The sequence below is a fragment of the Frieseomelitta varia genome, unplaced genomic scaffold (genome assembly GCF_011392965.1).
Source record: "Frieseomelitta varia isolate USP_RPSP 00005682 unplaced genomic scaffold, Fvar_1.2 scaffold_228, whole genome shotgun sequence".
Classification (NCBI taxonomy): Eukaryota; Metazoa; Arthropoda; class Insecta; order Hymenoptera; family Apidae; genus Frieseomelitta; species Frieseomelitta varia.
The window spans coordinates 385,715-457,803 of NW_025109955.1; the positions used below are offsets into that span (position 1 = coordinate 385,715).

The 72,089-nt window shown below is 37.1% G+C and overlaps 7 protein-coding genes across 7 annotated transcripts; 2 read left to right on the forward strand and 5 right to left on the reverse strand.

The window, feature by feature from the left end:
* Nucleotides 1-12,830: 12,830 nt before the first annotated feature.
* Nucleotides 12,831-16,647, reverse strand: LOC122527597. Its single transcript, XM_043651925.1, has 3 exons — nucleotides 16,618-16,647; nucleotides 13,149-13,654; nucleotides 12,831-13,040 (listed from the first exon to the last, which is right to left on the reverse strand). Exons 1-3 carry the CDS (start codon nucleotides 16,645-16,647, stop codon nucleotides 12,881-12,883), a joined length of 696 nt encoding a protein of 231 aa, XP_043507860.1. The 3' UTR covers nucleotides 12,831-12,880.
* A 4,492-nt stretch (nucleotides 16,648-21,139) lies between these two features.
* On the reverse strand, nucleotides 21,140-22,479 carry LOC122527619. The gene has a single exon (XM_043651962.1). It carries the CDS (start codon nucleotides 22,257-22,259, stop codon nucleotides 21,357-21,359), a length of 903 nt encoding a protein of 300 aa, XP_043507897.1. The 5' UTR covers nucleotides 22,260-22,479; the 3' UTR covers nucleotides 21,140-21,356.
* Nucleotides 22,480-25,558: 3,079 nt separating this feature from the next.
* Nucleotides 25,559-28,301, forward strand: LOC122527618 (bone sialoprotein 2-like). Its single transcript, XM_043651960.1, has 2 exons — nucleotides 25,559-26,431; nucleotides 27,517-28,301. Exons 1-2 carry the CDS (start codon nucleotides 25,600-25,602, stop codon nucleotides 27,996-27,998), a joined length of 1,314 nt encoding a protein of 437 aa, XP_043507895.1. The 5' UTR covers nucleotides 25,559-25,599; the 3' UTR covers nucleotides 27,999-28,301.
* Nucleotides 28,302-29,236: 935 nt separating this feature from the next.
* LOC122527598 (histidine-rich glycoprotein-like) lies at nucleotides 29,237-30,084 on the reverse strand. Its single transcript, XM_043651926.1, has one exon. It carries the CDS (start codon nucleotides 30,082-30,084, stop codon nucleotides 29,338-29,340), a length of 747 nt encoding a protein of 248 aa, XP_043507861.1. The 3' UTR covers nucleotides 29,237-29,337.
* A 2,538-nt stretch (nucleotides 30,085-32,622) lies between these two features.
* LOC122527608 (histidine-rich glycoprotein-like) lies at nucleotides 32,623-33,537 on the forward strand. Its single transcript, XM_043651937.1, has one exon. The coding sequence runs from the start codon at nucleotides 32,642-32,644 to the stop codon at nucleotides 33,404-33,406; it is 765 nt and encodes a 254-aa protein (XP_043507872.1). The 5' UTR covers nucleotides 32,623-32,641; the 3' UTR covers nucleotides 33,407-33,537.
* Nucleotides 33,538-49,444: 15,907 nt separating this feature from the next.
* On the reverse strand, nucleotides 49,445-50,441 carry LOC122527615 (histidine-rich glycoprotein-like). Its single transcript, XM_043651955.1, has one exon. The coding sequence runs from the start codon at nucleotides 50,439-50,441 to the stop codon at nucleotides 49,605-49,607; it is 837 nt and encodes a 278-aa protein (XP_043507890.1). The 3' UTR covers nucleotides 49,445-49,604.
* A 9,899-nt stretch (nucleotides 50,442-60,340) lies between these two features.
* On the reverse strand, nucleotides 60,341-64,335 carry LOC122527599 (filaggrin-like; the record flags this gene model as incomplete). Its single annotated transcript, XM_043651927.1, has 3 exons — nucleotides 60,341-60,594; nucleotides 62,714-62,965; nucleotides 64,122-64,335. Coding segments are annotated over 3 exons (720 nt in total), but the record flags the coding sequence as incomplete, so codon positions are not given.
* Nucleotides 64,336-72,089: the final 7,754 nt, after the last annotated feature.

The window sequence follows — 72,089 nt, forward strand, 5'->3', positions numbered from 1 at the left end:
CCGTCGCTGGAGAAGTAAATCGCCCCGAGAAGTGGGAGATTTAACGTACCGTGTAAGCGACGATGAAGTTCAAAATGAATACTTTATGCGAGCGAAGTTTACGCGTTGGAAGCTGCAACTTGGAAATGCTATTGGAATCGCTGGTCGTCAATTTGCTCGTGAAAGCCCCGGCCTCAAACATCGTGACCCTGAAGTTATGCAAGTTTTACAAGATGATTGTTACCTCGTTCTAGGGAGACCGACCACTGTCCACTTTTTAAATTAGGTTTAGGTTAGATTTAGATTCTCCGCGTTTAGCGAGGTGTGAAATGTAGCTCGAGGGACCTCGACTGTCTAAAAGATGTATTTACAAATTGAAAGAGATACATAATTCGACATATGGATTATTTATGCTTGCAGGAACGTTCACCTCGATAAACTGTTTGGACGATCTACTTGTTTGTGAAATAACGAACGATACGTAGGTTGTCACGTGAGAAAAATTATGATCAAGATCCGAGATTGTTTATTTGAAAATGATGATAGTTTCGTTCAAAATTTTCATCCGAAGAAATTCTTGAATCGAATTTGAATCTACTTTATCACGCTTTGAAAGCTTATTGTAGGATGAAAACTCTAGTATCCAACCCTGAGACTCATCAAAACACTTGTTACTGACATTGAGCTTCGAAGATTTTTCAAAGTTTTGTTTCACTTCCTAAAGGTCAGAAATAAAATTCTTCTTTCCATTTAGAAATTCATTTCATCTTCTAAGGATCGAAAATAAAATTCCTCTCTTTTCTCTTAATTTGGTTTTACATGTGATCTATCGATAGCTAGGCAACTGGATTTAGGTATGCACGTGTCGTACAAATATATATAACGACATCAAACATACACAAATATATCAAACGACATTATGCATCATCTGAAATTTAAAAGAAAAAAAGATATTATTACCAACGTTACTATTATTACACCACTCCTTGTTTCTCTAGAAACAGTCAACACAACCAACCAAAATCCCACCAGAACCCACCAGGAATTCGGCATCAAACAACATTATCCAGCCGTTGGAACTCAAGGAACACAGCCAGAGGAAATCTCCGCGCAGACAGTAATAACAGAGCGCGTAAATAACGCGATTTACAGCGTGTGGGCCGACGCGTGTGCAACATACGTGGCGTACCATCGTGACACAAGAGCCCGGGACAGAGCCTGTAGTCACCGGGCCGGCAGATATGTACACGTCACAATTGCACAAGCAACACATGCATTCCGTTCAACTGACGCAGGTATGCAGGTCCCGGCGAGCATAAAGGCTCGGCCTAATTGTCACGCGGTAGTAACGTTCGCGGAGTACAGCCGGTTTGGCTCGATAGCTAGCTTCGTTTTCCTCCGTGTCCGATTCTCTCTCACAGTCAGTGGCTGTCTGGCCACTCTGGTGCACGCACGTGCGCGCCAGCTCGTATATATTAGCCAGACGGGGCCGAGCCGGGTTCCTTGGCGAGAATATACGTGTTAATGGATCCTTGCACGGTGAGTTAGGTTCATCTGCCAAATGGACGTGCACGTTCCGCTTGCCAGCAACAGAGCACTAATTACCATCGTGGGCTGCATCGCGTGGGCATCGCGCGAACGACCAGACGACTTTGGAAAGCGAGCAAGCCAACATCTCCAATCGGTCGCTCGGCGATAATGCTCGATCAATTTGCGGGAAACAGGCGTGGAGCCAACTTGACCGTAGATTACGCGCGTCCTCGTCGTTGATGATTGACGAGCTAATGCTCGTTATTTCTCGGACGGACGTTTAGCGACGGAAGTGAATTCATCCAGCGCACAGGCGTCTCGATGTTGTTATTATCTTTCGTGGGTTTTTCTGCGCTTGCCGGGAATTTTCGGACGAAGCAACTTTCTACCGAGGTACTGAAAAATATAAATATTCGCGCGAGTATCGTGTAGACAGTCTAGAAATAAATGTTTTGTAGCACATTTTATAATATAATGCATAATTATTCGTGAAAAAGCCTAAGCTTCGATTCGATAGCTGTAATTACGAGCAGTAATTTTTGCTTATTCGTTGTTGATTTAATACGGATGAAGGTAGATATATTGCAGATATGAAGGTAGATATATTTGAGAATTATGTGGATTGACCGTGTGGCATGTGTTCGTTGTACAAAATGGCCATAGATTCTTCTCAGTTTCGTTTATTAGTCCAGTCGTTCGTTTTTATGAATTCAAACTGGATACTGCGAAAGATATATATTAAACCCTCTTTATCACAGTTAGTTGTTTCCTGGTATGATAAATACGGTATGAAAATCACTCTGGAACTGAAAAAAGAAAAAAATTGCAATTTATCAGCGTTAGACATGTACATATGACTTTTTCGAAGAGTATTTGAAATTTAATATTAACTTTAGTGCATGGATACGTAACTTACGTGCTTGGTTGAAAAACAAATCTCATACGGCTGAGTTGCTCCTTGTTACAGACAAAATTTGCAATAGAGGGCATTTGGCAGATGTTCGTTTTGCAATTCACATTGCGATTCTCCGGCACATTTGTCTCTGCATACATTAAAGTCAACTGCAGTTTCAGATCAGATTGCATATTGGTTGAGTTTGGCGCAAGTTGCTAATTGTAACGTTACGATAATTTACAACATAAAGTGTAATTTACAAATTTATATCATCATCTTTAGAAAAATTCATTTTTCTGTCAATTTTATGATATCAGTTATTTAATCATTCGAAATAATCTTTCCTCAATAGTCAAAAATGATGTATCAAGTATAACGTGAAATATAAGTTTAGAAATTCTTAGTTCAAATTTCAAAGTTTAGGTTTAACGATTTTTAGCTGAATTGTAAAATTTTTGTTTAAAGTTTCCGTTGTATTTTATATACTGTATGTAGTACACACATTGTAAGTTTCGAATCTGTCGCAAAAATGGAATCACAGTTGAATCATTAATTCTCATCCACACGTCAATCAATGTCAATTACGTAGCGCCGTGCGCCATCGGCAAATCGTTCAGAAAAGCGAACAACATCCGACAAAGGAACGTTATCTTCGATGAAAGTTTCACGAGTAATAGCAATGCGCCCAGCTTGAACATGGATTAATTCATAATTAATTCATCAATATATAAAGCGTGAAATTGCTGTATTTGAAATAAACCTCCACATTTTCTAATGTTGTGATTCAGAAAAAGAAAAAAAATGAAACGAAAAGAAAAGAAAATTAAAATACAAAGTTGAAAGTCATAGAAATATTCTTTCGAAACGCTGACTTTGGACAATTGATATCATTTTACTAATCTAAATATCGAAGCATCTTATCAACGATGATGTATTTTGAAATATTCAGGGTTAATTAATTTTAAAACATCTTTATTATGGTAAGAATTTTGAAACTTGTAAAAGGAACGGTGGTGTTGACACTTCAGACTCGTTTATGTAATACTTTTATCAAAAAAAATTCACAAATTTTGCGATATCTTTTTTTGATACCTTGAAAAATTAATACGCGCGAGGTACTTTTAATTCGACGACTCATTCTACGATTTTACGCGAAACAATTTCGTAGGAAGGATTTTGCACACATGGTCGCGACTGGTGGTGGGACAGGGCTGGCTCTTGAACTATTTCAATTCGTCGAACAATTCCCGATATTAGTGGAATTATGGACGATAGACGCGCGTGTTCCTCGAAATACCTGCTACACTGGTAGTTAGAATTATGCAGATTAAGCTGGTTCGCTTGGTGTGTCCAAGTGCACGGAAGCTCTTCGACAAATGTCAAGCTGGCTATGTTCTTCGGTACTCGGGAAGAGGCATAGAATCCCTCTCGTGAAGATATCCCTCTCTGTGTTGCGAATCCGTTCTACATCCATTGGAATTTCACCCTTGGACTACCGACGGTTCAACGATCTGGCAAACATCGCGACGAGTCGTCGACTCTGTCCACACACGTAAAAAATATATGAACTTTAACCTTGGAAAGTGACAGTTTATTAAACTACGTTAATCGTGGATCAAGCAACGATTTATTTTACAGTTAGTATTTCGAGTGATTGAATTTTTCTGAGTTTCGTGAAATTATAGAATTCAGATGATGACGTAAAAATGAGAAAAAAATATCAAGCTAATCCTATGGAATTTAATTCCGAGTATTCTCAGTATCAGGAAATAGAGTACGGTGTCATAAATTGATTGAAAAATGAGTAGTGATCCTTCGTGGGTGAAGAAAAAAAGAAATGAAATATTAATCATACATATATTATGAAATGTTGGTAAAATATTAGTAACACTTTATCACGAACTGACATTAAAATCAGAAAATCAATAAAAATTCCCTCTTCACGTTTCTCTCCTCCGATCTTTACGTACAATATAAGTTCATAAGTACATAATTATATATAAGCATTTGTACCCAAAAGAAAAAAACTGACTCTTTTCTAAAAACATAGTCTACCCAACGAAAGAGACAATTATCATCTCAAACTCTCTAACGTCATCAACCTGTCGATCAAGATCTGGCGCCGATAAAACTTTAAATCATCACCGATCGAAACCGAGTTTCCACGTCGGCTTCTTGCCTCCGTGTCCCAAGTCCAAGGCAGGGTGGCGGTGGGTGGTCGTACTCGGATGGTCGTAACTCAGACAGCCGGCCTCTATTTCTACGCAGAAGTAAGATCGACGTCGGCCGTAAGTATACCATCCAAGATAGATTAGGATTCGAGTCGTGGCGACTGTTCGTTCTCCTCTCCTCTCCTCTCAAAAACGATCCCGTGCCGATCTCAAAGCCGTAATGATTAATGGAGTTAGGGATGGTGCGCGCAGTTCCGTAATACCGTGGCAACTATCGAGTCGGAATTACAGTTGAGAAACTTCGGGGTGAGTTAGGGGACCGGCGTCGTCTCGGCTCTCGGGCGAGGGATCCACCCTGTCTCCTTGGCTGCGCAGCTATCCGACCACGTTCCAAACTCGATTTGATTTTGATTCGACATACACTGGAAACGCATTTAATGCATGCGCTTACGTGGCAAGTACGCGTGTATCGACTAAGAATGAACATCGCCTTGCTGGATCATACCAAGACGTTCCGTTGAAACGTCTTCAGGGTTGGATTCGTTAGCATTTAGAGCGACTCGCTGTATATGTTTGTACGCGCGCGCGCGCGCGCGTGTGTGTGTGTCTTAGTGTCGACGTATGTCGTTCTCTAACTCGTTAACGTTAAGGGGCGGGTATAGTGTTTTGAGTAGTGCTACGAAGTTCGAATGCAGAAAATCCGCGTACGTTGTAACGTCTTCTCTTTCGTTGTTTTCTTTTCGAAAAAATTTTTTTTTTTTTACCTATAAAATTGAACGAACTGTTCGATTCTGCGAAGTGACAATATGTAGCACCGGATGGTAAATTGTTTTTTTTTTTTGTGTGTATTTAACAGAGGAAAATTTACACTTTATATAGTCTTGTTGTAAATAATAATTCAACAACAAAAGTGTTTGTTTTCCTTCTGTTAGTATATAAAAACAAATAGGTAATGTGTATGTGTTGTAATTTTTTATTATAATTCTGCACATCTAATAGCGCAGGTTTACTTGATTACGTAAGTAGAATAATCATATTGAGTCAGACACATTGTGCAAGCTAAGTGAAGAGAACAATCAGATGAATCATATTATTAATATATTTTCTCGTATCTTGTATAGAGTATCTTTCTATCTTTTGTACAAAAATTAAATTGTCAAATAAACTATTAGTTACTGCAATTTGTCAATGTGTATCTCTTAACGGGAAATAATTGGCTTTAACTGATTATATTACTGTTTAACGTACTTTGAAAAACGTACGAAATAAAGAAACGCTTAAATATTATTTACGTAACAAAATTTCAATCTTGGACAGTTAAGTCAACTAGCAGAATTGATTTTTATTAAAACTTTAATAAAACGAGCATCACTTTAAAATTAAAACAAAAGAAAGGATTACGTTCTATGATTAACAGGGAAATTTTTGTTTATAGAGAAATAATTATTCAACCAATTATTAATGAATCAGTCATTCAATCAATCATCGTGTAATTCAATTTACATTTAATTAACCATGTTTTTCTTTATGGACAGTATTATACATCAAACTATATTGATGATTTTTATGTTTCAAGTAAATTTAATTATCACACGGCGGTAAGAAAGAAATCTTTCGGGTCGCTCCTTCGCCATAATAAAATATGCTCTTTTACTTTCGTAATAAAAATGATTTATCCTCGTTGAACAACTGGTGTAAATGAACTTTTATCAGAAGACGTGTCGTTTACTCGGATTAAACATGTCTCTTTATGATCTGTAAAACCGAGTGGTGTAATGAGAAATTAACGTCTCGGCATAAAATTTTGCTCCAGCATAAAATTTCAACCCTCCAGCCTATTTTTTTTTTTTTTTTTTCGTCGATATTGAATGAAATTTCACTTTTCATCGACACGACGAAATGTCTTTCTCAATGTCTTTTTACGTTTGACAGTTAAATAAACGAGAACGCTGGAACAGGTTAAAGGGAGTTAATCTCGGCGATAAAAATAACGAAAGAAGGAAAGTGTTTACAACCGTGCACTATTTTATCGTTAATTTCGACACTGCTGGACATTACAACCGATTTTGCGATCTGTCAGACTAATTAGATAGCATTAGGTAGAGGATTAATTTAGATGTAGGTTTAGAACTTAATAGCCCGTGAAAATACGATTACATTGGCCGGTTCAATATACATAACCCGTATCGATCATAATCAGATACCTTGCATTGCAAGGGGATATCACAGTTTATGTAGAAACTAGTTAATTGTTCAGTAGAGCGAATCGGAAGTGTTTGTAACCGAAGTTTGAAACAGATTTCTGATCGATGTGACAGGTATCAAATTTTCGGCGATTAATTTGACGTGACGTGTCGTCGTTCTAAATTTCTCACGTTTGTGTGATTTTGACGGATAACACATTTGTTTTACAATTGTACAGTTATTCTTTCTTACAGTATCAATTATCTTTCTTATTAGTATCAATTAGCACAACAGTGAGTTATGAGGTTTGAATGATGATTATTATTGGTATTAGTCTATTTTGTCTAAGGCCTGAAACAACGATTCATAATTCTCTTCGATTTCATCCCGTTATAAATTTTAAACAACAAATATACAATAATAAAAAGTTTCTTAAGTTTTATTCGTGCAATTTTTCGATGTAGATTTTTACTCTTCCCGAAAAGCTCGTTTGACTTAAAAATAAAACTAACTGTATAATGTAGTAGAGACTTTGTTTGAATTTAATTACATTCTTTTTTTTTTTAAGTCAGACGTGTCACGGACGATTGTCGACAGTGCGATAACGTGCCTGCCAACGTTAATTATTTATTATTCTTTATTAACCGATAAAAACGTAATATCAATCCACAAAATAGAGCACAGATGTGTATTAACATTTTAGCCGCTTTGAAAAATACATACATTGTGTCGCTAGAACGACGCGATGACGATTATACTCGTCAAATACAGAGTATGTGCAGTTGCTGTAAAATTATATATTATATTATAAGGTTTTTTTTTTAAAATCAATAATTTTATTATTCAACTAAATTAATATTAATAGCAAGAAAATATTTAGAAATGATTTAGAAAGAACTAGTCAAGTCTACTCTCAAAGTATTCTAAAATGTCTAAATATTCTAACAATTACAAATATTTTAGTTTTATTTTCCACGAAAAATTTAATCGAAGTGACAAATTGTAATTACTTTTCTCGTATGACGAGTATACTCGTCATTCACAGCTAGGAGATCAACGAATATAACATTCTGAATCGCTCGCTGCCTGCGACGCGATACAGAGTAAATGTTGTTCCTCTCCGCGGTGCAAATGGTTTAACGTAGAATCCCTTTCGTCGATGCGAAAGAGTGACGAACGTTCTTTGTCGTTCCCCGCTCGGCGATATTACCTCGGGAAGGGAAAATTGCATTCGTAGCGAATTCAAAGCGACGACAAATCGTCGTGTCATTGACGTGGGAGCCGCCGTTCGCCAGAGAGAAGTGTGGTTTTTCTAGCGGAAACCCGGTGTCGAATTCCATCGATTTGATTCAGTCTCGAAGGTTCAGCCTCGGGGAGCGCGTGGTCTTCTCGCTCGACCAGAAGAATCGCTCTTGCACTGAAATTCTCTTTAATCCCCCCTTTTCCCTCGTTACCACCCGGGGATCGAGTCAAGAACGTTGAAATTTCGGCTCGAACGGCTTCGGATTAATTTTATCATCTGCTTACGTGTGCGTTTCAAAACGCGGCAACATTTTACAGTGTCTTCTTCGAGCTTTTGCGTTCGATCGAAATTTCTTTTTATCAAGAATATTTACAGTACAACGTTACTTTTGAATATTTATAGTAATTTATAATAATTTATCTGAGTATTTATAATAATTTATTTGAATATTTATGGTAATTTATAGTAATTTATTTGAATAGTTATAGTAATTTGAGCATTTATAGTAATTTATAGTACAATATAGCATTTATAGTAATTTATAGTACAATATAGCATTTATAGTAATTTATAATACAATATAACTCTATTTGTATGCACTTGATCGATGATCAGTTTCGGCAACGTCGAATTAGCGAAGATAAAGAAGGAGCTGGTGAGTTCCTGTTGTATGAATATTTGGAAAGTCAGATAACGAGAAGAATATTGTAAATAGAGACAGAGTACCATCGTCACAGTTTCATTCAAGAAGCTCTTTTCCATCTTCGTTGATTCTTTAATCTCGTACGCGTGGTTTCAAAGAAAGAGCCACGCACATGTCGATTTAATTAAAGCGTCGCCGGAGTTAAATCCTTTTTTTCTTGCGACTGTCACTATTCCTTTCCTTTGTAAAACGTTCTGTTTAATTCTTCGCGTTCTTGTGCTCGTTTTGTGCCAGGCCAAAGCGCCTTTTCGTTTAAACCGTTCACGAACGAACAGAGCCTCCGGTTACATATTAGCTTAACGTCCGGCCGGAAACTTGCATGGTACTTGATACTTTACGAGATAAAATTGTACGAAACCGTGTACGTTTGCCTGGGTTGTTTCATCGTTGTTTATTATGAATAGACGCTTGCATTGTGTATCCAGTCGGCTGCAAGGAAACAAAATGTATCTGTCGCGTGCTTTTTGCTTCGTGTTCGAAAAAAGAAGCAAACCTTTCTGACGGAAACATGTATTTTTCAATGCTTTCGTTTTTTTTTTATCCTGTATAATTTTCCTTGTGTGATAAGGAAGGAAAATTTCCTTTTCCTCTTCTGCAAGTGTGCAGATCAGGTTTGAAGTACAGATATAATATGAAATACAAATGCCTAAAAATGGAATGTAATTTCTTTGTTTTCAATTTCATGTTAAGAGAATGGAATATAATTTTATATTATTAAAAGAATAGACAATCAATCTTATATTAAATCTACAATCTTACATTGACAGAGAAAATAAAACGACCGATATTACGTACATCATACACGTTCATTAAATGTACAAAATGCAAGATTGAATATCAAATCACACGATGTTCATTAAAACTGTGCAAGTGACAAGTAACAAAAATACTCGAACGTAACGTTACAGTGTCATTACTTCGAATCAAATCCTAATAATCAATCGTGCCAATCAACTATTGTAACCACGCGATAACAACTCCTTCTTAACAAAATCAAAAAAAAAAAGAAAGAAATACATAAATTATATAATTGATTGCTTAAAATTTCCAAGATTACCAAACGATAAGATGATGTTGTTCAAAAGATATTAGCGAGTCCACTGTCCATGTTCCGCGGTCAACCAATTGAACCTGAAGAATTCACAGATTGCCCGTGATACGTCGTAAATCGTAGTTTGCCCAACTAATTTGCAATTGCGCGTGCTAATCGAATACCGGTGCCGACGACTATCTCATAAAACGATCGCGATTGCATGGTTTGAATCATAGTAGCGGGTTGGATCATAGTGTTTGCAGACGCCGGTTCTGAATTCCGGCAATAACGGAGACGGTAATGGACGGCCGGGCATCTGTCTGAAATTGTTTTACAAATGAGTCAACTCAGCCGGCGATAGATCAATTCGACCGGCAATTTGCCGGCCACTTTCGAACCTGTCGACGGTAAAAAATATACGGCAGCACACGACGATTTATGTATCGCGAATCGGTTTCATTCCCGCGGCCGGGACCTCGTTACAACAACCTGTCTCGCTCGTTCGACGACTGTTATTTCTCCATTGCGGTCGTCGTTAGACGTGGAATCGAGGAGAGTATCACGAGTAGGTTCGGCTCGAGCTCTTTATAATCTTTCTTACTACTCCTCTTTGCAATTTTCCTTTGACTCTAACGAAATTTGTTTCGTTTTTGCTAAAATGATCGTTTCGAATATTTCTTTCCCTTTTGTATTTTCTTTTATTACTGTATCTTATATGAACACTGTAGAATAAACGAATAAATAAATAAATGTGACTCAACCTGACAATCGAGAAATAAGAAACAACACTTTGAAACAATTGATATATGCATGTTTTAGTAGGGGTACTTGTAAGTAATGTTGTTTTTTTCTAAATTTAATAAACATTACCATCTAGTGACAATAATTTTACTTATTACAACATGACCTATGTTCTAGTTAAATATATTGACATTTAGCGTACTTGTTGTTAAATTATAGATCGAATTATGTATTAAATAAAATTTTGTACAGTCATCAAAAAAAACGACATTACTTATGGATACTTCTAATAGTTTAGGAAATCCCCGATTATTGAACTGATGGACGTTCTTTAGTGTGATTCTGTCGATTTCACGTATATATAAAATAAATATATTCGAACTGAATACATTCAAGTTGAACACATTCATTCATTTAAAATGACGTGCAAATTTTGAAAACGTACTCGTAAGTAATTCAGTATGCATAAAATACATCCATATGTGTATGTACTCATATACTTGCACATTATATTCGTATTCATCTGAATATGTATATCATGGATGTAAACGTTGTATTGTTCGTATACGAAACTATATTGAACATGTGTTTATTTATTGCTCGTTATAAAATGCACATATTCACTTATGAATTTATTTATTACTTGTATATTGTACATGTCAGTATGTGTATAAAAATAATGTATTATTCATATGTATTCGTATATCATTCGTATTATTCATTTGTTGCTCGTATAAAATGAGTACGTTCATTTCGCTACGTTCACGAATTTATTTATTCTTTCTGTAAACGAATACAAAAACGTGAATAAAGTATATGAACAATACAATGATAACGTAGATAAATAATATAAACGGCGATATAAAATGAATGATATGAAGTACGTAAATAACATAAAATTGAATACGTGAAACAGATCAAACACGAAACAAACATGTTCACTCCGGAGTGGCACTCGGACGTCGTGAAACGAAACTTGGACACCGAATTTGACTCGAGGATTCTATAAATACATATTGGACTTGATCTCGATCCAGTCCAATCAATCGTGACAGATTCGCATTCCCGCGAATGTCGTGCTTTCATCTCGCGAGTCGAACTTAGGCGAGCCGTATTCGCCATCGATTGCTGGGAAACTCCCCCAGAACGCAGTTGACGTTCTCTGTCTCTCTTTCCGGCAAACGGCATTTGTAATTCCATCGTCCGACGAAAGTCGCCTTTCGAAAGCCTGGGTTTCGCGTCGAGACGGAGCTTACAAGTCAAATATCAGAGAATTTCATTTGAATGTTACCGCCGCTTTATTCCGTTCGATTGGCGAACTTTCGCGCCGCCGATGGGGGCCAACCGAGTCATCGAACTCGGGTGTTTTCATCCGGGCGCTGAGGCGAGGACAGAGGCGAACCGTATCTTTTCTCTCTAATTGAAAAAAGTTCGAAGTTCGAGAGATGACAGTATCGCAAGTTCGTCTTGTTAGTCGGTCTTTGAGCTTGCGATTTACAAATTATGACGAATTGATCGACTGCGGATATTCGTGCGAGATCGCACACTAGGCGAGTGCAATTGAAGAGATACAGGGTGGGCCAAACGTTTCTTCTCACCTACTTTTTTTTTTTAATAAATTATCAAAGTGCAAGAAAAAAAAACTAATTTTATCAATTCAGATGTTTCTTTTGTGTGTATTTTAATCTGCAAAAGAAAAAATTTTTTTTTAAATATAAAAATTATGGATTTATTTTAATAGAAAGTGATTTTCGGTCTACCCTGTAAAACGTTTGACATATTATATAGATTATACACATTAAATTTTAAATTTCTCGCATTCGAATGATGAACGAGACACAAAAGCAATCGCTACGCTGGATACAATGAAATTTCGTGGAGAAATTAGCAATTCGTATAATTATCTTTTCTGCTTTTAATTCTGCTATTTTTTCCATTAAGAGCCAGTCGGTACATCCAACATCACCAAAGTTCTGAAAATCAGTTAAGATTCACGACGTTGGCTAGATTCAAGGAACTATTCGCGACAGTGGGTAACATTCATGATAATTTCCCTAGAACTTTGGTACCTTGGAAACTTCTCAAGTTGTTCGTAATTCGAATTTGTATATCACTTATTTCTCACTTATTCAGCTTCCCAGAATCATCTATACACGTGCAAAATTGCACTCACGAACGAGATATGAATTTTGTCTTGATCTCATTCTTACTGCAACAAGTAAATTTTCAATCATTCGGAAAGAGGAGAGATCATACGTTAATAACGATGAAACGAAAATATTAAAACGAATATTAACACGAGGAAACGAGCTATAAAATTGACAATTTCAGCTACAAAGGAATATTTATTTCAATTTTTTTGTTCTTTCAATGTGAAAACGATGCAGAACGTGAACTAGTTTTACAGTTTTCGTGAGGGAGACAGAGCAATGTAAACGCGGCACTCAGAATGTGGCTGTTGGACGTGTTGGAACACAACTCTGCCGTTGCTGACGTACTGGCAAAACGGCATACTCCAAACCATCTGCCATCCTAATTGTTGAGCTATCTTCGCGCAATAGCTGCGAGAAACAAATTTCGTTGAATCGTGTGTGTGTGTGTGTGTGTGTGTGTGTGTGTGTGTATGTGCGTGCGTGTTCGAATTGGTTTAGAAACGAGACTCGACTCACCTGTTATTGCAGTCGAGCCTGAACAAACGGTAGCCGCAGTCGCGTGACAGGTGCCAACTTTCCTGGAGCAATCTCTTGGCAACTCCTAACCTTCGATAATCACAGTCCACCGCTAAGCTGGCCTGCTCGAACGCCACGTTCTCGACGGGGAAACGTTGCCAGATTTTAGGCGCGTCGATCACGAAAGCGAAGAACTCGATGATGTCGCGAATCGGTCCGTCGTCGCAGCATCGCGACAATTTGCACAGCTTTTTCGATTCGTTGCAACCGATTATGCAATTTAACGCGGCGCCGATTATACAGTTGTCACGATTCTCGGCGATGATGGAATAACCGGCGCTCACTTGCTCCAGCATCATGCTCCTCCAGATTGGTGGCGCTTCTGTGCCGCCGAGACCGATGTTGAGCACTGTCGGCTCGTGTTTGTAGTACGCCTCGCACATGAAGTCCGCCACGTTCTCGTAATCGGGTGGCACAGCCAAACGAGTTCTGAAAGGTGGATCATCCTGAGGAAATGTTACTGCTTAATTGTTTGTCTTTGGCAAAAATACACAGAGGTTTGTGATTATTTGGATCGTTTGCAAGTGTTTGAATTTTTGGGAAAATGTTTGTGTTGTATAAATCAGATTTTATCTCTGTTTATTAAGAGTATATGTTTAGTTTTTTTTATTTATTTATTTTACTGTGAAAAAATAGATCATAATCTACTATTAAATTATTACAGTAAAAGCTTGACAATATTTTGTTAATTCAATATGTGCCACGGGTGGCACAGCCAAACGAGTTCTGAAAGGTGAATCATCCTGGGGAAATGTTATTGCTTAATTGTTTGTCTTTGGCAAAAATACATAGAGGATTGTGATTATTTGGATCGTTTGCAAGTGTTTGAATTTTTGGGAAAATGTTTGTGTTGTATAAATCAGATTTTATCTCTGTTTATTAAGAGTATATGTTTAATTTTTTTTATTTATTTATTTTACTGTGAAAAAATAGATCATAATCTACTATTAGATTATTACAGTAGAAGCTTGATTATATTTTATTAATTCAATAACTTTGTTTCCATGTTTTGTGTGATAGAAGGTTACTGAGAGAAGACGAAAAATTTTCTTCAATCTGTATAATTGAGACATTTCTATTGTGACAATAATTTTCATCTAAGAATACTCATTTTTCTTTTGCATTTACCGTGATGAATTTAAAAATAAATATTTCTCAGTAATTATGAAAACAAAGTTACAGGATTTCAAAAAAGACATTCTTCACCTTCTCTAATACATATTTGATAATTAAATATAGTACAAAAAGTTCGAGAAAACGAATCTGTCCCAGTTAAATTACGAAAGTGTATATTTAACCTGTCAGCAAACTTGTAATTTTGTACCAGAATTAGTAATTTCGTTGAAAATTTAATTTTATTATTTATATATCATTTAATTTTATTAATTTTATTATTTAGTGTAAAAATTTAGTTTCAACATCTTCGTGTCAATAATTTAGTTTTCAAATTATCATTTTCGTGCGAAAATTGAACGAGAAATACGTGTTTTGCAACGCTTTTCAACCATTGAATTAAAAGTAAGTTACAAATGATGTAATTGTATTTCTACGCAGGTTATAACCGTAACCATCACCAGATTGAACCGTGGCTTCTCGCGGTTAAAAAAACAAAAAGGAAAGGTACACCTACGCTGCATTTCACTCGCAGATTTCCCGCCGTAAAATGAAAAGTTGCCTTTCTGTATCCAATCCCACTGTATCTCGAGGCTGTACGACTCAGGCATCCGAGGATGGGACTTCTATACATTTTCAAAAGCGACGTGGCCATTTCATTTCGTTCAGCGTTTCTTCCCGATATAAAATAACATCCTCCTTCAATGGCCCGTGTTACATCTCTCGAATTATATCTGTCTTACACGTGTAACCAAGCACAAGGAGGATTTGCTTTTACCTTGATCGTTTCAAATCGAACAAAACCTATATATATATATATATATATATGTGTACATGTATATGTATATTTTAATCAACGTGTTTACGAGACAGAATCCGCGCCAAAGAGACGGATTAATAACGCGATAAAATATTTGCCGCAAATTGGATAACCGTGGAATCGTTTGATCGTCGTCGAAATAAACAGCGAACACGCATTATCCAGGTAGCACTCGATGGCACTCGATGTCATTATCACGATCATCGTCGTCGTCATGTCATTGTCTGTGATGTGAATTATTTTTTTTTTTTAACATGATATTAATATGATTTAACGCTGCCTCGACGTGTATTATATTAATAATTACAATCGGATTAATTCTTTCGTTTCGTCGATCCGACACGATGTCGAGACATTGGAGTTGGCGAATTGTTATTGGCGTAATTATCGATTATGTCACGTTTCTCGTGAATGTTGAAAACAACCTCACTTTTTATGTACGTTTGTTTGTTACGAGGCGATTTTAGATAGGCTATTTAGCTATTTAGCTTTCCGTGATTTAGCCAACCGAGTCCTTAATAAATATGAGAAATCGCAGCAAATGTTTAGAAAAATGTTACAGTAAAACCGAGAATCTAGCCGTGGAGTTTCTTCAGGACTCTGAAGAGAATTGTGTCTAATCACTCGGCACTTACTTCAGAATTTTCGTACTGAAAAGATCGCAAATTTCACAGAATCTATCATCTAACGATTTCTAAAACGTTCGATACTTAAAAGTATTATACTCACTTATTTTCAATAGAATGTAATTTTGGTACGTGACAATTCAGAAACAGAATATACCGCAGAATTTAAACTAGATTTCTTAAAATTTAGTATATAGAAAATTTAGTATATAGAAAAATTACCATCAACAGATATTATGAATATTATAAATATTATGAATATTTGTACACTACATTAATTTTCTTAATTTTAGCTCTCACTGTACAACCAATCTAAGCATATTTTCATATATATAATTTACTATTTGATTCGTACAAATTTTTTATTCAAGCCATGGTGAATGCTTTGTCGAAATACAAAATTTTAAAATAAAATGCAACATATTTATAAGTAAAAAAAATATCACATTTCGTCGAAATGTTGACAGATGATCACCTCGCTATCAGCGAGATAAACGAGAATAGTTTTAGAAATAAAGGTTGATAAATTTTACCAAGTAATCGTTAACTCGCCAACGTGTAACTTTCGTTTCTGATTTTTTTCATTAAAAAATCTTTGTCTAGCTCTACAACTGTACGAGTTGTAGTACGAGCCCCGCGATACGCGTAATGCGCGAAATAGATAAATGTACGAGAGGATCCCGCGGGCTGCGTCGGATTTTGAAAGAGCAGGTAAAACGATAACTCAAACACGGCTCTATTCATTCATGGCTGTTGTACAAAATGATATGGCAGCCGGCGGACCAACTGATTTATGTATTGCTCGCACCACGTTTCATCGCCTCCGATATACGGGTATCTACATATGTACCTGCACGTACACGTTCACGCGTGCATACATATTCATGCAGAATTCACCTCTGTGCACGCCACCTTTCTTCACGTGTGTTTGCTTGTACGTGTACGTGCGCACACACGCGTACACATAACTAAAAGAATTCGCAGTCGTGTGTGCACAGAGACAGGATTTATCGTCTTATCTACGAACGTGCACGTGTATACACTCTCGTTCGAAATTTTATTCTTGACATACGCGATGTAAAATCAAAATTTTCAAATCACGCGTGTTTGTATTTTGTACAATTGTTAATACGTATTAACAAGAATCGCGATCCCAGTATAGTGATACAAAAAAAAAAAAAAAAAATTAAAGGAATTAAGTCGAGAATGTGAATGAAATTTGTTCAGAAGTTCGTCTCTCGTTTCTCAAGAAAACGGAGTTTAAGCGTTTTTTTTTTTTTATAAAATGGAATTTAGACGATCACGCGTGAATTTAACTTTTTCGCAAGCCAAGCCTTAAATAAAAATAAAATAAAATAAATAGAAATTGTTCGACACACTTTTTCACGTAGGTTCACCTTCTTGAACCGCAATTATTTCGGAAACATTCTGTAAACTCCTTGTCGCGTAAAGTGTGTCTTAGGTATTGAGATTTTTGAGACAGAATGTACGTCTAGGTATCACACAGCCGAGACACGTGTGGCATGTACGATACATAGGTAAATACCGTGCGAATCGTACGTTCGCGCGTGAACGTGAACGTGAACGTGTGTGCAAGATAGAGGGACGTAAAGGTTGGGAAAATAGAAGTGCAGAAATGGTTAAATGGGTCACCGGATACTGGCTTGTTTTACGTAACTTACATGTTTCTGATTTTATTAAAGGTTGCTTTGCGAATATTCCGCTTCGGTTGTAAATGTTTGGATTTAAATGGAATCTTTTCTCTCCTTTGTGAACTTCTCCCTTCAGACAAAGGGTTTGTGTTCGCGATAATTAGATCGCGGCCGCTTGCGGCGAATTTTATAGTACGGGGATGCAAGGAAATATACGATAAAACGCGAGAATTCGAAAATGTATGGAACAAAGGTACAAAGCGTAGCTCGTTCGTTATTAACGTTCGATGTCTCTGCGATAAATCTGTTCTGCCATTTCGTTTCTTTCATTATATCGAATTTGCAGTCCGATGACAACGAAATTATTTTTTATATATAATTTGACTGAAATTTTCTGTAATTATCTCTCTCTCTTTCTCTCTCTTTAGAGGATATAAATATATGCTTTTTAATAAAATTCACTAGGTACCCGTCTGAAATTCGAGTGGATCGAAGGTTCATCATTCATCAATCTCAAAATTGTAGAAATACTAGATAAAACAGTTTAAACACCAGAGACTGATATAATTCAACAATTATGCTTAAATCGAACGGTGCTTAATTAATTACAATAGTGTCGTAGAAATATAAAACAATGTAATGTATTCCTCGATTTACAGCTACCTTTAAATAATTTGCTCACGTACAAGTATAATAAAAAAGAATGTAATAAATTTTATCATATATATCACTGAAACCTGCCTTACTAAACATTGAGAAAATTAATATAATATATTATAATAACAATTCAAAATTAGAGATCTTGTCTCCTCATTATCTTGTCTTATCATTACCATACCATTAATACCGTTATAATCACCATTATAATTATCGTGCGTAATATAATACCTATGCACACATTGTAACTTGTAACAGCAACTACTACATTCTCAGCAACTGTCCATGAAACGCAAAACGTCAAAAACGAGACGTTCTCGAAAATGAAAAAAAAAAAGGAAAAAAAAGAAAACAGAAAAAGGAAAGACGAAGCTGTCTGTCCATTTTAGAAAGAACATGCAGCTACACGAAGGCTACAAAGCATTATGTGCTTGAATGAGAAAATTCTCTCTCTCTCTCTCTCTTTGTATTTACGCGTGTATATATACGTGTATGCTATGCATGTACAGAGGCGAACGCGCTTGCATCAATTACCGTCTTTTATTCTCATTTCATCGGATACGCCAAAAGATTGCAATTTATCGGCGCAACAATGCCGAGCATTATTAATATCCATTAATCAAGGACTCCGCTGACGTGCGAAACGAGACGATCCCGTGCACGCGCGAAACATCGAGCCACCTTCGTGCGAAATAAAACCAACGGCGGGAGGGGGAGGGGGCAAGGAGCCGAACAATACGTTCCTGATGAACCAGCGATAAACGCGGGAGTATATTTTGGATACCGCGCAGGGTTCGTTCGTTGAATCGATGACACTCGAAATGAGAAATACTCGCGATGTATGTACATATATACATATATATATACGTTGCTGCTCTAATCAAGTTGGAGAAAAACACGGAACGGAGGAGGAGAATTGATTTCTCTGTTGATTTCACATTAAAGTGAGAGAATAAATTGAGAGGTGTCTTGGCAAAAGTTATATACCTATGTACGTGACGAAGAAAGTGACTATTGAATTAGGTATTGTCTTGTTAATTGAAATACCTATATAATTAAAAGTAATACGCAATTCCAAATTGTTAATTGAAATACCAAATAATGCAATTCAAAGTAATACGCTTCTTACGTTATTAATGTGAATTTGATTGCAAAATTTTATAATTTATTATATTCGCATAAGAGATATTTATAGGATACAGCAAAGTTTCACACGAATCGTGAACAACAACATGGCTCTTTTTTTCTATCGGATGTAGGAAACTGGTTTTGACTATTAATTTGAATTAGGTATTGTCTTGATTGAAGAAACAACGCAATTCAAAATAATACGCTTCTTACATTATTAATCTGAATTTGATTGCAAAATTTTATTATATTCGCATAAGAGGTATTTATAGGATACAGCAAAGTTTCACACGAATCGGGAACAACAACATGGTTCTTTTTTTCTATCGGATGTAGGAAACTGGTTTTGACCATTAATTTGAATTAGGTATTGACTTGATTGAAGAAATAACGCAATTCAAAGCAATACACTTTTTACCTTATTAATATGCATTTCATCGAAAAATTTTATCATTTATTATATTCAGTATAAGAGGTGTTTGTAGAATACAGCGAATAAAGTTTCACGCGAATCAGGAAGAGCAACATGGTTCCTTTCTATTCGCCAAATTACGAGAATCGGTAAATAAAATTTTTATGATTGTTTCTGCAGTATTCTTATAGCAATAACTCCAAAATATTGCGTTCTTTGAATTGTGTCACTTTCTTTGTGATATATTTAGTGTGTTTGAACATTTGTCGTGGAAAATTTCTGTGCGTATATTATGTGTATCATATGAAGCATTATAAAATTTTATTAATATTGTAGATATTGTAAACGTGTAACAATTACATCGATTATACTACTGTTGACGAAAGATTGTTGAATAATTGACTTCCTAAATATTTTTAAGAACTCCTTCCGCTAAATATTTTACAATGTTAGATATATAAATTTCTAGATATACTTCAAAAATAGTTTCTGCAGCTTTTCGAGTATTTTCATAAACTACTCTAAGTGTATTTTCTCATCGAATTGTTCAATTTTATACCGAGTTCGTTATTAATTAATAGAATATGGAAGTACAATAAAGATATGTTAGTCAAAGGCTGTGTGATTCAGGTCACGCGACTATAAGTAGAATGAGCCACGAGCCGTGTCGGGTCAGACACTCTTACAATCTAATCAGGAAATGTTTATTCGTGCATGTATTTGCATTTTACGTTCTCCGGGGTTAGAATAGGCTCAACATAATATCCCTGCGTGTCGTAAGAGGCGACTGAAAGGGAAATTCGTGTTGATTAATGGACGATTGGTCCACAATAATCGAGGATATACAAGATTTGAACAATGATAATAATCCAACGTTCAACGAGTGAAAAATTACCTCTCCAAGAAGATGGATTTTGTTAATCCCGCTAAAAGCGTTATTAATAAATCGCGGAACGTCGAAATCAAAAATTGAAAATGACGTATGAAATCGAGATTCACGGAAAATACGATAATAAAATATTCATGAAATATTCGTGTTACGGGTAAATACGATACAAAACCCGCGCGAATTGGCAGAAATTTGAGAAAGCTCGCGGCAAGATTTACTTACAAACACCGCTATAATTATCCAGATACGTTTCAATAACAATTCTAAACAATTAATCAGCATCGCGCGTGATAAAATCTCTCTCAATCAGTAGCTTATCGCATTATAAATATCAGTACGTTCGTCACGTGCAACAAATTAAAAATTTCTGTACGCGCTAGAAACAACAATTGAGGGACGCAGTGAATTGTATTCTGAAAAAAATTTTTCTTGAAATTCTTTATTGATTCCTGTATCTCTCTTACTATCTCTAGTAATTTATAATTATAAGAGTAATTTGTAATATAATTTATAATTTATAAATTATAATATAATTTATGATATAATTTATAATTTATAATTTATAAATTATAATATAATTTATAATAGCAAAATGAAAGGATAATCTTCTGAACTGCGAAAATTCTGTCGCGACGTTGCTTTTCGTAAAAGCTTCAACGTACGAGCAAAGTCTCCTTGCCCTCGATTAACTGAAAGGAAATCTGAAATTTATTTGAACAGATACGTTCTCCCTGCGCACGTACACATTCTCTTTGCACAAACATGATAGTTTCATACGTCCGTGAAACGCACACGCGGAAAGTATATAAAAGTTAGCGCGCTTTCGTCTACGTTGGCCGAAGCCAAACCTTTTACCGTCGTTTCTGGCTACCCGCTTCGCGAAACCCGTGGAAGTTTTTAAAGAATCCATCGCGGCCATTCCGGGTCTCGTGAGCCTTGGTTTCCTCACCAGCTCGGGATTCGCCCGATATTCCCTGCTCGCGGAGTTCTGCCTCGTCGAAACCGGAATCGCGAGCGCTACCCTTATTGAACGCCCCTTCGCTGGCGACATACTTCTCCCTGTAATTTCCATGTTTCTTCGAGTGACCGCCGTGATCGTCGTTGTCATAAAAATCGTGGTCCTTCTTGTACTCGTCTTTGTGATAAATGTTGCGATAACCAGCCACCTTACGGTCCACCTGGCCGCGATCTTTCTCCTTGTTATTATTTCCTTCTTTACTTCCAATCTGTTCTGTCTGTTTGTTTGACTCGTTCTTCCTCCCTTCGTGAGGTTTCTTCTCTCCACCAGTTTCCTCACGTTGCGTCTTCGTTGTCTTCCTCAGAGTGTCATCTTTCTGGGATTTCTCGCCAGTCAAACTGTCAGATTCTTGGTGCTCTGACGGTCGTTGAGTTTCAGCTTGTTCAAAGGTTTTCAGAGACTCGATTTTGGGAACGATTCGGGTGTCTGCGTGTCTCAGTTCCATGTGATCGACTCCGGGAGGCTTGATGCCCGTGTAGTGGGCCGGTAAGATTTCTGCGTCCGGTTCCAGAGGCATTCGAAGTGTTTGGAAATTTTTGCCAATTCGTGGTTCTCTTATGGGGATTAATTTCTTTTGGAAACTTATTCCAACTGGTTCGTCGTCGGTTTCTTTGGAACGTTGACTCGTTTCAATATCCTCAGAGATCTTCCACATATACGGATTATCAACATGCGTGATTGTGATCGCTACGCTCGAATATGCGTACACGCACAGTGCTACGTAAACTACTTTCATTTTTTTTTCTTTTTTTTTTAACAAAGTCGCGAATATTTTGACTTTAGAAGTTGTTCAGCTCCTAAATTTTCAAGTCAAGATTGTACAGCATATAACGCGTTGTAAAATTTGTTTTAAAATGTTGTATTTTTGTTTATCTTTTCAAATTTGCAATTCAGATTTACGTCGTGTGCGTGACTCTGATGTTGCTCTGATTATTCGTCATATTTATTGTTCGAGGAGAATGTATTTAATTCCCTCAAATTAGAACTTTCAATTTCAATACACGTCTTCTTCTTTCTTTAACTCGAAACTTGTATTGACTAAACGATATTATCCTCGTTATTTTTCTCGAAATTTTCAGACTCGAAATTAAATTGCGTAGACGCTCGAATAAATGATATTTCGAAATTTGAGAGTCGAATTTAATATCGAATTCCTTTCGAGTCCCTTCGAAATATCAGTTCAAGGCGCGCCAGTTCGTGGAAACACTTTCGACTCTACTGTAATCGCTGTTCGATCGGCCGAGCTCTTTTATACGTCATGCGGCCCGGTCGAGCGATCGACACGTTCGCCTCTCGTTCAGGATGGCTACAGGTGGAATGCATCCGAGAGAACAGGCCCTCGCCGGAGGTTTCGACGATTCTTATGAAATTTTCGCGTGACCTCAGGGTTCTTTCGCCAGTCGTGCTTTCAAGGTCCCGTGGTCAATCGTTCAACGCTCCTATGCGACTCGAGTGAAACTGAGCTGGCCTCGAGTGGATAATAAGTGTTAGCGAGATTGGAGAAACGGCAGGCAGGCTTTTGGCAAACGACTTTTCTTTGCGTTCTTTGCGTAATAATTGCGGTTTCTTTTGTGAGAAACTATTATCTATTCGCAGGGAATTTATACGAAATTTATACGGAATTTATAGTTTTGTTTGCTCGAATGTTCGAATCCTATGGATGTTTCTAGATTAGTGGATCTAGTTTGGTATTTATTTGTCAAAATCCTCATCAATCCTTTACTTCTCACGAGATATAATATACGTAAGTATTTATACGTTTGATGAATAAATGTACATTGAAATTTGTATTTGAATAGAAAGTTTATTCTATATAAAATTTATATATTTGTGTAATCTATAAAAGTTTGATTTTGTACAGCAGTCTATTTTTAGATATTCAAGTTCTCTCTTGAAGCCTATGTTCTTTACTGTATACACGTATAAACTTTCTTTTTATATAAATTTCATTCTTTGCACAGTAGCTCGTGTTAAGAGTTAATACTAACGTGTCAATAAATTTATATTGATGTTACTGAAATGTCTATAAGTAAATTGTCTATATATTATATTCTTGTTTCTCGATCCTTCTTACAAAAGAATCATCTTCAAATTTTCTCGCAATTGATAATTTCAACTACGGATTTTTATTCTCTAATTAAAAATAAGTGGAATTATAATGGCATATATAATAGTGTGAATAATAATATATAATAATATAAAATAATATATAATAAATATAAAATAATATATAATATATAATAATATATAATAGTTTATGTATAACAGTATAATAGTATATACAGATAATAATTTAGAAATAAAAGGATCATAGTTACAAAACATTAGGGAAGAATCCTAGTTATAAAACATAAGGGACAAACTTTCATATTAATTGTTTAATACTACGCTAGTGAATTTGTAACACCATGAAAATTCCATTACATAACACCCGATCTTTCTTTTCATCGCACTTTTACGAGGCGTGTGCTTCAATTAGACTCATCGTGTTTTGCACATTGGCCGTGCTCGGTTCTATCGGGTTTTTAAAAATCGGTTTTTAAAATTCCTCAGTTCGATTTCTGCGGAACCAATCAAGCAGAAACATCGGGCAGCAAATAATTGCCGCGCCGATCGCCGCTGGCTTCCTTTTCACGCTCGTCGAACGAGTTCGCGTGAAATAGAACTTCACACGAACCGGACTTGTCGTTATTAAAAATCTCAAATTACACAAAATTTCAGAATTTCGCGTTCGTCGCTCAATTTTCGCGATTGCATTTGAATGCGATTTCGTTTTGCAAAGACAACGATAATCTGTTAAATTCAAACGTGCAACTTCTATTTATTTAATAAGTTCAGTTCAATCCGACCTAAGTATAATTTTTGAGATAGGTGATACTCCTTTAATTTGTCAAATTAACAATTTCAAATTTTTTAAAATTTATTTTATTTTTTTTTTTTTTTTATAAAGTTATAAATAATTTTCGTTTCACATTGTATATTTTTATACGTTGAAAAGAAGATGTTTGCACGAATCACTTGCACTTCTCGTTTAAGAGATGTCTATGGCATCCAAATAATAATTACCGGAGGAATTCGTCATTTTTCATAGAAATTTTTACAAATTTCCAGACAGAAGCAAATTTTTTGAACACTTGCACTTTCATTTCTCTGAGGAAAGATCGTTTGTTCCAATCTTAATAAGAAACATTGATAAAATATTAAAAATATAATATTAGAAAATATACGAATAAAAAGGAACTTCTACTCTTCGTGAAAATACTGTTCTGTCCAATGTATTATGCAATAGCTGTAACGTAAAGAACCGGGGGACCGCTGTTTAACGTCAAAACAGAATAGGATCGTGAGTGACGATGACTGGAGGGTGCACGAGCGATCGCACGGCGTGCCGATGCCAGTCCCATGGCGTTGCATTACGCGAATGCACCTATGCTTCTCTAGAATGCCCGACAAACAGGCCGAGCAGCCGTCAATAACACGGGTGTACTTGAATTATCGAGCTCGGCCGTGGAATACTCTCCGGTTCCACTCTACGATCCCTTATTCACCCGACGACGAGCCACGTGTATATATAAGGCGAAGCCGCCGATTCATGGACACGCCAGTGTGCATTCCGGTTCACCGACGATAACGCAGACCACGAGATTAGTTACGCGAGCGTTTGATTTCTTTGCCCTCTGAGCCGTTTGGTGCGTCTAGCAACGTTGGAAAGCGACAGCGCTTGACTTCGACACCGAAGTTTGCGAACGAGGTTTTGATGCTCGCGGTGGCCACTTTAGTTTCAACAAGGAGAATACAACATGGAAAGTTCTTAATTTATCGTTCCATTAATAATATTCTCGAACTTTTCGAAACTTTCAGTAGCCAATCGAAGAGTTAAGTTCGTCGAATTAAAACGTTCTTCAACGTTATTCGAGCTTGAACATTGAGATCGGACCTTTCGAGAAATTTGGCGAAATTTAGCGGCCACTAGAAGAGCCAATTTTCTCCGTTCCGTAATTTTTAATTCGTTAGACTTGGCACTCAATCGACTTATTAAACGTTCGTATTGATATTCTCTAAATTTGGCAACTTCAATGGTCGCTCGAAGCATGAAACCAACTCTCCGAGCTATTCACCAAAACCAGCCTAAACCAGCATCTACGTGCGCGTACTGTCTCCACGTGCTATGCAAAACGTTGTTGTGCGTGTTTCTTGTGGCTCGTCAGAGCGACGCTGTTTCAGCGACGACAGCGGGACGCACGACGTTGACGAAGATGATTGCGCGAGATCTGAACGGTGGTTCGAGCATCGGGTACGCGTACAATCAGCAACAGGGTCTTCCGGTTTACTACGTGCGGTACACCAATCACGGAAGTGGACGTTACTATCATGCACCGGCCGTGCAGTACGTCGCTACACCTGTTGCGCCCGCTGTTCCTGCAACAACGTTCCTACACCCCTACGTAACCGCGCTGGATGTTCCGCGCCCCAGCCACCAAGGAACTGCCAATTACCGTAACGAGCAATCGTTGGAACAGCCGGTTGCGCTTCCCGTCTCGCATCACGTTGACGAGGGCAGCGAGAAGGAAGAAACTACGCGGCAAGAGAGCGTTGAAGAGGACCGCGATAACGAGGAGAGTAAGGAGGACGAAGAGGATGAAGAGAGCGATCACGCAGACGGTGTCGGGGATGAAGACATTCACGGCGAGTCTCACGCTGGTTCGGTGGAGACGTTTGAGCATGGTCGCGAGGGAGTTGGTGAATTCACTCCAAGGGGTAACGGTGGTTTGGCGGAGGAAGGGGGAGGAGAGAAGAACGCGAATGAAGAGTATTCGGAGGATGGGACGAAGGGAGAGAAGAAATATGAGAAGGAGGGAGAGTCGAGTGAAACGGAGGCTGGTAGCGACGACAGCGAACACGAGGAAGGTTTGTTGTAAAGGGTAAATTACATTGGGGTAAATTTGGATTGTAAGTTAAATTGCAGATGTTGAGGATTGCTTAATGTTATCGGCGACGTTGAGCCACTCTGCTGTTTGATTCTGGTATTTCGTTAAGGATTCTCACGTTTCATTTGTATGGTCTTTAACTTGTGACCAAATTGTAACTTCAAATTGTCTAGGAGAAAGGATAAAGGATTTTGGATTGGAAGTTGTGACTGTTAAAGATTATTCAACGTTACCGATTAATGATATTATTTGGTTCTGATATTCTTCAGTTAATTCTATATTATTGGACTTAACATTTATGGCTGTCAAAGAACGTTTCAGAAGTATTGGGTCGGGAAAATTCTTTTTCGGTTTAGAAAGGTCAACGTATAAATAGGAAAAATTTTTAAACCAAATTTGGATTCATTTAATTTACAATTTGGATCTGGACTAAAAGTTCGTTATGTATTCATAGAGTTCGTCTATTTTTAAATTTTATATTGTAAGAACTAAAATAGACGTAAAAGTTTTTGAAATTACCTGAATTCTCAAGTAGATATTTCCCGATTTACATGTGTTTCGCTCTACATATATGTAACTCCACTCTTACTATTTTAATGCTAATGGTACTAACCACTCTCAAAGATCGTAGCTTCGTGCAACCTTTATATTATTTAACCATATTTTTATCCTTAACGCTTTCACTGCTATCGGCCATTGTTAACGTAACTATTTGAGTTGTTTTATTATTTAACGCTGCATTATCGGCACGTTGATAATTATTCAATAATATTACTCACATTTTCGAGCAACAATTTTTCACTAAAACTACAATAACTTGCCTCTTTTAAATTTAAATTCTGGGACAATATTACGTTGACATAATTTTTATACATTTCACGTAATATAACGTAGCATGTTCATTTTCGCGTAACATTTGATTGCTTGTTCAGCGATGGCTTCAAAGGGAAGAACGAATGTTAACAACAGCGAATGTTTATAAATGAAGAAACTAAAATTGGAATTACCAATTGTATTAGAATGAAACGTGTCCGCGTTCCCTGAATTATGATCAAATATGTCCAGGATACTACGAGAACAACGGCGAACACGCGAAAGGACACGCTGCCCAAGTTGAAAAGCACGGTTCCTACGATGAGGCGGAGAAATTCAAAGATGTCGGTAGTTACGGACACTCGTCGTACCACAAGAAGGGGCATAGAACTAATGGTTACCACAATGTCTTTCACAAGGACGAGTACAAGAAGGAGACGGACTTCTACGGCGATGACCATAAGAAAGGTCATTTCGAGGAGTACGAGGAATTCGACAAAGGTGACAAGAGCGACGAGGCTGATTTCAAGAAAGGCGGTAGCCATTCCTCCGGTCACGATTATCAAGATCGAGGAAAGAAAGGGAGATACGATAAGGGACGTCGTGACAACCAGGATCAAGGTCATCGGGCTGAAAAAGGCGAGGAATCGTATTATTCGAGCCACGTGGATCACAGCGTCGAAGAAGATTCGAAGTCGAACAGAGCGCACAAATTTCGCAAAGGAGATTATTGAAACGTTTTATTGTTTATTGTACTTTGCAAGCCATGATTTTCTAAGCTACGTCAGTGTTTTATCTATACTGCGTTGCATAATATAAATATAATTGTCGAACGAATAAATCCCAATGGGACAAAGTTCTACAATTAAATCTACAATTAATGAGTTGTAAATTTGCCAGTTTTTGTTGGCGTTGTTGTTTGATAAATTCGATCGAATCCGTTCATACAATGATTCCCGCTTCAGTTTACACGAACTTTTTCAAAACTGATTTATACGAATTCATATTTTTATATGTACGATTGAAAAAATAGAAATAGAAGCAGTCATTAAATTTTATTTTAAAATTGCACACTTTGAATATTTATATAGAATTACGAGGATTTTCGACAAATTTTTCGGTAAATGTGTGAAAATCGAAATAAAGGAAGTTGACTGTTTATCGTACCTTTCAGCAGGAGCAATGTTAATTTAATTAAGATTTAAATTAATATTTAAAATTAATAAGATATTTAAATTAAAGATAATTGATATTTAATACTCGAAGCACGTCAGAGGCATTTGGAAATGCGAAATTGAAATTGTTTCAGTGAAAACGCTGTTACTTAATCGAATGACGTAACTAGAAAATACAAGCCTAGAAAGTGTTATCGACCTAATCTTTTTCTTTTGGAGGGTTGCTGATCTACCGTAACATTTCCAACGCAAAAAAGGAAAGTATTGCAAATCCCATTGCAGATTTGTCAAATGCTACGAGGATATTGTCCCGGGTTTTAGATCGTAACGCTCTCCCAATTATTTGAAGGTTTTACTAAAAAAAGCTTGTCGTGTTTTAATAGAATTTGTGACGAAACAAACTTAATCATAATTTGGAAAATATTTGCAATAATTAGTGGTAATTCAGTGAAGTAATTATTGCAAATAATTATAAAGGATTTTTAGAGGATAATTGTAGAAGATCCAAGTATTTTAATATTTATTCCATAATATTAATCCCTCGTCTTGTAACATCGAGCCATATTCGTAGTGTAAGTTGAGATTATTACAAAGAAAATTGCAGTTAAATTTAATTTCTTTAAATCGGACATTGACAAGTGTAAGTTACAATGTTCTATATCTGACATAATGTTACAATTACAATAATACGAATATTGGAAAGAAAATTGTAAAGCATGTGGTTAACTGATTCTACCTCTTGCATAAACTTCTACAAACGAATCAGATATCATCTTGGTCAATAAATAGGTAATTCCACTCAACGCGTGACTCTTTGAAAAATTACATTTATTTTCATCAGATACAAAGCTCAATCTCAACAAAACGTTCAACAAATCAATATGAATCGTCCAAGTATTCAATGTCCTTTTTTGAATCCCCACGACTTGTGGTCGTCGTGTCCCCCCTTCTTTCCATGGTGAGAGTGATGACTGTGATGTTCATCGTGTCCACCTTCGCTCTTGTGTCCCTTGTGATCGTGATGATGATGTCCCTTCTCATGATGTCCCTTCTTCCCGTAATGATCCTCGTGATCACCGTGGTCGTGGTGTCCCTTCTTGAAATGCCCGCCCTTCTTGTGACCGTGTTCGTGATGGTGTCCGCCATGGTCCTCGTGGTGCCCGGAATCGTGATGCTCGTCGAAGAACTCCTTGTCCTTCTTGTACTCGTCTAACTTGTGCACCTCGTGGTGCCCCTTTGTCTTGTGCCCCTTTCCATAGTGACCCTCCTCGTGAAACTTGTGCCCTTTCTCGCCCTTCTCGCCCTTGTGGTGCTCGGAGTAATAACCGTCGTCGTGATGATGGCTCTTCTTGTGGCCCTCGTGCTCGTCGTAGTGGCCACTGTGCTGATCCTTGTCGTGGTGTCCCTTCTCGCCTTTCTCGTGATGATGGGACGATTTGTAACCTTTGTCGCCTTTCTCACCGTGTTTGCTATGGTGGTCGGAGTGATGCTCTCCACCGCCGCCTTCCTCGTGATGATGGCCATGGTGAGTGGCTGCCACAGCTAGATCATCGTCTGCTTGATAAATCTCTCGCGCAACGATCGAGCCGAACTGACACACGACGTACGCGCAGAGCAGACAGACGCCGAGACGAGACAAAGCCATGACTGGAGGGAGGGAGGGACACGATCGGAATTCGATCGGGTAAAAATCGAAACGTTCGACTCGAACGCTGCGGTCGGTATGATTAAACCGGCGATCCACGCCCCGATTATATATCGAACGGGGGGAATAATCGATGTTGAGGAAGCAGCCGGCTGCTCTGTGTCGTTGGCTCTGTCTAACCGCGTTGCGAAAGTAACGTCTCCTTAACCCGCTTAGCTGCCGATTCGTCGATTTCCATCGAACCGCGCACCGCCGAAACGAAACCGTTGCGCAACGAAATCGCTTGCTGAAACTGTCTAGGCAAGGCCCGTAAAGAACGTGTTTTTCTTCGTTTTATGGTTTTTCGAAAAACGTATTGTGTACATTACATATCGACGTGTGTTCCATCGAAGATTGGAATTAGGTAGTTACGAATTTTCCGCAAATTTGGAGTTGGAGTTGGATTATTGGACATTAGATAAGCATTAGAATATTGGAATATTAGGTTTTTGGAATATTGGGTAGAGTATTAAAATGTGATGCAAAAGTAGTATGACTGGAGCAATAATAAATAATAATTTTGACAAATTATTATTTAACAAAACAAGTTTTTTAAATTACGTGTACGTCGTAATAAATAATTTTTATAATTTTACATATTTTAAATTTTATATATATTTTAATTTTTATATTTTTATTTATTATTTATTATTATATATTTTAAATGTGATGATATTTAAATATTAATAATTTTGTTAGGAGCAGATAAAATTTTCTCCATTACAAAGATCGTGTACAAATATGAATACAGCACGAAATTTTAAGTAAGTTCAACTTTCGTTGCTGGATCTGACAGCGATGTGAAAGAAAATAGATAGCACCGTATTGATTGACATAACACACTTTCGTTTTTCACCAACCGCAGAGTGAATTGTACAGTCCTCTTTTGCAGAATTTCTTGACACGGTTGATCTCTTTGCCCCGGGATGGATCATATCTGTTGCGTGTCAGAACTGACACGTTTCCATTTCTCATTTTCACTTTCAATTCGGAAAAGTGACAAAAACAAAAGGATAGTTATTCGAATGTCTGATCAGATTTTCGAATTTCACGCATGTACGTGCGAGAAACGTTAAATTCGCTAATTCGTCCAAGACGTCGCGTATAGACAAAATTTTCTCTTTAGTGAAAATTTTGATTTAAATTGATTTCAACGATATAAACTCGAGCGACTCGTTCGTGTGTTCTTTTTTTTCCTTTTGCTTGCCAGCTCGAAACAATTTTTGCCCAACACTAGAATCGGGAACGAAAGCGAGAAACTATCGTTGCAGAAAGAACAGTGAACGGTGAAAACAATATTTTCCTATTACTCGGCTGTTTTGTAATAAACGTTTTATCGTTATTCAGCCGTCTGCAAATTGATTGGCTTTTTGTCGGGTGTCGCGTTAGCGATGCTTGATTTGCCCCTATACTTTCCACGTCTCTCCAGCAAATAACGTTAATTTATTTCGCGGGTAATTGCCTTACAGACGGAAAAGACCGCCAATTGTTCCCAAACGCGTTTGTACAAAGCGTATTCTTATCCCGCGATCGATATCCCGTTGTTTATCCCGGCGTCTTTATCCCGCTGGAAAAAAGCAGACCCTGTCAAAATCATACCGAACATAGCGATGTATTATTTCTAAAATTTCCAACAATTTCGAGGCAAATGATGAGGAACAAATTTTAATAACTCATTACTCACAGACAATTAATTATCGTTTATTCATCGTTGGAAACAAAGTGAAATTTGTGAAACGGTAGGAAGGGAGTAATGTCTCTCTTCATTCTCTCGGAATTTTATTTAAATTTAGTTTAACCGTTGTTTTTTTTCTGAAGGATTTATTTAAATTCAGGTACGTGATATTTTTTCCCCTCAGAAATTTAAGTTAACTTGATTTAATTATTTAATATCCTTCTGTGAAAGATTTATTTAAATTTTATATACTCTGTTCTAAAAGCCACTCAATTTGGATTGAAGTTTCTTAAACAAAACTCACTGTTGTTAATTCATTTTTCAAGAGAAACTTATTTTCGATGCTAAATAAATTAATCTCTCCAAAAAAACGCTAAAAAAAAAAAAAAAAAAAAACGACGATCGAGAGACTCGTATTATATCTACATATATACTTCAATCACCAGTTTCAATTCGACGGATATTCCAAAACTCGTCGCAGAAAGGGGATTAATAGGAACGAGAGGAAGAAACGATCGAGTAATCCCGATATTAAATGAATAAGGAACCGGAATGGAACGCGGCCAGCGGTCGAGCACGAACAAAAAAAACAAATATATTGAAATCGAATAACGAACGAACGAACAAATAAAAAAAAAAAAGGAGAAAACAAATTTGATTTCCCGATAAAAGTTTATTTGAACAACGCTCGGCGCTGATGTACAGCGCGAAACCAGCGGTAGCTGCCCGAACGAACGAAAGCGATTACGTATGAAACGCGACTGTGACGGCGTAGGTATATAAGCTTTGCCTTGAAGCGACCGGATCAGTCGATAGCACTCGTTGGTCCACAAAACAGCCAGCATGGCAAAGAGTTTGCGTTTCTGGCTGGGCTTAGCCGTGATCTATTCGATCATCTCTTTGTCCACGGCCAGAGAGCTGAGGAACAAGAGGGATTTGGAGATGTCAGCCAGTGGCCACCACGGCCACCACCACGAGGAAGGTGGTGGTCACGAGCATCACGAGCATCATCACGGCGAGCACGGCGAGAAGGGTGAGAAAGGGTACAAACACGATCACCATCACGACAAAGGTGATCACGGTCATTACGGGAAGGAACACGACGAAGGTCACCACGAGGAACACGGCGGGCACAAGAAGGGTCATCACGACGAGCACGAGGAGCACGGACACCATCACGAACACGAAGAAGGGCACAAAGGGTCGAAGTACGGGCACAAAAAGGGGCACAAGAAGGGCGAGAAGACTCACGGTTACCATCACAAGTCCCACAAGGACGAGTATCACAAGGAGCACAAGTTTTACGACGATTACCACAAGGGTGGCCATCACGAGAAGCATGGCCACCATCACGGACACCACGAGAGTAAGGAAGGTCATCACAAGAAGGGCGATCACCATCATTCCGGGCATCACGAGGACCATCACGGGAAGAAGGGTCACTTCGACAAGGGACACCACGACGAGGATCATAAAGGGTTCCACGGGAAACACGGACACGACGATCATTATTCGCATCACGAGGATTATGGGAAGAAGGAGGAGCACCACGGGGGAAAGAAACACGGATACTCGAGCGGAGACGGTGGTGGTGGAGGACATCATTGAAGGAAGCAGTAGACGCGATGAAATTTACTTACATTTGTTGTCCCATTTGTTTTTTTTTTTTTTTCTTTTTTCTATCTACCCCGTCGTTGATTAATTTTAAACGCACGAAATGTGAAAGTTGTCACGTTTTGTTCTCCGGTAATAAAAGAATCCTTTAAAGATTGAATGTCCTCCTTTTATTCGTAGGAAGAGAATACTCCACGTATGATTTTTATATCTTTAGAGCTAATTGGAAGATTGAATATAATATTTTTCGAAACACTGTCTATATTTGTGAAATCTCTTTTGGGTATTTCCTGCTCTTCTGACTGGACTATGAGTTTCACCGTCAAAAATCCTGACAACTACTGTGACTGATAATTATCTAAGGAGTGAATTCTATAAACGTCTATTTCTATTCTTGGCAATTCTCTAGTTTCGCAGAAATGATTGATCGTATCAGATATCTCAAAAATTTTTTAAGGAGGAAGGAAAGGAAATAAAATAGTAATTAAATTAATCCTGCGAAAATTGTAAGTGACGTGTCAGATAGACCAGACAAATATTTTTTGACTGAAATACTATAAATTCTGCTGAAATAACTGAAAATAACTTAAAAGTAAATTCACATGAAAATTAATGATGAACGAAACGTGAAATTTGTACTAGAGAAATCGAAATAGAACGATTGAGAAAATTTTCCATTTATACATTTTCCAAAATTGGACTACCGTAAATATATCATTTTACAAAAAATAACGAATTGATCATTTCGACATTCTGGTAGGGTTCTCGTGCAATAAGATTTAATTAAATCTCAATCTATAATATATCGTAATGTAAAATCTCGATCTATAATATATCGTAATGTAAATAATTTAAATAAATAATGAACACGTATTAGTCTGTTTCCCACTGTCGAAGTAATATAAAAAAAAAACTCGTTGTTATATTCGTCATCATCAAGTTTCGACACAAACTCTCGATTTCATCTTTAAATTTATCTCGTTGAAAAATAAACCCTACGCCTTTCCATTCTCTCCCTGTATATATACCAGAGTACGTAAGGATCAGAACAGGGGACTCAATAGGTTTCCACACGAACAGTTACAATGACTATACATTCCTCGTAATGCAATCACACTTCGATTGCAACTACTATGCCATAGGTAACGGAAACAATGTAAGGCAATTTAGGTCCCAGAATTAATAGCAGACAGGATTGATCTAGATCATTTTACAAATGGCAACGATATTGAATATCGATATCACGAATCAGAAATACGTATACTAATCCCCTCGGTGAGCCATTGACCTATTTATTTAAGTTTCAAATCTTACGATATTGCCCTGATCAAAGAAATACACATCAGGAGAAAACGCATTTTCTTCTTGCTTTCGTTCCTTCATTGTTTTTTTTTTTTTTTTCATGGCGCGTAGCGTTTTACAATGGCTGTTTGATCAAGGAGAAAATAATTTCGAGCTTGTTCTATTATTTAATCTTGGTAAATTCTTAAGGATCCTAAATTGGAATTTAAACGTTTACTTATTAACTAATATTAACCGGAATATTAACTAACCGACGTATAAAAATTGTTTTAATACACGATTATCTTAAAAATCGTCGTCAATATCTTTCTTTTTTTTCGTCAAAATTATTTTCGCAAACAATTATTTTATGTCGTAGATTTCGTAAATAAATATTCATGTTCTTGAAAAACAGAGAGTTTCAAAAATATATTTAAGAAAACCACACAGAAAAATCTACTACATATACGGACGATTCATCTATTAAACACTTCACTTGCTTCGACTATACACCAATTTGTTGAAACTAGAAACACTATACCTGTATTAAACGGCAAATTAGAAATTCGCATATATTTTACAAATTCGGAATTACGTCATTTTTCTCGTACGAACAGGGAGGCAAACTGGATTACAAAACATTCGAATTCACACAGTAACCCGTTAACTCTCGTAACACGTAGCAAAATGTGTTTTCCAACACGGCGTCAGACCGTGGCTCTCTCTCTCTCTCTCTCTCTCTCTCTCTCTCTCTCTCTCTCTTTTCACGAACGTAGAGCGTCGGTAACGTAACGTTTGCACGTTTTCCCAAACGTTGGCTGGGCGGTGCACAGCTAGAAGTGTTCACCACAGGTGAAAGACATATAAAAGTTAGATTTTCGCGCATCCGCATCATATTGGCTGGTAGCAGCTCAGCTAGATTGCCGTAATATCGCTGCTTTCGTCCAACACTTGCCGCGCAACAATTTTCGAACGAATTCCTCGCGTTGGCTCTGTTTCCACCGACTGTATTTACGCTGCGAACGCGTTGCAAAACTGTGTGTCAGACAAATAGAATAATAATTGAAGGTATTCTGAATATGGAGGATAGTAGGCTTTGTTCGATGAAACAACTTAGGTAAATAATATTATTTATTCACTCGGGCAAATAGTACATTTTATTTAAAAGAAAAGGGGAACTTTTTCATTATCTGTGCAATATATTCGCTTCTCAGTGGAGAAATATGAAATGGAAGTAGGGAATGTCCTCGTATTATATTTTAATTTAGTTTTCGTAGTACATAATTAATTATTATTATTCAAAGTTGGAGTTCTTGAAGCTAAGCAGAGTTGAAAGCTAAATTTGCTTGTAAGAAATTGTATATTGTAGAAGAAAATGTAGATTCTTGTAATGGAGTTAATTTAATTTCGTTAATAAACGTTTCCTTATTCACATGCCCGTTGTTTGTACGGTATGTCTGACGCAATACGGTTCGACGCTTGTTCCACTTAAAGTCATATTGGATCGTTTCGGCCAGTGTATCTTTATTTCCGTAACATACCAGTTCGAGAATTTGGAAAACTAATTAAGTGAATACGAGAAGTAGTTGTATTTTATTTAGTATCATTAATCAGCGATACACATTTATTAAATTTTGTACCTAATAATGATTTTCGATTGATTGTAAATTGTAAATTGTATTACTTTTTCGGGAAGGTATGTTTCCCGAAAATAAATTAGCGTTTCTTCGTTTATGCGGAATGGGAAAAACTATCGGTAAGTTACACAGCTACAAGGTATCACGAAAATTCTACATCAAGTCAATAAACACGAGCAGCCTTGAGTGATTTTCGACGGAGAGTTCGGAAACAAATAGAAAATAAAACGCACAGGGAACTCGCGTATACAATGTATACTAAACTAAATAAAAAGAAAACGATGCGAGGATAAAACTGTGACAAAAATGTCAAGTGCTCTTGACGACTCGCGGTACCCGAATGGTGTAATAAGAGTATTTAATCCGCATTTACTCAACGATGTAATTAACGCAGCTTGTTTGCGATTCTATAAAATTATAATTCTATATTATAATTACACGCTGTGGAAATTAATAATTTTATTATCCATAAACACAAAATTTATACATCATTTCATTTTATAATTGAATATTCGGTAATTCTACTAAATACTGTTGTTAGTGTAATAAATTATCAAGCTCCACTCGCTTTTTTCGACCTACATACAATGCAATAACCAAATCTAAAACGAAAAGAAACGAAAGAAAGAGAAGTAAAATCGAATCTTTGCCCGAGATATACGCTCGCGCACGAAAAATACACGTGAACTTTGACCGCGAATCAATATATACTCTTCCAATGAACCGTATCAGCCAGCTTCGGATACACATTCGCGCCCCCTCCTCCCCCTCCCCCTTCGAAAATAGGAACTTGGCCAGTAGCAGATTAAAGAAAACCGATACGTTTGCCGTACGTGGAGCTCCGTTCCTATTGATACTTCTGGCTATTTTGGCGCCGCGGCCGTGCTTCGCCACGAACATTAATTACGAGGATCTGCAGCCAGCGGCCACCCTTCATGGCCATCGACACGAGCAAGGCGGTAGTAACGATCGTCACGCTGTTCGCCAAGAGACAAAGCTAGCGATCACGTCGATACGGGCTACCAACGTTATCACGGGCCGGACAAAGCTAGCAGAGGTCACCGCGACTCAGACAAAGGTCACGAATACACGACAATGATGATGGCGATGGCAGGGCACGCGATAATCGCTACGATGATGGCCACTACGATGACTATCACCAGAGTGAGACAGGTGAAAAGTTTCACGAAAAAATGGCTCATCACGCAAATGTATACGCGACGAGATCACGAATAGAGAGCGAAGAGATTGGACAAATAACGATGAGGAAGTTTTACGACGAGGAGTACGATTCTGATTTTGACGAGGAAAATGGCGATCGTGAACGGCCGCAAATGGTCACGGGAGTGAGAAGAATGAAGGAAATTACGGAAAGGATGAACGTCATATTTATGGTGAACACGAGGCGAGAGAAGATCATGGTAAGAGTGGTGATTATGAAAACGGACATCATTACAGGGGATCATAAAGGACGCAACGGCGACGAGGATCTGGAGGATTATTATTATTATTATAACGATTATCGCTACGGTAAAAAGGGTTTTACCACGGGAACAGTGGTGGACGGGACATTAGTCCGGTTTCTTTTGTTTTTTTGTTTTACTGTCATTTTTTGTCCCGCGAGCGACGTTAGATTGAAATATATTACGCGGTGACGTCTGACTTTTGCTGAATGTCATACATTTTTTTGTCTGACGATACTATCCAAAGGACAAATTTTGGGGGGGAGGGGGGGGATGAAACATTTACAGCAATGTCATTCTAGAAAATTTCACGTGACGTCGCAGCGAACGTGATGATAAAATGGATTTTATCGCAGTTTATTATGTACGCGTACGTGTGCGTTATGGTTAATTTTATATTCATAATTCTGCCTTTATACACAGCTGTTATTTATGTAACATTTGTGTAACGATCCTGTTAAAAAAATATGAAACAACGCAGGTATATGAATAATGCAGATATATCGATGACGTGGAATGTAAATAACGAATGAAAATATGAATGAAATTTTGTGATCGCTGTTAAACTGCGGGTTTTTATGTATTTATGGAAAATGAGAAAGTGCAAAAATGCATCAGGCACACGTAACGTGTGCGCAAAAACGCGCGAAATATGCAAAATGTAGTACACGTTACATCATTTAATAGGTGGAGCGCTTTTCAACCTTTTTCCTACACTTCGTAATTACACTTCGTAAAAATATAAATTTGCATAGATATCGACGGTGGAGCAGAGAATAGTAAAGAGATATGAATCATTCGCGAAGTTCTACGTCGTTGATTCTAAATCTGCGAATTGAAATAAAAATCGCGCGCATAAGAGTTAAAAACGGGGGATTAAAATACCGATAAACGCAAGAGAAATAAATTCAAAACTTCGTGTCGAAATTCAGTTAACGTAACAGGGTAAAAGGGAAAATAATAACACAGTGTAATTAGAAAATAATAAAACGTAATAACCTCCATGCACGAAACCGGAATATTAACCCTCAAGTGCACATCAAGTTGTGCAAATTTGCAAAGTGAATTCCAAATTTATGATCTGAGGAAAGTTGTGCGTTCATAGAACCGACAAGTGTAAGAAGAATAGATTCGAAACGGGGCTCGAGCTTCAACATTAAATCTTTCAATAATGTCAATTTCACTAATATTTTAACCAACGCGTGTACGACAGTAGTACACGAGTTGCGCTCGAAATTTTAAAACACGTCGTAATAAATTTTTCTCTCATACACGACGAGAGTGGTGGATGGCGTAAGTGCGAACGATGCCGGGACTCCTTTGAAACGCGTCAACTTTATACACGTAACACCAACTCGTGCAAACATCCATTCCATCCCTCTTTCTTTCCTTCTTTTTCATTTTCTTCGCAGCATTTTCGTTTTATCACACCATCGTGCACTTCACGTACCTGCGCAAGTACACCGACATAGGTACACAAATATATATATATGCGATATATGGACCGAAGAGGAGAGAGAGAGAGAGAGAGAGAGAGAGAGAGAGAAGAAAAAACAGAAGAGAGAAGAAGACCGGGGTAGACGAGGACGAGAACAGTCGCCAGGCTTCTGGCGCGTTCACCGTGCCACGGGTTTGATTAACGATTCCACCCACTGCAAATGAAATTGCCGCGGCCATTTGTGGCTCTATCTAGACTGGATCCCTGGTGCGCCGGACACGGATTAACGGAGCTTTATACGCTTCTTTTAGGGCGGCGTGGATGCTGCAGCCAGGCCGCACGATCACGCTTGCCCATTCTCGGGCCGGAGATTGCATACAAGCGAGCGGATCTACTTGAAATTCTCTGGCGTGTGACAATTCTATGTATGTGACCTCGTCCTCTCTCCTCTCTCTCTCTCTCTCTCTCTTTCTCCCTCTCTCTTACCTTCCACCCTCCCGCTTTACCAGAAACACCGAGGGGCTATTGTTTTATCCCGTGACGCACGTACGTGCGGCTGGCTTAATTAATCTAATTGGAGTGGTCGCGCGACTCGCGAAAGAAAAGGAGGAAACGGTGGCTGGATGGCTGTGCTCGTGGATCCCGTACCCACGCCACGAGGCGCGACCACGTAACACAACTCGGCGCGTTAAAGGGCCGAGAAGCGAATCCATTTCCCTCCCTCGCGTACTTTCTGATCGATCGCACAATAATCCTGCCGTTCGGCCAAATTAATGAGCACTCTCGAGAGCACCGGGTCGTCGAGAGATTCGCTCGCTAGTCGTCTCGTCTCGTCTCGTCTCGCCGAGAGGGCCTGTTGTCGCCGCGATACGAACAACGAGAAGAATTATCCGCGTCTCGCCGCGCCGACGAGCCACTCGTCGCACGCAGCGGCAGCGATCTCGCGGTCGGCGTTCCCGCAATTCATACGGGATTCATACGACATGTTTTTTTACGTTGAATTGGTTTTTTTTTTTTTTTAATAAGAATTGTTTCATTTAAAAAATTGACCACGTGCAATTGAAAATTATTTTTTGAGCGACAACTCAGAAAATAATGACTAATTTATCAGTTCTCCTCGTGGTTAATTATACTATCGTCCTACTGGAGGACGTGGAAATTTTACTTTTTAATTACTTTTTTTTATTTTCGTGGGATTTTTGATTTTGTTTCTTTTTTTTCGTTCTCTTCTTTTTTTGAAACCGAGCAGTTGAAATAAATGGGGACTTGAGCTCGTAAGAACTGAACGAGGAATTGGATAATGAAAATTGAAAGGTACAGATATTTTGACACGGGATAATAAAATTAGTAGCTGTAATTTAATTTCGTTTTCTCTAGTGTCACAAAATATGACATATCGCTTCATCATTTAATTATACAAATGTTGTTGCATCAGAATTTCAGATGAACTTCACGCGAGAAGTGAATTTAATTTTCGTGCACGACTGGTATTCTTCAGACAGAATATATTATGCTATTTGTCGTCAACTTCACTCTCGTTCTATTTATTCCCTGATTTTATTGCATACAATTACTCTTCCTGTTGAACTGTTTTTTTCAAATCAGAGTTCCGGGTTATTTCGTTTAGAAAATGACTCGGGAAATGACTCCTTAAGTAACGCACCAGAACTCGAAAAAAAGAAAAAAGTAATCGATTTCGATTGATCGCTATTGACTTTTAATTTTCACGTCGTCGCCCGCAGGGAAAGATATGTCAACGAAAGTTAGCGTCGATAAAGTTATCGAGTTGTTCATTTCACCATTTGCAGAGTAAATAGAACAATTCGACTAAACACGGCGAACCGTTCGTTCAAATCCTATTTCAACGTGGCTGTGTTACATCAAGTTGTAACGGGTATAGTGTAAGCCGTACAATCGGATACAACTGCAGAACAGCTCCTTCAATCACATCAAACCGTCGTGGCTAGACGTTTAACATTTATAAACGAGCCACGCGTTTTCAATTCTTATCAAATGCAATTTCGCTTCCACTTTCCTTCTGACATCGTTCTCTCTGAAACCCAGTTTCAACTACTCCCACACGTGTGCAATGCAATTCCCGCATGTAGAAATGAAATATCATTTTCACAAGCGTAACTCTCGTGACGAAGTAAAAAACTGGCCGACGACCATGCGTAACGTTTGAAAAAGTTAAGTGGAATTAATATTTCGCGATGCTTCTCTATTTTATTTAAAATTTCCTGCCTCTGATGTGCTCTCACTTTCAGATCGTCTCTGCTTCTATTTTTCTACAATTTCCTTACCGCGCGGTAGCTTCCACGTGGAGATAAAATATTGACGAAATGCAACAATTGTTTCTACCGCGAAGGACATAACTTTATTAACGTTTTAAATGTTTGAAATATATTTAAACGTTTGCTTTAAACGTTTCATTAATTTCCACGTGAAAAGTTGCGAGTTGTAATTGCGAGTGAAATGCAAAAAAAAAAAAAGACCAATGTTTTTCATCCTGTGCGCGCTTCGTAAACCCGCGCTTTTGTCATTTTTGTTTCTCGTCCCGTCACGTAGACGAAGAAGAACGTCCATCGATTTCGCGTTCCTCGATTTTCACCTCCCCACGAGTGTTTTCTTCCCGTCGAAGAGTTTTTTGTGCCAACGGACCGGAAACAAGGAGAGCGCAACAGACTTCCTCGAAGTAAACTCGATCGCGTTCGATTAGAAGCTTTCTTCCCCACTTAACGTGACTGCACGGCCGGCACCACAAGATCGATCAACTGTACATCGGTAATTTATCTTTTCCCTTCGTCCTCGACGAAGACGTTGCTCCTGCGAAATTACTAGATTTAATTTCAGTCGGTCGACATCGTTCTTCTACTTTCTTACAGGAGTTTCCTCCACGTCTCCTCCTTTCGGTTTCCGGGTTCCGAAGCCCCCTTTGCCACGAAATCTAAATTCAATCGATTTCGGTAAAGAAGAGGCAGCCCCGTAGATTTTCCAAGAAAAGGAGAATATTTACAGCTTGTTTCGTACCGGGCGTGAGTTCAAGTGTAAATTTTACAGAGTACGGCACGCGTTCCCGAGCACCTCGGGCCGAAAACTCGCTAATTTATCTCCGGTGAGCGATGGAAAGGAGAATTGAATTTAATTGCGGATCTTTTCAGTTCTCTCGATTATTACGCGATAAACGAAATTTTGTTAATCGTTAATAGAGAATTTTAGAAAATTCGAACTTACGTAAAAGACAGTTTTGGGGAATTCGTATTTTGATAACAGGGAATTTTAGGAAATTCGAAATTAGGCTATAGGGAATCTTGGAGATCTTGAACTAAATTTTAGTGATAGAGAATTTTAGAAAATTCGTATTTTAGTAACGAGAAATTCGAAATTAGATAATAGAGAATCTAGGAGGACTAAAACTAAATTTTGGTAATAGAGAATTTTAGGAAATTCGAACTTAAGTAAAAGAGAATATTGAAAAATTCAAATTTCAGAAAATTCGAAATTAAGTAACAGAAGATCTTGGAAAATTTAAATTTTGACAATGGAGAATTTTAAGAAATTCGAATTTAGGTAGCAGAGAATCCTGCCAAAATTCGATTTTTAGTAATGAAGAATTTGGAAAATTCGAAATTAAGTAACGGAGAATTTTAGAAAAATTCAAATTTTGATGACAGAGAATTTCAGAAAATTCGAACTTAACGAGTTTTTGAAACTTGCCAAAGTCACATTGGTATTTTTATTATCATAATTTAATTTCACATTCTTACTGCTTGATGAAATTGCTTATTTAATATCTTAGAACCTTAGAACGAATTATGGTGATAAATTTTCGCAGCTAAAAATTATAGTACGTGAATTCCATTTTATTTTCGAACGTTATGCATGGTCACTCGTTACTCGTTCGTATTAAATTAGGAATTGGTAGATGCACAACTTTCCTGCTCTATTTATAAAACGTTAGTTAACGCTAGAACATTTTTTTCAAACTGAAAGGGGATTATCTGCATGGAGTTCTGCTTGATTTCTGTCGTTCAGTTAATTCTCATTTATTACTACGTTACGCTCTTCGTCGTGAAAATTGTTCTTTATTGTCTGCTTACCAATTAAATTATTTTTCAGGAAAGCGTGGAAAATTGCCGAACAATTTCATTAATTATAGATTGTAAAGTATTTACTTGGCACACAGCATTTTTTTTTTCTTTTTGTTGAAATGAAATTTTTATCGAATGTTTTTGACTTATTGAACTTGCGCTGAATTTTTATTATTTAAACCGCAATTTTCTGTACGTGCAACCACAGTTATGTTTGAATGTGTAATGTGTGACGCGAGAGATACAAAGAAAGCTGTTAAATTCATGTAGAAAGTGTGTGTATATAAATGTTGTGGCTGGGAAATATTAATACTGTACATTGATGTCGATCCTTGTCCATTGGCAAGTTAGTTAAATTAATAATTACTTCATTAATTAGATTTCTTTATTTTTGAAAGTATATGTTTAACGTTTACATTATTCCACATATTTATATATAGTATATGTTTAACGTTTACATTATTCCACATATTTAATATTTACTTTCTTCGTGAGGGAGAAATGATTTATTGCAGTTGTTTACACGCTGCTCGGACAAATTTAATTTAAATTTGCGAGAAGGATTAAAAAATAAAAATAAATCAAACAGAAGATCAAACCCGTACATTTTTAATTTGAAATCATTCGGAAGAATTAGTGTAACCATTTGAATTACACTTTAATTTTCTAATTATGAGTTTGGAACGAGTTCTAACTAAAATTCATAAGTTTTACCAACTTCTTTCTCAAATGATAATCTCCCAATCCGTAAGTGTATAAAAATAATTTTTAACGCATTAAAAATAATATATTTTCTTAAAATACGATCCTAGATTCTTATTAAATTCTGACAATAAACAACATTGAATCCGAGGGATACTCAAATTGATCAGAACTTTAACAGAATTTCTAACTTCTTTCTCAGATTATGATCTCTCAATCATTCGTAGGTACATTGAAATAATTCTCAAAACACGGTTCTAGATTATTATTAAATTTTGACAATGAACAACACTGAACTCGAGGGATCCTCAAACTGATCGGAATATGAACAGAATTTTAACTTTTTCTTAAATTATGATCTCTCAATTCGTATATAAAAACAATTGTTAATACATTAAAGCCACGTTAAAAATAGTATATTATCTCAAAATACGATTCTCATTAAATTCTAATAACGAACAACGTCGAACTCGAGGGATCCTCGAACTGATCGGAATTGCAAAGTGTATGCGCTGCGTCAGGTCAAAGCGCAAAACGTACGTTGCCCGTTCGCGACAGGGAATCCATCGTTCCCGTCAGCGTGAACGACAGGCACGTTGAATTAGTAACCTAACCGAGACCTTCGCGTGTCTGACTTATTAATTCCCCGGATAACGTGGGAACGTCGCCGCCGGATAATTCGCAAAGGGAATGGCCCGAAACGTGCGAGCGTACCCTGAACCCCGGTAACCGGTTTTGTTTTAATGAAATCGAGTCGCGAACGAGAAGCTGCTAATGGAGTTTACACCCGGCACGCAAGTAGCGGGTAACGAGGACTTGGTATGCGAGCCGGGGACAATGAGGAGCGTTTAAATTAAAGGGAACGTGTAAATTTCGACTGGCAGGCAGGTGAAAAGCTACGCTGAGAATACGAAAGTATACGTAAATATTCATATATATATATATTTACATATATGCGTGTGTAGGCTTTGACAGACGTTGGCATACTCTCATCGATGATCCGTCACCGAGAGAAATATATCGTGCCGCATCGAGCGATGCGAAGTGAAAATTCGCGCGCCATGATTCAATATTAGATGATCCAATAAATTAGCGTCACTTCGTTCTCTGTCGTTTAAGGAGCTTATAACGCATTTTACGTCAGTGTCAGTCACATTTTTCCTACGAATAACAGCGGACCATTGACGTTTGATATCGTAGGGTTCTGTTTTATTTACCATTGTAGAGCTTTAATGCTAGAGCTATTACAAAATGACCAATTTCCAATTTTCGTTCCAAAAATTTAAGTAATTTTTTTTGTAAAATGTATTGTATTTTGAAGTCTATTTTTCTGACTTCAATGTCCCTGATGGGAATTTTATTGTTTAATCATCGGTAGTTCTAGCGTTCCTCTAAAATTGATATCACTTGTACGTGAGAACGAAAATTATTATCAAGATCCAAGCTTTTTGAAATTATCCCATTTCATTCGAAATTTCTCGAAACACAAAGAACAAATTAATGCTCAAGAAATTAACTAAAAAAAAAGAACGAAGTATTTCTTCTATCTTTATGTCCAGTAAAATTTTCCTAAAACTCTCTAATATTTCCAATTTTTGATAAAAATTCTCCATCTGTTCACGAATTAAATGTGAGTACATTTTATAGAACGTGCATTTTGAAAACTCTTCTACACTTGCAATTTTAAAATTAAGCGTAGGGTCAGAAATACGTAAATAAGATTTCGTGTGCAAACGTGTAGCACGCAGTTTGAATTATTTTATTAATCATACAAACACAGCGATACGCGATTCCTCTTTTTCTTGCTGTAACTCTCAAATCGTTCAATTTCATCGATTTTTCAAGATAAACACATTCGTGTTTCCATTTACAAAACCGGAATGCAACTACTCTGTTTGTTCTTTGCCCGAGCTTGGAATTCAATTAAATCACGTGTCGGTAACGAGAAGAACAGAAATTAAAATGCACTTGCAATTTTCCGCCGATGTTACGAATTCGTCCAATTTCGAAAAATCAACATTACCAGATAATTTTCTCGTCGTTTGCTCGATGAAACTCTGTTGAACGTGTGAAATACAATTTTAATAAGAATCACTGCCCAACTGTTTAATTTATTTGCGATTTTTTTCGATTAACTTTGTATTATTTCGAGTAATTTTTACTTTACTTTCTCCGGCACTGTGTCTCGTAGTTTTTTAAATTTCAAGAGATTGAAGTATAAATTATTGCTTGCTCCTTGACAGTGGAATTACTAAAGCATAAAGATTGCATCCAAGAAATTAGAGTACAAAATGAACAGTAAAAAGTTTACAACGTAACGGAGAACACAAACATTTATTCGTGTATTTTATAAAAATTATCCAAATCACTGGGAAACACAACGTTGTAAATCTGCGTAGAATTATATTCTTAAAAATTATAAATTGATCATTTCGGTATGTTCTAGTCGGTATGTTGGGACTGATATATTCAATATTAATTAAACGAATGAAGTATTTCATACACGAAGATTAACTAACAATCACGAGGCGCAATATCCAAAGGAGAATCAGATGAAGAAATTGCCAAGAAGTGAAAATTGTCGACCGATGAAGGTAATAGATGTAACGATAAAATAATTCCGCGTTCATCGGGAAATCTTTGATAAAACGAGTTTACGAGCTAGTGAAATAATAAACGGCTCGTGTAGTCGCAGTTCCTCTCTTCTCCTGCTAAAAATTGATAAGACAGTGGAAGAAAGCTTTTGACGATATAAGCCGGCTGGATTAAGTACTCGGCATAAGCTTATATTCTTTGAGCGTGCGTTCTTATTATTTCGAAAGTCTGGCCGACAGATGGTACGTGCATCGAGAAATCGCGCGATTAAAAAAGTAGAACTCGTTCTCGTCGATATTCGCGATGTTTGTGTTCCGTGCTCACATTGTGACCTGAACGTTTGCTTTCAATGTCATTTAAAAGTATTATTTCAGCTTTCAGAAATTCAGCAATTTCTTCTTAATTGTGCCGGAATAAAAATACAAGAGAGGTCCCCCTTTTCTCGACACGCTCGTCGAAAATTTAAATTTAAAACAGCCTCTCGACCGTCCGGAGAAAGAAATTCGTTCGAACGAGCGTACCCAATCGACAAGTTTTTTTTTTTTTTTCGCAACGTAAACCCAACCTAATACCAATGCGATTTCCTTACGGATAGAATTTAATTGGCCGGCCACGTGGCTCGTTTCGCTTTAAACTCGGCGACAGGCGCGAATTAAATTTTTCGAGCGTTGCACGGAACGCGCACCGTGATGGAAAAGCCTTTATTGCATTACACGAAACAATTTCCCAACGTATTGGGGATGCGCTCGCATAAATAGCGAAATTGTCCGGATTACAGGCGAACGCGATCGCGTTTGATTAAAATCCCCGGCCGTCTGCTCGCCGGGATTCGTGTGATTTTTTTTCTCCTTTTTGTTTTTTTCGATTGCAACACCAATTTCCCGTCGAACACATTGTTTTTCGTTCTCGTTATTACGATAGGCGCTTCTTTGCCCGAGCACACGCACGCACACCACCGATCGCGACGTGCAGACGCGGCCACGTGTTCCCCGTTGCGTGACACGCCGGCCGCATCTCGTGTAAATAAACTTTTCGAAAGGTGTGGGATTATACGCGATAGACTGCCTGGCTAGGTAAATAGGAAGGAATCCTGATGGATGTGTAACCGTTCGTGCAAACGGCGATTGCATTCATATCAACGTGGACCGAAGAGGAATGGTAGACTGGGGACGAGACAGGGTGAGCTGAATATCTACGTACATACATACATTCGAGACGAAAGAGATGATTTTGGAAGAAAAACTTTTATTCTTACATTAAAGTAGTTACAGAGTTAATGTTATGCGTGTGAAATGTTCTTTCTTTGCAGTCGCTCATTCGATATATATATATTTCTTATATTTTCTTTTCTTTTCTTTCTTATATTTCTTATATCATATGTATATATATATATTTAAAGAGGGATATATTAAGAATGTAAAATTATTTTGTAGCTGGAATATGTCTTGAGAATTTGGAAAGAAGCAATTTTAAAGTATACGATATCGAATACTAAATTTTAGTATGATATAAAAATGTATCAGTAATGTAATATAATTTAGATAATATGATTTATTATATTATCTGAATAATATAATACTACGAATATAAAGAATATGTAAAATATTTGTTATTATATTTAGAAGAAAGTCGAAAACATGTAATTATATTTAGAAATGGACCTTCACATAAATTTTCATTTCTCTAATTATTTTTAAATACTAAATACTAAATTTTAGTACAATGTAAAATGCAAATGTAAATTAATAATATGATTTATTATATTATCTGAATAATACATAATACAATGTAATATAATATAAAAGAACATGTAAAATATTCGTTATTATATTTAGAAAATGAAACGAACCTTCGTACAAATTTCATTTCTCTAATTATTTTCATAAAAGTATAATTACTCATAATACATATTTCACGTTTTAATTATCGCAAAGTAATTTAAATTGTACGCTGCCGAAAAGAAGCGAGAGTCCGAAATAATTCCCGAGAAACGTCGTTGCATTAAAGCATGAATATTAAGGAGCGAATATAATCGAAGTTCGTACAAAATGCCGAGGCAATTTAGTTTTAATTGGCGAGGCCGAGCGATACGGAGGCTCTCCCGCCGAGTGAGAGTTTTTTCTTTTTTTTCTTTCCTTTCTTTTTTTTTCGTTCGATTTGAACGGACGAACGATGAAAATTTCATCGAAAATTCGGCAAGAAAGGTACACGCGCCGACGTTTCGGTTTGATTAATGGCGATATTATGAGACAAATATGTGCCGGCAGAGAAACTTATCTGCGGTGCACCGCAGGGAAAGAGAAAAGGGAACAACGCGCTGCGCTCTTTTTCTCGCGCCTGCAGTTACTATGTATAATATATATATATCTGCGCGTCTATTTACATAATATATTTACACAATGCAGGCCAAGATATAATATCGTTCAGCGATACATTATTTCACCGTCACGAAAAAACTTAAAGAACGACGGTTGCGAAATATTTCAGGTATTAAACGCTTTCAGCGTAAATAACGAGTGGCGTAAATAACGATCGTTGAAAAATGCGTCTTACAACGCGTTGACGCGTGAATTACTTTTTTACCCAACAGCGAGAATGGCTAATTTCTGCTTTGTAATTAAGGGCAAATTTTATAATTAAAAAGACATATATATGTACAATTAGAAACAAATTTCGTAATGTATAAAAACCTTGATCGCAATTTTATCTCTATTGCAAGACCATTACGAGATTTAATTACACTTTGTACTGAATATCATAATGTGTAATTTTATCATACAGTATAGCAGCTTTGTATAAAATTTTATTAATTGATTACATCTATCTTTCTCCGTCAACGAACTTGTAAGAATTCGCTGGGACGCAATTGACATTGAGCAGTTTCATTTCAATCATCAGTTCACACTGTTGCGTCGCAACAAACGTACAATTCTGATCGAGAAAGATTCATATTCCATCTTCAACATCTCCGCATCGTCAGCTTCTTCAGCCTTTGTGTCCGTTATTGTATCCGTACTTCTTTCCAGAATGCTGGTCACCTTTCTTCCCATAAGAATCGTGATGGCTGTAACGCTCGTCGTTCCCGTGTTTCCCATCGTGGCCTTTGTGTTCCTCGTCCACGTGCCCCTTGTCGTAGTGGCCCTTTTTGCCACGATGATCCTCGTGGTAGCCGGAATGCTGGTGACCACCCTTCTTGTGCTGTCCTTCGTCCCTCTCGTGGTGTCCGTGAAAGTCGCCGTGCTTCTTGTGATGGCCACCCTTGTGATAGTCGTCGTAAAACTTGTGCTCCTTGTGATACTCGTCCTTGTGGAACTTGTTGTGATACCCTTTCGTCTTGTGGCCCTTCTTATGGCCCTTCTTCTCCCCGAATTTCCCACCCTTGTGCCCTTTCTCGCCCTCGCGATGCTCCCCGTATTTCTCGCGTTCGTCGTGGTGTCCCTTCTTCTGACCACCGTGTTCCTCGTGGTGGCCCGAACGGTGATGCTTGTCGTGCTCGCCCTTGTCGCTCTTGTCGTGATGACGATGACTCTTGTACCCCTTCTCGCCCTTCTCGCCGTGTTCTTCGTGATAGTCCGCGCGATGGCTCTGCCCTCCTCCGGACTCGTGGCTCCTCTGTCCTTGGTGCCCTTGGTGTCCCGAGGCAGCCACGACGAGATCGTGCTTCAACTCGTCAGCGTTCGAACCTGGACTCGAGCTGACTGGAACGGGCACGTCCTCCTGACGGGCGTCTCGGCGATCGCGAGCGGTGGTCAACTCTCGCGCGAGACATGCTCGTTGGTACAGGAACAGGAGAACAACGATCGGGAACGCGGCACGCAGCATCTCGATCTGGCCTCGGCGCCGATCATCCGACTGATGGATCACGTCACTATCGGTGACACTTAAATATCCACGGTCCGATTGTTCCGTTACTTCCCGTGCTTCCCGAAGCGTTTCCGCCGATTCCACTTTCATTCGCTTGACCGCAAAAGCCTTTTCGCGGCGCGGAGACCAGCGTTCTTTCTCTCGTCTCGAGTGACTTTCTCGAGTAATGAAATTATCCGTTGGTTTCTTTCTTTTTTCGGGGAGGGCGGGAGGGGGAGATTTGAAAGAAGAAACGCGGATAGTTAGTGCGCAGGCATGATGCAACGTGGAATTTTTTGGTTGAAAGCGGAAGAGCGATCGGAGGATAATGAACTTTGCTGTTTTTGTATATCGGTATTATATATATTTAATCACCGGCTTTTGCCAATAGTGAGTCTAGTCTACTTATGTTTTGTGAACACCAGACCAGATTGAACTTAGACAGATGAAAAATTCTGCGTGAAACGAAACTGTGAAATTTTCGTTTCATTGTGCAATTTTGCAGCGACATGATTGTTGAATGAAATGTCGAGTGAAATTTGAACGTAGTTTCGTGAGAAATTCGATCAGTAATTTACAAAGTCATTAATAATATAAGATTGATCAAATAGGATGTACGTACGTATGTATATTAATATTCCGAATTCTCTGGAATTTTTAATTAAAAAAATTCCACTCTGTCTAAATCTTAAATCAATACCTACAATTTTAAACATTTAATTGTAAAAAAAAAAAACTGACTTTCCTAATATTTATAGTGCCAAACAACGATATATCAAAATTATTGGCCCTCTATTTGTTCCTTTTTGAATTTCGTAATCATTATTTCTTTTTATAGAATGGACAGAACTTTTATATTTTTCCTTCTCAAACCTTAACTCGGTATTTTTAATTACTTGAATACAACTTTTCTGATTAGCGCTAAAAGGGCTAAGGAAATATTTCACTCGCAATATGTTATTGTTCAATGGTAAACTAAAATATTTTACTCTTTCTTTTCGACTCTTACTCTGCACGTAGGTTGTTAATAACACACGCAGGACACCTTGTATATACGCGGTTAGCCGGAAGTTAATATCTTAGAGAGACGTCGAGTCGTCTTTGGTGGTCGGTGGAATTTTGCAAAGCCGCGTGAGATTTCGAATCGTCAGCAGAACCAAGAACAAATGGCCGAACAGTTAGCAGAACGATCGGCGCAACTACGTACTCGGTCATCGAGCTGTGATATACGCGTCGCCGACGTCTGTAAAACTCCATAAATTGTTTTTGCCGGCCGGTCCGTTATAAATAACGGTCACTTCATGAATTCAGCCGCGAACACGCATCGCGAATGATAGGATTAATGGCGATATTAGAAGGTTTATCGACGAGCTGTAACGCAACGTGACGTCGGACGTGTTTTATTACGATACCGGAAGAATTATTTTGTTATATTTATTTTCGAAGATGGAATCGAAATGTCTGTACACTGTTGAAAAAAAAATTACGGCGTCTGTTGTTTATTAATTGAAATACTTTTTTGTATGTCAATATTTTTATATTGTTATATGTTGATTTCGTTATTAATATTATTCGCTTGTTTGAACCGTGACTTCAATATTTAATTTTGTATACTTTATTTATTCTTGCATATCTGATTGTTGTATAAACGTCATAATTATTGTTAATAAATTAAAATTAAATTAAATTATTGCGATATCTGGACGTGAGTAATTACTAAGGCGTAATGATTTTTTTATGCATTTGTTAGAGATTTCAATGTTTAAAAATATTATGAAAATATTATACAAAGTACAGTATTTATTGCAATATGCATACATTGCAGCAAAAACAAATTTTTGTTTAATTTCTATTTTTTTTTTTTTTTTAGCTATATTCGTAAAATTTATTCTACGTATAATTTACAAATTGCCAAAACAGCCTCAAACAGAGAACAAAGTTTTATTCTTGTCGACTCATTTTTACACGTAGATTAGAAATACATACGGAACACCCTGCACATCGTACACATATCTTCGCGACTACCTAAAACTTTGGGAAAAATTCTCGGCTACAAAATCGAGTCGTCTTTCGAATCGATCGATCGGCAAACTTGTTGTTCGAGCGCGTGGAATTTCATCGGCTTTATTCGGTCCCAGAATTTCTAGGTTGCCAAAGTTCTCCGCAAAGTTCTCGCCGAGTTGCGCTAGTCACCGAGACTAAAGAAAACTCCATACTCCGTGTCGTATAATTTCGTAATGTGTACTTCTCTTCCGCATAATGTATTCGTTTTCTGGTTCTTGGTATAAGATGCATGTAAAGTAAGCTGCAGGAGAAGTTGCTAAGACTAATATGTGTTTTCAAGGTGATTCGTGAATTTTGCTCGCGGAGTATACGTATAGACAAATTTCGGTGTGCAGATATATTTAATGACTGCGAACGTTACGCGCGTTAATGTTGGAGCTAGATGGAAAATTATTTTACCTATTAAATACAACGTTGCCATAAATACAACCATTTTATTTTCATATGTTATATAAAACATTTCTCGAGTCATTCTCAAATAAAAGTCACACAATAGATGTTGAAATTGCCTGTTTCAAAGGAAACACAAGTTTCCATTAATCTCGCGCTGGAATGATGTGACACATCTCGCGTTAAGAATTTTTTGTTCCAAATTGCAACATTTTCTCAGTTTCAAGTAACACAGGCAAAACAAATGATAAGTTTGTTACTTCTTAATAATTTCTATCCAGTAGTATCGTACCAACGAGTTCAAAAGAAAAAGAAAGCGACAAATTATTGCATACGATTCGGTCACTCGTTATGGTCCGCGAACCAGTTGCCAGCGCAGGGAGTCAATGATAATCGATGGACGAAGCAAAACTTTATTTATTTATTCGTCAAGAAATAAAACTCTAACTCTCATGGCAGTTCAAACAAATTCAACTAAATTTCTTAATTGATGGCCTGTCAATTAATAAACAATCCCTTCTACGAACGAATCGATCTGCATTTTCGCCAGGGAAAGCGTTCAGCTCCACGATTGTTGAGATTTCGCCGACGATCGAAGTGTCAGCGAATAATCAGACCGGTCTTGATGGTCGATCGTTTTTCCTTTCACGGCCGATACAGAGTTCCGGGGAGTTACTTTTCTTAGCTATTTATTCGAGTGGGGGATGCTTCTTCTCCCCCCCCCCCCATTCCTGCAGTGTGCCGCTGTAATCTCCATTGCAAATCAGCCGCGCCGAATTTGCAGTTTGAAACGGTGATCGATAGATTCGGCCTCTTTACGACCTTATTTGGCAGGCTGTTCAGCTAGAGATTGGCTCCTCCGACGTTGGCGCTGCATAATCAAGATAAAGATTGGTTACTGCCCAGCTCCCCAGCATCCGGTGGCTCCTTCGCAGAGGGCCGGGAGAGGGAACCGGATACCGGAGGATCTGCCAACTTCGATTTGGACCCGGCATCGTCGTAACGGAGATTAGATTAGGTGGCGTTCCCTTTGGACCTTGCCGGATGAAGAGATTGCTTTGTAAGCAGATCCAAGGACGAAGAGCGGTGGATCGCCGCTCTCGAGTTCGTATCCACGCCGTTTCGTTTCGGAAAATAACAGGCCGCCGACTATTAAATTAAGGCTTCAAGTGCCGCCGAAAACATTTCCAGTGCTTCGGCTGCTGCTCGCTGCTGAGATTTTTTTTTTTCTCTTTCTTTCTTTTTTTTCTGAGCTCCTCGCTGTTCTTCGTTCTCCTCCTCGGCGTCAAGCGCCGATTTTAGGTTCAATTTATCAATTCAGCTCGTTTCTAACTCTTTCCGGGCGAAAGTGTGCGCGCGCGCGTCGAGCGCTAACGACGAAACGAGGTCTCCAATTTCCAGAGTGCAGGCGTAATGCATTGCTTTGATTCGAAATAATTTAATCCTTTAAAGTGGACAGCGGACGTAGAACGAAACGGTATGAAAGTTTGTCTCTGAACCAACGATCCTCCGCGGTGGAAATTATTACACGTTCGGCGAGTACCGGATTCTTCTTGCACCAATGTTATTGGTTTAGAGTTTCAAACGTGTGGAATTGTATTAGTTTGAATTGGAAAATATCATTTCACTTGCAAGAATTTCGACTTTGTAGCAATAGGTAAAATTTCTAACTGAAGAAGCGAGTTTTTGTTTCGTTTCCTGAATATTGTTAACGTATAATTTGAATATTTTATATAATTTTCCCTGTCATTCATCTGTTCGTATACTTTCGCATATTCAAGTTTCCAATGAATACATAAAAGTTTCCTATCCACTGACAATAATAGTTTATTTTTCAAATGGATTAAAACTGTTCCAAATATAATTTAACTTCAATCTTTTCGAAAGAAAAAGAAACAACTTTTCCTAAAAAGGAAAATACAGGACAATAGTTTGGAACGACGTTGTCTTTAATTCTGTCGTTTGTATCGAATTAAAATTGTTTCTGGACAAAATGAGAAAAATTGAGATCTTCTCAAAGATAATTTAACTTTAACCTTTCGAAGGAAAAAAGAAGTAACTTTCCCGAATAGAAAAAAGAGAGAGAGAGAGAGAGAGAGAGACAGAGCAATAGTTTGCAAACAATTCTTTTTTCTATAGATTCGCTTAATTGAAGCTGTTATTGGACAGGGGGTGCGACAGTGCCACTCTGTTGCAATCAGTTGATGGCTCAACGTAATTCCTTCCCTTATTCTCTTCTTTTCATCCTCTCGCTGAAATTACTTTACATTAAGTTACCGAAGCTTCGTTGTATCGGCTATCATCTCTCTCTATCTCTCTCTCTCTCTCTGGATAATTTTTTTGCGATTTTCCTTGCGACCATTCTTCCGTTTCGATCGGTCGACCGATCGAGCTGTAGACCACGAACAATGGACACTCGCACGTCCGTCCATTGGACAGCTAATGAAATTGTTTCCTAATTTACGCGCACTCGACGCGCCTACAAGCCCCGTTCTATTATGAGAAGAAGGGTAACTAACATTGACATTCGACGCGTTCGAGTTGTCCGTCCCGAGGTGCGCAATGTGATTCGGATTAAGTGCACTCGAACGTGGATTGCGTGCCGGTTTGAAAGCGAGTACGAACTCGAGGGCTACCGGCTTGTTTATCGGCCAGGGAAGAATGATCCGATTTCATGCACACACGCGCGATTTTCGTGAAATCGTCCGTCCACTTTGGCGAGTTTCAGCACGGAGAGAAAATTGTCCGGCTTAATTAGCTTCGTCGTGAGTGGATTACTTGTTCCCTTTCTTGATTTTAATATTTCTTTTTTTTTTTTTCTTTTTGGATTTTAATATAGTTCAATCTTATAGTGCTAGAGCATACGAAGAATTTGTAAGGAAAATTTTGTTACTTTGAAATATATAAAACAAAAGTTAAATCAGAGTATCTTGTTTTCTTGAAAATAATGAATATGGACGTTAATAGTAATTTTGGTAAAAAGTGATTAACTTACATTGGATTAGATTAAATAAAAGAAACGTAGTATTTATCGTGCATTTTATAAAGTGTTCGTTATCGTCTTGGGATTTTTAATTCATGATCGGCCATTTTCAATCAAACGAAACACGCACATCGTCTAATAACCAATCAACCTTTATTTCATCCAAAAACGAATTATATCTTGGAATTTCCTCTCTCTTGAATCTGCAATTAAACCTCAATAATGATACAATTTATAATCGAACGAAGATCGTTTAAGTTTGCAAGCCAGTGGAAGATTGATTTCTCCGGTAATCCAACTCGTTCAATATTCATCGAAGTTCCCCGGTGAAAAATTAACAAACGAATATACAGAGGCGGACGGAAGAAAGTTTACCCGATATGTAATAAAAAAGTGTACCATATTTATCGATGAAACAGAATCATATTCGACAGAAATAATGAAGTACGAATAAATTACTGTTGCTAATAAACTGTAACAAAAATAATAACATAATAATTAAAAATGTAATATTTAATAGATTACCAAAAATGATGTTTGACAAAATAATTAATGATAATAAATAAATATAAAATATATTTGTGAGTAAATTACTCTCGCTAATGGTGAAAAATATCATTTTTAATGTCCATATTGTAAACATTTTTGTCCGCCACAGCAGGTGTCCGAGTGGTATAATAAAAAAAAGTTTGATGATTTGAAGAAACAAATAATGAAAAAGTGTACACACATTTTTACAAAACAAAGTCATCTATTCGATAATGAAGTACATCTCAGACTAAATTGCTGTTGCTAATAAGCTGTACAAAATATAAAACGTAATAATTAAAAATATAATATTTGATCGATTTTACTAAGAATTTGAGTAAGATAGTTAAAGATGATAAAAATAAATAATATTATAACATTGTAATAATATTAAAATATATTTCAGAATAAATTACTCTCGCTAATACGATGAAAATTAGAATATTCGATGGAATAGCGTGAAACATTTTTGTACGCCGCAGCAGTTGGCCGAGTGGTATGATAAAAGGCTGAAAAGTTTGATGAGTTAAACGGTGGATCGTCCTTGGGCGAACACACGGCGAATTGGCGGTAGACAACGATGATGACAGTGGAATCATCCTTTGTCACGCGCGCAGCGTTTAACAATAATTATCTCGCGCAATTAGCGAACCGAGGCTGCGGCCGTTCCGAAAGTTTCCTCGTTATAAATAATTGCAAAATCCGCTGCGAGAGATCCCCTCGTCAAACGTTTTGCCCGCCGCATCGACGAAAAAGAACCCGGCCCGATGCGATATCATCGCGTGACCGGTCGTACTTTTTAACAAACCTCGTCTCTCGTTGCTTCTTCTTTGGTTAATGGCATGCCTGGTGTTTTGCTAGTTGCTCCAGGACTGAAACGCGATTTTAACTCGTTAATTAAAGGGAAGGGGAGGAAAGTTAAGTTTCGCGAGACTAGCTCGTCACCCGAGTCGTTAATTTCTTACAAATACCAGGTTATTTATCGAAAAATCGCTTATGAAGACGGATGGACTGGTCCTCCGAACTTGTCAATGTTTATAGAAATTTGTGGAAGTGTCAATTCCGCGTGGAGTTGAATCGTCTACATCTTGAGAAATTTATTGGAAATTTCGAAATACAAAAATGCACACAGTACGTGTAACAATGTGTAAAAATATATAAAATGTCAAAAGTGTGATACTCGTTATAACATTGAAAGAATGAAAACAATCTTTATTTCTTCAATAAAATATCACAATATTGCAATATTTGCATGAACATCCACAAGCCATGTATAAGAGATCGTTAAAATAATAAATGAACGAGTGTCGTTCACTTTTTTGTAATATTATTCATTACATGTATAAATATCTCGTCGATATTATCTCTTGAAACAATAACCAATATCACGTTGAAACAAAAACTTCGTACATGAACAGGCTGACGAATGCCAGAATTAATGCGATCGCTGTCGCAGTCTTCAGAAAATATTTGGCTTAACTTTTCCTCGCAAATTGACATCGCTCTGACTCAGACAAATCCATTTGAAATATGTACATTTCCTGCAATGAGGATTGATTTTCTGCCAATTCTTTCCGTCTACTCTCCAGTTATTTTTCACTAGGCCAACGAAAATACTCTTTACCAAATTAACACGGACCACGTGGTTGACCCGAGAATAAAAAAAGAAAGGAACAAAAAAGACATAAAAGTTGGAAATTCATAGCTCGTTATTTCAGCGAGAATGCATTGTCAGGACTGACGGTATTAAACAACAAATCGAACTTCCAGAAATAAAGTGAATTGAAACAGTTACGTCAAAGAGTGTATCAAAATTAGTTCAAACAAACTTCTTAGAAAGTTCATGGCCTGTCGAAGTACACTTTCGTCTAGAAGTCTTAAAATTAACTGTTTTTCTTTAGTTTCGATAAAATTTCACTCGTCGTAGATCGCAAATCGCAACTCTACATTTCACTACAATCAATGTAGAAAGCAATTCCAAATAAAAGTTTAAAAGTAATAGAAATACTTGCCAAGTTGAACGACACTTTGCCGTGCGTTTTACAATAGTTCTCCAAGCGCTTAGTTCAAATCAAGAATCGTAAACTTGTTATCGACAAGTACATGCCACTTATTATCACGGATGGTAATTGCGAGCCAATAAACAGTCTATTTTCAAATGCGTATCACTGATTACGCGCCTCACCTTGATAATAACGTGTCGAATATACGCCAGTTTCAAATGTAGATTCGCTCAGAAATTGTGTCACTTGCAAATGCATACGTATATCGCCAGTTACAGAGTTAATGTAATTACCTAGCTTGACTCATATCGAGCTGGTAACTGCATTTTTATTTTCCCCGTACACGGCAAAAGTGTATGTTGCAAATGACCAACGTCCTCGAAGATCGATATTACTTATCACTTAACGCGACGATATGGATCTCGAGCAAATTGCCCTGCCAATAATGGAGCGTGGCTATAGAAACGTTAATGTAACGAGCGACGACGAACGACAACGATGACCAATTGCAATTTAGATCGGCTCATCAGCGCGATACAAGCGTAATATCATTAAATTTCGTAATAACAACGCGGCAACACCTTTGCACCGGCATCAAAATTACGTTGTTCGTGTTCGTTATGCGACAAACGCGAGTGAACGCGCGCGCGCGCGCGCGATGCATTTCTGAAATAATTGGTTGCCGCGGATACTGGCCAAGTAACAATTGGCGGGCATTGACAGTTCGAGCGTGACACGCGCGCGCGGGAAATTCGCCCCTTAACAAGCTGCCTGGCGTCTGCGATCGCGCGATTACATTAAACTATATCGATCGATTTCCCATAACGTCGTAAACAATCGGATGATTACGTACAACGGCTCGGCGAAAGTATTCGAACGCACGTAACGAGAAATTTTATGCTTGTCCGATGTAAAATAGTTGGAAATTTCGTTGACAGTCCAACGAGAGAGATAACTGTTTATAATTGTGAGTGTTTGATAATAATTTGATGATGTACAGAGAATTTACGAGATATTTGTTGCGAATAAAAAAATAAAAAAAAAAAAAATAAGTCGCAGATGTAGAATAAAATTTTTTCAGAGAAGTATGAAAGTTCGTCCGGTTTAATTGATCAGTCCTTAATTAATAATACGAATTTGAATCGCACGAATCACGCCATGTTATATTCGTTTGTTCGTTTTTCGTCCAATTTGTGTCTTTTTTTTTTTTTCACATCGATTCGTCTGAATCTGAAAAATCTTCGATAATTGCTGATGGAATATCGTGTTTTACATTTGGCGTTGCAGTCTCTCGAATTTGGCCTGTTAGATATAATTGAATATAATTGGATATTGTATAGACATAATTGTATATGTGTGAAAACTTTAATACTTTTTCTTTCTCCTATTACTTCATATACACCGGATATGAGATTTTTAAGTACCAATCGTTGCCAAAGGAGAATTGTGAATTATCGGTATTTTTTATTTTTTGAAGATTTAATCGGGTTCCTGCAAATTTTCAAACATAAATATAATCGCGAGGGTTACGTTATTATCAATTTTACCGTAAACACTCTAGAGTAATTAATTCTTCGCGTATTTAAAGTTCGTAAAACAAACAGTACACTTGCATTGCAATTTTTTACTTCAGACCGTACGTACGAAAACAAATCTACTAGCAATTTGCAAAGTAAATGCCTAGTGATTTGTTTCTGGCTAATTTCAACTCTTTGCGAGCAATCCTCGCAATTCACCGTGGTATTTGTGTGAAACATCGCTTCCTATTTTCATTGTCCCATTGTTCGAAATTGTTGTCATTTGCGCGAATGAATTCCACTGGTAACCCTTTGATTCCCAAAATTAGGCACTTTTACCGCATTTAACACGTCTCGTGGAAGATCAGCAATCCTAGCCACGTGGCAAAGGATTTAATAGTAATGGTGGTCGTTGTCATCGTGTTCGCTGCCAGAGCTTCTCGAATAGGAGCTGTGGCTTCCGTAAGAACCATGCTCTCCGTCTGCGTAGTTTCCACCGTGCTCGTAATTCAAAGATCCTGGCCCATGATCCGTATAGTGAGAGTCATCCTCGTGAGTATGGCTCCCGTTGGCTTCAGCATGGTGTTCACCGCTATCATCGTGATGATCACTCTCGTAGGTTGCGTAATGGGTATCGACCATGGTGCCTAGTGAAATTTATAATACAATTGATACTGTTATTAATAATATTAATTATTAATATATTATTATTGTTGATATTATTATATTATTATTATTATTATTGATATATTAGAATTATATTTCATTTAAGTAAATCGTAAATATTGCAAGTACAGTGAGTTAGGATAATATTTAAACACTTGAATATCAAAACTAATTACGAATATATTATTAAGAAACACCTTAATTTAAATTATGATGAAATACGACAATCGTGATTGCTATAGACTACGAACTTTCATGCATTTGTAGGAAATTTAAAAGTGCGAGATTCCACGTAATGTGGAAAAATATGTAAAGTATTTCAAGGATATTAAAGCCTAGTGTCTACTACAACATTTGGTAAAATAATTTCCTATCCAGGTTCTATTTTTTTAATGACAGTCTCAAAAATATCGATGTCCGTGGAAGTCCGAAGTAATCGTACATTAGACTGCGAATTTTTATATAATAAATAAACTTTGTATCATTCATAGTTTTTACAGATTTATAGCGTGCGTAACGAAATTACGTAAACGAAATTGCTTTTTTCAATTTAACAAATGATAATTAGGTAAGATGTATATACACGTTCAAATGCTTGTGAACCGAAACTGAGGCAATTGTTACGAAAAAGTACGTTTTGCCATGAGTAATTGAAGTTCATGTACAGGATTGGTAATTACAAATGATTGAATGACGCGTTTCTGTGAAGTAATTAGCAAAATGGCTGGGCGTCGTCGTTAAAATTAGGACGAAACGAGCGCATGAATGCGTTCAGTTAATATCGTTATCTCGATGGTGTAGTTTTATTGGCGATCGATACTTGAGCCACTAAGTTTACGAGGGAAAACTTGCGATCGACGTTCATTAGAGCATCCCGCGCGACTAATGGCACGGATATATCACGCGAAAATTATTTACGATATAAAGAAGGAACTTCCACGAGCTCTATTTAAGCTTGCCAGCTATTCCGTCTGACTCGATTGAAAATATCACGCTCATGAGCTATTATTGCATTGTACCCTTTTCAGTCTGTTTCTCGATTGAATATCGTTCAATAGCTTTAGCTTTTTGCAGAAACAGTCCTACGATACCGATTGATGGTTAATAAATTTTTAAAGCAAGTATTCGAGTGTAATTACGAATGTTTTTCGGATGAAATGCGTTCTCTTTCAGTTCCAAATTTTTTCTTGATATAAATTTCCATCCAGAAATCTTCAAATACTTCTTCATTTTTAATGTTCAGAATTTATCGTAGATAATAAAATTTGTTTCGATTTACTAAAATCTATTCTTCTTACCGAGAGAAGCATTTTTCTTAAAAAAAAAAAGAAAAAAGTACATATCTTTTTTATATTTATTTTTAATATTGTTTCTGTGAATTTTTATAAAAAATTAATTACAGAGCTTCGTTCATACAATTTTCTCCCAGATTACAGTACCGATTAATTTTTAACAAAAAAGATTTAACAAAAAAGATCTTCAGAGAAACGATATTTGAATCTCGTGCACCACTTTCGTAGCAAATGTCAATGCAGTTCTTTTCTAAATCACGATATCGATGAATTTTTGAATAAGAACAAAGAAACTTCAGAAGAACGTTATTGGAGTTTCATGCCCCATGTTTCGTACCACAATTTTTTTCAAAATAGAATATTAATTAATTCTTTTAACACTGGTACTGCCAAAATGGTCAAAATGACCAATTTATAACGGCGTAGTCTCGCAGATTTACAATCTTTTGCAAACTTTTAGAGATTTGAATGATATTTATAAATATCCAAAGTTTATAATACAGCATAGCACAATTTTTATGCATTACTCTCAATAAAAAAAAAAAAAAACTAGACTTATTACTCTGCTATCAAACGATAATAAAATTTTGTCCAAATTACATTGATTAAGTTTTAAACAAGAAATCATAGAGGAACAATATTTAATTTCCTTTCCCCACTCTGAGGCCAAATCGCGTGAAACAGTAAAATTCTAAAAGCTAGCTTCTCCCGAAGTTACGTGGTTAGTTGCGAAGAAACTACGCTTCATCCCGTATGCTCTATGGTTGCCACGCAATTACGTGCTCGACGTCGTATAGTTTCTCTGTACCTGCGCCCTCGTGATCACCGGCTTTTCCAGAACGAGAGCGTGCCTCGTCGTTGTGGCTACTTTTCTTGTCAGCACGCGCTTTGCCGTAGGCGACGTGCTTCTCGAATGCGTACTTGTCGCCATCCTGCTTGTGGAAGGTGTCGAGGGTCTTATAACCGTGATTACCCTTGCTGTAGGTTGCCGTCAAGTAACCCTTCTCACCCTCGGCGTCGCCACCGTACGCCTTGTAGTATCCACCCTCGTCTGATTTGCCTAAAACCACCGGCATTATTCTGTGCTCGTTATCGTCCACCTTATCCACGTGGCCACTTGAGTGGCCGTTTAGAGACCGTTCTCCGTCGAATCTCCCTCGCCGTTTATCGCGTTTCGAATTTCTCAAATTCCTTCCTTGGTAATTTGATAGCGGCAATGTGATGGGAATGGACACAACAAATCGCGGAATTATTTATGTCCGTTTCATTTCTCTCGCAGTTGTTACATCTGGACATAACATTGTTCATATTTCTCGTATAATTTCGAAAATTCTAAAATTCGTGTCAATGAGAATCGTTGGTGAACTGAGCGTAATTATACGTCGATGTACAGTTAAATGAATTTTTATATTTGTATTGTAAAATGATCGTTGAAAGGAATTTTGAAATTCGTATCGTGAAACAATCGTCGACATTTCTGTTGTGAAATAATTGTTAGAAAAATTTTGAAATTCCTATCGTGAAGCAATCATCGAAATTTTTATTGTAAAATAATTATCAAAAAAAAATTTTGTGGTGTGAAATAGTTATAGGAAAGAATTTTGAAATTTGTATCGTGAAACAATGTCACCCGTTTAAAGTCAACGATTAGAATGATATGGGAATTTTTGTGATTCACACTGGGTGAGATTTAATTAGAAATTTTGAAACTACCGTACTTCTATATTATATAATATTTAACGTAACATTATAGGCAGTTATATTTTCTTAACGTATATTAAATTTTCGGGAAATATTCAAAGTTCTGTTTTTAGAATTTCAAGAAATATTCCAAAGCATCTTCGAATTTTCAGAAACGTGAATAAAAGTTCGCGCTCATTGTCGTTTTATAATTCCTATTCCTCTCACTTTAATTTCCCTGGAAAACAAGTTTCGAACTTCCCCCGTTAGTATTGCCACTACTAAACTTTGCCAAATTTGAACGTTCCATAGAGAACAACATAATACCGGACACGCGTTTTTCGTGCCCTTCTTAGGAGGATCTTAATCTTTAGAAATTTGAACAATATCGTTCGCAACATATAAACGAAATTTAACGTTCTTTGTCGTATTCACGAACTTCTAGTTACTCTGCTACGTGTACAATTTTCAAGCTACGTTCCTCAAAAATTCCAGCACCGAGTTTCACCGAAAAAATTCGATACGAAGCAACATACCGGACATGTTCCTCGCGTCCTTTTTGGCCGTCTCTTGCTGTTTCCCCGGCGAGTTTCCTTCGCCGAGCAGATCCTCCACTTCCGTGGCAATGGCCGACGATGCCGGTTTGTTTGAACGAACGTTTCGACGCGTCTCGACGCTCGCAGCCTCGAGCAAACAGACGCAACAGACGAGAAGAAGCAACGCGACGACCGGTCCACGCCACATGCTTCCGATGCTCTCTCTCTCTCTCTCTCTCTCTCTCTCTCTCGACGATCGACGATATCAATGACGATCGGTTTGTTGGCAAAGTTCGGCAGAGAACCTCTGTTTATCCGGCACCTCCCACTCGACTCTATCTGCCGCGAGTTTTCTCCGCAAGCGGAAGGGATATATTCGCGAGCGGATTTCACAACGATTTCGTCAGCCGATTTGGGTTTTGCCGGCGTCGTTGCTTCACCGCAGGAATCGATCGTGGGTTTCGATCGTTGGAGGAAGGGGCGGAGAGGGGAAGAAGGATAACGAAAGGGGGGTTTGCAGCCAGAATTTTCCAGGATTGATTGAATTAGTTTCGAGCTTTTTTTTTGAATTGGATGTTCAAGTGTATGGTGGAAGTGAACGATATCTTGGTGGTCTTCGTGTATATAGATTGAAACGGCGGGTTTCAGAAATGGCGTTTTAATGTGTATGTTAAGTGATTTAATTGAAAGCTGGTCAGGGTTTGGTTCGTAGCGACCATGTGTGTTAATTTCGTGAATCAATTGAAAAGGTGCTCCGCGCGAATTTGGATTAGATTTGTTCGATCTGTGATCGTGTGAGTTAATTTGATTCGTGTTTTTAATAATTGAGATACGCCTTCCATTCTTTTCTTTTTTCACAGAGTGTCTACAAGTTTCGAAATTTCGAATGTTATTATAAATAATGGTAAATTAAAAAGAAATGGACAGACGTATAAAAATTGGGACTTGATGGGGTTTAATATTCATATAAAAATTACTCCAACTGTTCGGTACATTCAACATTATCAAAATTGTTACACTAAATAACTGGTATAACTGTATAAAATATTCATACTAGAAAAGATAGTATCAATACCATGTAAGATACTACTAAAAAACTAATACTATAAAAATTTTATTAATTACATAATATAATAAATTACAATGTATTGTATAAAATTAATTTATGAAATAAATTGAAAAAAGTTTTTGTATAGTATATATGAAACACACTACGTATATCATGCACTATATGAACATTCTATTAATTTCTACTGATTCATACAATACTTTATTTGAAAGAACACTAAAAAAAACATTATTCTCACATGACATCTGCGAGCGATAGTTTTTCAAATTTTCATACAGCCAGAGGTAAATAAAAATCGCCCGCGTTTCAGTTTCACTTGAACTTACATTCAATTATCCCATCGGCGCGTATCGCTACTACTGAACGGCGAATTTGTCTTCGTTGACGCATTTGTCTTTCGAGCGGACGCATTAAAGAGTCGAGGAGCAGTCGATCGATGAACTGGACAAATCGCGAAATCGTGCCGCACGAGCGATTTCACGCTTTCCACTGGATCGCTGGAACGAAACGTTCGAGCGTCAAGATCCTATCGATCGACTCGCAATCGAGTGACATAACGGCACTTGAGAACGTTGGCCCCGTGAAAGCGTTCCGGTTTCTTTTTTTCTTTTCTTTTCTTTTTTTTCTTTTTTTGTCTCTCGTGAGGTGTTCTTACGTGAAATCGTTTCTCCATCGGCTGCATTATCTCACGCCTGTTACGGAGACGTTTCAGTTAGTCGATTGTTGCACCGAGTACTTGTGCATGCAACTTCTTTTTAACCGATTTTCAATCGGTTTTTTATTAGCCGATTTGTCGGATCGTTGAAAATTACGTAAGCGGCGTTAAGTGGAACGAACAGTCGAGACTTTTACGAGAAATTCTATTGCGAAGGAATATATACGACGAGTCACGGTTGTAAAATATTATTGACAATCTACGCGTATCTTTCGTTTTTTATAATACTATTTATTTTTTATGGTTTTTTGAGTTTGCACACAGTATCTTCTGCTTCTTTCAGAATACGTTGTGGAATGTTCCTTCATTTCGAAATCGATGCCAGACGGAAAACAATTGTTAACGAAATCGTGCATTTTCTTTTTCTAAAACAAGCTCGAACAGCTAACTGTTAAATACACGATGAATTTGCTGTTTAAGACGAAGTTAATTACATTTCAAGACATGTATATATTATCTATTAAAAAGTTTTTAGTCAACTCAATATTTATGGAAATTGAAACTTTAACTCATCGGGAACTATCGGTAGATAAAATTAAATAATTAATAAAATTAAATATTAGTCATATCTATCAACTTGAACGTGATAAAAATACTAATTAAAAACAATAGTTACTATCACTGCATAGGAGCTATTTGCAACAGTACCGGTTAATAACAAACACTGCTACAACTCGATTGGAAGTATCCACTTATTTCTATTCTTAGAACCGCACAGAAACACGGTTATTCATCGATTATTCATAAAGCTACATGGATTCAAATCACAGCCTACACCGAACGAAGCCTACTCTATGCAACTCAACTGCCACCTGTGTGTGCAACATAAAAAAAAGAAAAAAAATCATTACGTAAAAAAAAAGAGAGAAAAATAATTTCCAAACGACTCGATCGCGTGATTACGAGGAATGTCCATTTGGAACGCGCAACGAGCTCATCTCGCTGCCTCCCCGGCGATATTTCTTCCAGCGGTGAATAAAATATCGCTACGAGGGACCCATGGTTTCCATGATGGAATCTCAGTCATTCGTTTCCCGGTGGAACGTGATTCCTCTCCCTCTTTATTTAAAAAAAGAGAGAGCGTCACGGCGGAGGCGTCGACATAATCGAGCTTAAAACCGCAAGCGAACGCTAAGCGGCCCGGATACCTGCCACGCCAGCTACTTTCCCATCCAGATAATCCGGCAATTTGAAAATCTCGAATGGAATGTAACTCCGCGGAACTGGATTCTTCTTCTTTCTCTATTGTCGAACGCCGGAGCTCAAAAAAGGGGAGGGGGATGATGGATTAGGACGGAAAGGAACGGAGGAAATTAACCTAATTAATTTTGGAGTTTAAACGCGATCCCGCGCGAAAGCGTCGCGTCCTCTGTCTCGTTTGAAGGATTTCGTCCCAGTCTCTCGAATTGATGCAGCGGGAAAGGTGGAAAAATTCGTGGAAATTTGAATTTCCGTGGAGAATGAAGGGCACGACAGAATTGGGGAGATTAAGAGACATTGGAATTGTAAAAAAAGATTTAGAGTACTGAAATTCAGAAACAGTAAAAAATTTTAGTATCGTGCTGAATTTTGAAAGTTCAATTAATATTGAAATTAATATTCAATTAATGTTCATAAATAAATGAAAATTTGGAAGTTTATCGTATGTAAAATGAAGGTCCGTTGAAAGAGTATTTGGAAAATATTTAGATTGGTGGTTTGTTTAAAGAGAAACGAGATATGTGCAAATTTTTGTTGATCAATTGAACTTTAAATGTCAATCGATTCATTTGCAAGTTTACGCAATAACGAGGAATATTTGTTTGTGATTTTTAAGTTTATTACTATGTAAACAATTCTTGGAGATACTTTCTTGGAGATAATTCTTGAGGAAATATTAGAACATTATAGTCTATTATATAAGGAGAGGTAAAAGAGGGTACGTATAGGGTATGTGAAGTTATGAAGTTATTACAGAGAAGTACAGGGAAGAACGTAATTGCACCAATGACAATGAAAAATTGTGGATAAATCAAGCTGGTATAACTTCGTAGAAAAAGATACCTGTAACAATCCACTTAGTTTCATTTCAAAGCGCGGAGTCTTTGCTTCAACAAACGTGACTTCGTTTTTTCCTCGAAGATAATTTTACAGCGTGTAACGTCTAGGAAAAGTGAGAATACACTTCACTATAGGTAGAGAAATGCATATAGAGTCAGTTGTAGAATTATAGAGTATATAAGAGACAGTATATAAAAATATATATTATGCATTGTTAATATATAAAATATATTGTACTATATTATATTATAACAAAATATATTATAAAATATAATAAAATATAATATATGTATATGTTAACATTAACATTTTATTCGTCTGTGGAATAATGTTACATCTACATCGAAAATTATTGAATTAAATGTGAACGATTTCTTATTTGCATAGCTATTCTTAAGAAAACGATCAATTTTGACTGTTATATAATTATTTTCTACATAAATTAGCATTTATGTAGAAAATAATTATATACGTCACAGACTTATAAATTAGCATTTAGTATATCTCAACAATAATTATAAGTTAAAAATTAACCGTGCAAACGTAGTTTCACTTTGTAAAAAATATAAACATTACAGTATTTATTGTTAACTCGCAGGGGCATCGTGAGATGCGTGCGTCTTAGATTTAAGTTGCGTGTGTTTTAGTTAATTATAACATAGTTAATATCTGTAAGTTCACCGTGAGCGCATTCTATAGAATGATACACTTTTTAATGAATATTTCAAAATGTATGATTTGGTAAAATGCAATAGACCTATTCCATATCTTCTTTTTGGTTAAATATCTGAGCCATTCTGAATATATTTCGTCCCTAGATATATTATATAATATATATATAATATATAATATAATATATTATATAATATATGGTGTGAAATAATATATTGCAGAAAATATGAAGAAATTTTTATTTTTCGTTATTCATTCGATGCACGCAATTCAAAGTACTGCAATATGTCGTATTTCTCTTCTGAAACAATCCGTAAAGTACGTTTCTACTTTGACATTAAAAGTCAATGAAAACATTTCTTTCGTTACTAAATAGCAGTTCGACGTACACGCAAGTCGACAGCCGGCTGTATCGATGCAAGTGCCAGACGTTTTAATATATTCGGCGCCTCGAGTATCGATGTGCACGTGTGGTTCCAGGTATAAGCAACGTTACATCCACGTAACCTTTACAATTCAATTACGGAGAAATCCATTTGTTTGTCATTGCTTTCAGACAAATTATATAATTTTTGCACGAAAGGTTTGGAATTTTAAAAATTTTCCAATTTTTCATTGACAAATCAAAAGATTGGATCTGATGGTGCTGGTTAATACTTTTTAATTGACAGCGTTTTTTGTGTGAAATACAAATTTTATCATCAATAATCATAAGATTAGTTTGTGTAATAAATTTATTCGTCACTCGATATTACATTTTCCAGCAAGTTAAAAACATATGTCATTGAAAATGTTATTGTCTCTAGTGGACAATATATATACGTATGTTCGTCCATGCTCAATAGACGGGCACATATATACACAAGCAGTAGATACTGCTTGCAAGTGTATTATTTAATGACAAAAATAGAAGGAAAAGGGACGCTGTAAATATTTAAAGCACAATATGAAACAATATGTAATCGATAATATAATATATAATGTTAAAATATTAAACGAATTATTTGTTACTGCAGAGGATATTAGACTTACTATTGTCGAGCCATTTAACTTTATTATACATGCTACTAACTGCTAGAATATTCATAATTCAAAAGGACTTGGAGATACACGTTATATTATCTGTATACAATATTTTGATAGAAAAACGATACCCTCGAAATCACTTGATTCATTCATAGAGAATAATCGACCAAATGCGAACCGACTTATTGCCCAACCTAATGTAACAATGATTCATCATAATCTTCCATCTGCACTATGATATAATGTCCACATGTATATATACATATCTTGACAGGTGATTTATTACAATTTGGCTGTGGCATTAGTTGCAAGGGAGTGGCGCTTAATCGTGGTTTATCAAAATTTAAATTAAGTAATTCGACGCATGGTGTGAGTTTCGCGTTTGGACGCGGTCGCGCGCCTGTTCGCGCGGCGTAGAAATTCGAGCGTAAAGCCACGGCTAACCGGAATAAATCGCGGGCGGCGTTTACTTTTAATTTCATTATACCGAAACGGACTTAGCGGTTTTAATAAAGAGCCCGTGAAAATTGCGGCCCTTTGTTTCCGCCGCGTAACGCATTCCCGCGGACATTTCGTTCCTTTTATTCACGGGGCCGAGCGTGCTGTTTTTTTCTTTTCTTTTTTTTTCTTTTTTTTTTTTGGTTTCGAGCGTGCGCCGCTCTTTGTTTCCGATTTTTCATTTTTATTTGGGATCGTTAACCGTTTCGCGGCAGTTCGCTCGGTACTTTTAGAGTAATTTTGTTTCTGTGCAACTTGATTGGTCACTTTTCGAGCATTTCTACGTGGAGATATCAAACCGGAATTCGTCAAGAGTATAGTATATATTTTTTTTTTATTTGTTTACAGGTTGTTGAGATATTTAGAGATCCAAAAGTGCACGAGGCAACGGAAGATAGACAGTCTATTAATTGATTGAGCATTAATTTTCATGTTAAAGGAGTTAGATGTTTTTTCAGAATTCGGGCACTGTAATTAATGTCGTAATGAAAATTTGATACAATATAAAATTCTGACATAAAGTGTAATATGATGTAGAACCATTTAATATAATCACAATATAATAATTTAGTGTAATAAATTTAATATTTTAATGTTCACGAAAGTTTCATACGAATCTCTTAATAATTATATAATTATATAAATTTGTATTCTCATACGTAAATCTTTATTGTGACAACAGAGATCGAATATATTAAATGTTCGAATTGAAATTTTAATCGAGACAATTTGAAAATGTCGTTTGCTACTTTATTTCCGTGTTTGTCTGATTTCTGATGATTTTCCTTCGAAATTTTTTCTACTTCTTAAAGAGGTGAGATAAAATGGTGCGCAGAGAAGTTCAGCGGACAGCTTAGAAACATAGCATGAACACAGTTGAAAGTAAAAACGTAGCTTTTACGTGTAATGGTCCACTTTGACAGTAACTACGCTCAATGAAAATGAACGCTACGCTCGCTTAATACACGTGGCTATAGTATTAACGTACGCTAACGTTTCACTGATCTATTTCGTCGTGGCACTTACTACAGTAAAGTTAATTTATATTATAGTAGTTTATGTTTATATCATGGCAGGAGAATTTTTTCACAACAAGAATAATTTTTATTTAGGAACGAATGTACATATATGAGTTGTGAGAACTTTTGCAGACGTTCCTCGTCGTATTTTTATTGTTAAAAAACAATATATTTAATTCTATTTAACCGTCTATAATATAATATTATTATCCACATTGTAGAAGAATTGGGAATTGAACATTTTATAACGCGGTTACAGTTATTTGCTACTGCAGCTTGTGTCTGACTCAACGCAACTTGTTCTACTTGACACTGTATAACGTCCAGTCAGACTTTTTTTTTTTATATTCTAATAGTTAACGATTTTTACAATTCTTTTACATGTTTTTAACATTATGTACTTTTAATATGTCATAGTAACATATTCTTGCAAAGTAAAAGTAAAATTTTTCGCAACCCGAAACGCGAATAAATAACGCGATATTCACATTATAATTTTCATCAAACAGACGAAAATGTTATAATCTACGTGCAATTGGCAACTTTAGTATCCTCAAATTTCTGCAGCCAGAAGTGTTTGAATTTTCTAGAAAGATGAAAGCAATTTTTTTATCCAACTCGTATGTACATAATTATGATGTTCTTCTGATGTTCTAAAATTCTGTACTACAGTACAACCAGTGTATGATTTTTGATACAAATTTTCAGTTTCCTTTGGTGAAAGAAATATTTGTCTTTGACGCAGCGATAAAACTGTAACGTCGATTTAAAATATATCGAAGACGATATAGCGGAAACGTGTAAATCACGGGGACGTTTAATCAGAAGTTCAAAGTTTTTGCCTCTATGATGCATTATAACGTAGATAACATGTTGCGCGTGATATACGGCGTGGACAGTGCAGGAAATCTGGATCGATATACGAAATT

Excerpts from the sequence above, each read along its gene's own strand:
- LOC122527597 (XM_043651925.1), bottom strand. The coding sequence starts at position 16,647 with ATGTATGCACGCGTGAACGTGTACGTGCAG. Across the intron at positions 13,655-16,617 it reads GCGTGAACGTGTACGTGCAG|GATGATCCACCTTTCAGAAC; the intron begins GTACATATGTAG and ends ACATTTCCTCAG. Across the intron at positions 13,041-13,148 it reads AGGCTCGACTGCAATAACAG|CTATTGCGCGAAGATAGCTC; the intron begins GTGAGTCGAGTC and ends TGTTTCTCGCAG.
- LOC122527619 (XM_043651962.1), bottom strand. The coding sequence starts at position 22,259 with ATGAAAGTAGTTTACGTAGCACTGTGCGTGTACGCATATTCGAGCGTA.
- LOC122527618 (XM_043651960.1), top strand. The coding sequence starts at position 25,600 with ATGGTCGCTCGAAGCATGAAACCAACTCTCCGAGCTATTCACCAAAAC. Across the intron at positions 26,432-27,516 it reads CGACAGCGAACACGAGGAAG|GATACTACGAGAACAACGGC; the intron begins GTTTGTTGTAAA and ends AAATATGTCCAG.
- LOC122527598 (XM_043651926.1), bottom strand. The coding sequence starts at position 30,084 with ATGGCTTTGTCTCGTCTCGGCGTCTGTCTGCTCTGCGCGTACGTCGTG.
- LOC122527608 (XM_043651937.1), top strand. The coding sequence starts at position 32,642 with ATGGCAAAGAGTTTGCGTTTCTGGCTGGGCTTAGCCGTGATCTATTCG.
- LOC122527615 (XM_043651955.1), bottom strand. The coding sequence starts at position 50,441 with ATGCTGCGTGCCGCGTTCCCGATCGTTGTTCTCCTGTTCCTGTACCAA.